The sequence below is a fragment of the Haematobia irritans genome, chromosome 3 (genome assembly GCF_050003625.1).
Source record: "Haematobia irritans isolate KBUSLIRL chromosome 3, ASM5000362v1, whole genome shotgun sequence".
Classification (NCBI taxonomy): Eukaryota; Metazoa; Arthropoda; class Insecta; order Diptera; family Muscidae; genus Haematobia; species Haematobia irritans.
Genome location: NC_134399.1, coordinates 43,758,800 through 43,819,747, shown reverse-complemented (window position 1 = coordinate 43,819,747; position 60,948 = coordinate 43,758,800). Strand labels below are relative to the sequence as shown.

General features: G+C 36.1%; 4 protein-coding genes and 6 long non-coding RNA genes across 10 annotated transcripts in view; 6 read left to right on the top strand and 4 right to left on the bottom strand.

Annotated features, from left to right (window-relative positions):
* The first annotated feature begins 2,605 nt into the window (after positions 1 to 2,605).
* LOC142231570 (uncharacterized) lies at positions 2,606 to 3,084 on the top strand. Its single transcript, XR_012720827.1, has 2 exons — positions 2,606 to 2,833; positions 2,891 to 3,084. It is a non-coding gene; the product is annotated as an uncharacterized LOC142231570 (long non-coding RNA).
* Positions 3,085 to 4,966: 1,882 nt separating this feature from the next.
* On the top strand, positions 4,967 to 6,374 carry LOC142228750 (delta(3,5)-Delta(2,4)-dienoyl-CoA isomerase, mitochondrial). Its single transcript, XM_075299259.1, has 5 exons — positions 4,967 to 5,140; positions 5,242 to 5,407; positions 5,462 to 5,550; positions 5,611 to 6,146; positions 6,204 to 6,374. Exons 1-5 carry the CDS (start codon positions 5,086 to 5,088, stop codon positions 6,300 to 6,302), a joined length of 945 nt encoding a protein of 314 aa, XP_075155374.1. The 5' UTR covers positions 4,967 to 5,085; the 3' UTR covers positions 6,303 to 6,374.
* An 11,325-nt stretch (positions 6,375 to 17,699) lies between these two features.
* LOC142229728 (transcriptional adapter 1-like) lies at positions 17,700 to 20,975 on the bottom strand. The gene is made up of 2 exons (XM_075300295.1): positions 20,057 to 20,975; positions 17,700 to 18,062 (listed from the first exon to the last, which is right to left on the bottom strand). The coding sequence occupies exons 1-2, from the start codon at positions 20,899 to 20,901 to the stop codon at positions 17,936 to 17,938; spliced, it is 972 nt and encodes a 323-aa protein (XP_075156410.1). The 5' UTR covers positions 20,902 to 20,975; the 3' UTR covers positions 17,700 to 17,935.
* A 1,847-nt stretch (positions 20,976 to 22,822) lies between these two features.
* LOC142231722 (uncharacterized) lies at positions 22,823 to 23,321 on the top strand. The gene is made up of 2 exons (XR_012720885.1): positions 22,823 to 23,050; positions 23,108 to 23,321. It is a non-coding gene; the product is annotated as an uncharacterized LOC142231722 (long non-coding RNA).
* A 96-nt stretch (positions 23,322 to 23,417) lies between these two features.
* On the top strand, positions 23,418 to 24,903 carry LOC142229626 (uncharacterized). The gene is made up of 3 exons (XR_012720446.1): positions 23,418 to 23,536; positions 24,027 to 24,632; positions 24,690 to 24,903. It is a non-coding gene; the product is annotated as an uncharacterized LOC142229626 (long non-coding RNA).
* A 1,281-nt stretch (positions 24,904 to 26,184) lies between these two features.
* On the top strand, positions 26,185 to 26,651 carry LOC142232318 (uncharacterized). The gene is made up of 2 exons (XR_012721094.1): positions 26,185 to 26,414; positions 26,482 to 26,651. It is a non-coding gene; the product is annotated as an uncharacterized LOC142232318 (long non-coding RNA).
* A 2,225-nt stretch (positions 26,652 to 28,876) lies between these two features.
* Positions 28,877 to 29,413, bottom strand: LOC142231679 (uncharacterized). Its single transcript, XR_012720861.1, has 2 exons — positions 29,155 to 29,413; positions 28,877 to 29,086 (listed from the first exon to the last, which is right to left on the bottom strand). It is a non-coding gene; the product is annotated as an uncharacterized LOC142231679 (long non-coding RNA).
* Positions 29,414 to 37,409: 7,996 nt separating this feature from the next.
* On the bottom strand, positions 37,410 to 53,370 carry LOC142228499 (ATP-dependent DNA helicase RecQ-like). The gene is made up of 3 exons (XM_075298936.1): positions 52,070 to 53,370; positions 38,351 to 39,111; positions 37,410 to 38,287 (listed from the first exon to the last, which is right to left on the bottom strand). Exons 1-3 carry the CDS (start codon positions 53,201 to 53,203, stop codon positions 37,543 to 37,545), a joined length of 2,640 nt encoding a protein of 879 aa, XP_075155051.1. The 5' UTR covers positions 53,204 to 53,370; the 3' UTR covers positions 37,410 to 37,542.
* An 838-nt stretch (positions 53,371 to 54,208) lies between these two features.
* Positions 54,209 to 54,589, bottom strand: LOC142232380 (uncharacterized). Its single transcript, XR_012721111.1, has 2 exons — positions 54,477 to 54,589; positions 54,209 to 54,419 (listed from the first exon to the last, which is right to left on the bottom strand). It is a non-coding gene; the product is annotated as an uncharacterized LOC142232380 (long non-coding RNA).
* A 6,061-nt stretch (positions 54,590 to 60,650) lies between these two features.
* dsh (Segment polarity protein dishevelled) overlaps positions 60,651 to 60,948 on the top strand; it is a 2,897-nt gene continuing 2,599 nt past the window's right edge. The window contains exon 1 of the mRNA XM_075299173.1: positions 60,651 to 60,948. This exon is cut by the window's right edge and continues 2,599 nt beyond it. The gene's annotated coding sequence lies outside the window, so the exon portion shown is untranslated.

Here is a 60,948-nt window from a genome sequence, read left to right as displayed (position 1 = left end):
CCGTTACCAATGCTAGTTCTAGGTCTGGAGCTGGATGTGCTAGCATTGTGGCTTCACAAAGGCTTTGTTTGCAAATCTCAAAAGCATTTTCTGCGGCAGATGTCCATGGAACTTTTCGCTTGTCGTTTTTCTTGGAGTTTCCAACCAATTCGTTCAAAGGAGCTTGTTGTTGTGCTGCGTGAGGTATACAACGTCTATAATAATTAATGACACCAATGAATCGTCGGAGTTCACAAATTGTTTCCGGTTTTTTATAGTTTTTAACTGCTTCAATTCGATCTGAAGGTGGACAACAACCATTTGCGTTAATTGTATATCCAAGAAATCTTACTTCTGGAGCACCAAAATGACACTTGCTGACGTTGATGGTGAGTCCGTGTTGTCGTAAGGTTTCGAAAACAATTCGTAGATGTTTCTGATGTTGTTCTTGTGAATCAGACATGATTATAATGTCATCGATGTAGCAAAAACCGAAATCAAGTCCTCTGAAAACGTTGTCCATGAAGCGTTGGAAGGTCTGAGTGGCATTTCTTAAACCGAAAGGCATATAAAGAAATTCCAGAAGTCCAAACTGTGTACAAACGGGGGTTTTTGCGACGTCTTCTTCAGCCATTGGTATTTGATAGTAGGCTCTTGTGAGGTCAAGGGTTGTAAAAATTGACTTACCATAAAGATTTTCAGCAAAATCGTGAATATGTGCAATGGGGTAGCGATCTGGAACTGTTTGTGAATTTAATTTACGATAGTCACCACAGACACGCCAACCACCAGTTTTTTTTTGCAACCATATGGATGGGACTGGCCCAAGCGCTCTTTGACGGACGGCAAATACCCTGTTCGATGAGAAAATCCATTTCGGCTTTAGCTGATTTTAGTTTATCACCCGATAGCCGACGTGGACGATCTGCTACAGGGGTACCTGTAGTCTCGATATGATGAACAACAATCGATTCAGTTTTTGAATTTCGAAGAGTAGAGGTTTTCGTTATGTCCTCAAATTCTTTTAGAAGGTCTGCAATTGCTGATTTTGAATCAAGTGTTGAAATTCCAAATTCTTTGGTTTGTAAAATTTCACCACGATTTGTTAATTTGGTTTTGTTGTCGATAAGACGTTTTTGTTTGAGATCAATAAGTATATCAAAATTGACTAGAAAATCAGCACCGATTATTGGTGTGTGTACTTCAGCAATCACAAACAACCATTTGAATTCTCGGCGAAGTCCAAGGTCAAGTTTCAAAACACAATCACCAAAAGTCCTAATAACACTTTGATTTGCCGCCAAAAGAGTTAACTTGGAAGGGTTGAGTTTATGTTTGATCATAGACGGGGGTATAACTGATACCGACGATCCAGAGTCAATAAGAAATTGTGAACTTGTTGATTTGTCGTAAATATGTAGACGATTTACAAATGTGTTGTTTATTTTGCTGCTGCCGCCAACCGAATTGACTGACGACAGCTCATCTAGTTTTCCGTGTGATATCTTGAACAATCAGGTTTGCACTTTCTAGCATTGTCACCAAATTTGCGATGAAAATAGCACAGATTTTGTTGGTTGGTATTTTGGGCACTTTGAGATCGATTTCTCGATTTGGAACGATGTCGTGAGTTTCTGCCAAGGTTTTGTTGGATTTTATCAACCTTTATCGAGAGTTCCTTTACAGCTTGACACATGTCACTGAAAGACATTCGTTGCGAAACTGCATCAACTTGTACTGTTGGTTGTTGTGGGGTCGTAGACACTAAGTTTATGTTGGTTGTATTGTTGTTGGCCTCAAACATCTTGTCAGCTATTTTAGCCAACTTCTCCAAGTCTTCCTCCTCCCAGGCAGCCAAAAAAGGTCTCATGTTTTCGGGCATTTGTCCAAGAAACAGTGTTCTAATAATAGCTTCGTTACCTTTACCAGGCGCAAGACGTTTCATGTGTGCTAAAACCGATGTTGGTTTCATGCTGCTGGTTTCACCACCCTGTATCAAACGTCGCAATTTTGACTCAGGCGATTCAGCAAATTTAGAAACTAGTCTCTCTTTAATTGCTAAATATTTATTTGAGTCGGGTGGATTTGTGATGAGGTCTTCAACTGATAAAAGCACTTCATCTTCAAGTCGAACACTCACTAGGTCAAATTTATCGCTATCAGAAACTATACCGTACAAAGCAAAAGAACGTTCAACTTGCGCGAACCATAACTGAGGGTTGCGCTCATTAAACTTTGGTATGTGTACTTTCTGTAAATTTGGCCGTGGTTCCTCATGTCGTTGAGCATTTCTTAGTAATGCGAGTTCTTCTTGAAGTGATTGAATTTGCTGTTGCAATGCCTCAGCCATCCTGTCGTCCGTTATGATGCTGCTGCTTTCGAAAAATTCAGCTTCGTCTTCACTGCTATCTGTGTCAGCTTCTTTATAGTTGACTGGTTTGTGTTGCCTTAACTCGCGTTTTGTATTAACCATAAGTCGTACGATTGTCTTTCATGAAATTCGTTGTATGTCTTTTTGTGCAAAACTATGCACGCCGGCGTTGTGAAATTCCGCGAAACATAAATTTTTGCTTGTTGCAATTTTATAAATTTCACTGTTCTTTGACGAGGTCACCACCCTGCCAGCATTTCAAAGTTCCATTTCAACCTCATCGTTACCACAGACTCGTAAATGTCACTTCAACCATCATGAAAAGGTACATCAAAAAGTACATGCAAGTAATTTGCCATCCCTACTGTTAAAAAAGCCATTTTTTTGTGAAACGCCAAGCGCAACCAGCTTGTTATATTTTAATTAAATAAAAACGAAAATAAAGTTCTGAAAACATAGATTATACGCTTAAAATTGTGAAAGGTATATTGGTGAACAATTTGGTGATTTTCCAAATGGAATAAAGTGATTGTTTTTCAGATATTTTACAGACACGCTGCCTCCATGGAATAAAAACACTGGTTGATAGACGCAGCAACATGTAACTCGCTACTTGTAACTCAACATCATCATTAATGCCAAAAATTATGTTAAATGTAATGTGATAGTGGTATAAATGTTATATTTTTAAGAATTTGTAAATGTTTAATCAAATTAATAAATATCTAAACAAACGTGTTTTACTTGACCACAATGATTCTTTTACAACTATCTTAAAATGCACTTTTTCTGATTGTTTGGAGGGTCCCTTATTGGCGTCGTTCTAAATTGATCTATAAAGGCACCTAATAATTGCACTCATGCAAAACATTTTTGTAGTAACTTGGCGTGGTACAACTTCTCAATAGTGACGGCGCTTTTCCGACGAGTTTTTGATGTCGTATATGATTGTTTTCGACGTAGTGGGGATTCTCAAAAGAGTCCCCAAATTCAAAAAATGTTGGCAGGGCACTATAGTTATTTAGGTTGTGTGAATTAAAACACGAACTGTTTAACTTAAATAACTATTTAAATTCTTTTATTTAATAAAAACATATAAAAATTCAGTTTAATTTAGAAATACGATTTAGCTACAGATGTGGTGGTGAAGACTTCACGAGGAACTAACTTTTGTTTTCTTCTTTGTTGTCGTTTTTCCGCAATGCCAGACTTTTGACAATCTGTCATTGACTCGGCTGGAGTTGCCACATTTATAACACTAAAATCACATACAACATAATTCTTTTTATTACTAAAAGAAAGATGTTGATCAGCGAATGTGTTTATTCTTGATGGAAGCCACATGTCAGGAAAAATATATGAAAAAATATCACTTTATTCCATTTGGAATGTCGAAAATTTTTCATCAAAGTACCTTTCACAATTTTAAGTGTAATGACTATGTTTTCAGCTTAATTTTTGTTCAAAATGTATAAAAAGCTGTTTGCGCTTGGTGTTTCATAAAATATCAATGCCCTGCCAACATTTTTTGAATTTGGGGGCGCTTCTGAGAATCCCCACTACGTCGAAAACAGTCGTATACGATATCCAAAACTCCTCGGAAAAGCGCCGTTACTATTGAGAAGTTGTACCACGCCAAGTTACTACAAAAAAGTATCGCATGAGTGCAATTATTAGGAGCCCTTCTGGATACATTTAGAAGGACGCCAATAAGAGCCCCTTCAAACAATCAGACAAAGTGCATTTTAAGATAGTTGTAAAAGAATCATTGTGGTCAAGTAAAACACGATTGTTTAGATGTTTATTAATTTTATGAAACATTTATAAATTCTCATAAATATTACATTTATACGACTATCACATCACATTTAACACATTTTATGCATTAATAAGAGATTGATGTTGAGTTACAAGTTGTAAGTTAAATGTTGTAGCGTCTATCAGCCAGTACTTATATTCCCAATGGAGGCAGCGTGTCTGGAAAAATATTTGAAAAACTATCACTTTATTCCATTTGGAAAGTCAAAAATTGTTCACCAATTTACTTTTCACAATTTTAACCGTAATAACTATGTTTTCAGCACTTTATTTTCGTTTTCATTGAAATAAATTATTATAAGCCAGTTGCGCTTGGTGTTTCACAAAATATAAAATGGCTCTTGTAACAATAGTGATGGCAAAATACTTTCATGCGAATAGTGATGGCAAAATACTATCACAGTTGGCGATTGTTGCAGTGTCACTTACGAGTCTGTGGTAGCGATGAGGATGAAATGGAACATTGAAATGCTGGCAGGGTGGCTCTTGTGATGATCAGGGAATGAAGCCGACCCATTTTTGCCGACGACGGCTGGCTCCAAATTGTGGAAAGTGATGGCAAAATACTTTGATGTACATTTCGTATTTTTTGGTAAACAGTTGGTGTTTGTTGTTGCCAATTACGAGTCTGTAGTTGCGATGACGATGAAATAGAACTTTGAAATGCTGGCATGGATAAGGGTTTAATGAATTGCTGTTCCAATACTTATGTGTGGCACTGTACTTGCCCACAAGCTTATTGTATGTGTCGTCGCGGAAAAATGTTTCCATCTCCGGTATATTTTTAGTGATCAGTGTTTCGTCGGTAGTATCGTTATCGGAAAATAAATATCGATAGTATAAAAAATACAATGATTATTTTGCAGTGCTATTTGATAACGAAATAAAGTTTGTTGATATTTCTTATCCTTCTCATTATGATTTTAAATAATTTTCGAAAGAGTGGTATTGCGATAACACGCAATTTGGTCGGTAAGCAGCCAACTGCAATGTTGATTAGCTTTAATGTAGCACCAGTTCAATGTTTGATATACCGGTACGAAGTTCAAAGTTCATTTTCTTTTCTATTGCAGCCAAGAATAATTTAATCCGAAATATGTCTGGAAAAATTTTACATGACTCCTCATCCCAACACGCTGAATATAAAACTTTGTCCATTACCATTCCCAAACCGTTCGTTGCTTACGTGGAGCTCAATAGGCCTAAGCGATACAATGCTATCAATAAGCAAATGTGGATGTAAGTTAGTTGGTGTATCAATAATTTTCAATTTTCATGAATAATAACTTTTAGAGAGATTAAACAGGCTTTCGAAGATCTAAGTACCAACCCAGAATGTAGAGCGATTGTGATATCAGGAGCAGGAAAGCATTTTACATCCGGTAAATATAACATTCTGTTTTTAAGCGTACATTTTTTAAATTCGTTGTTTAAAAAAATAGGAATTGACTTAACTGATATGATACAATTGGGCCAAGAATTGGCTGAAATAGATGATGTTGCCCGGAAGGGTTATTATTTGGAACCAATAATTAAATTGTACCAAGATTCCATGAGTTCTTTAGAGAAGTGTCCGAAACCTGTGATTGCAGCAGTTCAATCAGCATGCATCGGCGCAGGAATTGATCTTATTACGGCAGCAGATATCCGCTACTGTACGCAAGATGCATTCTTTTCGGTAAAAGAAGTAGAAATTGGTATGGCTGCTGATGTGGGAACCCTTCAGCGTTTACCAAAGGTAATCGGTAGTCAATCTTTAGTTCGCGAGTTGTGTTACACTGGAAGACGCTTTGAAAGTTCAGAAGCTCTTAGTTCTGGTTTGGTTAGTAAGGTATTTCCAGACAAGGATGCTTTGCTAAACGCAGCTTTGGAACTAGCGGAAAATATAGCTCAAAAGAGTCCTATTGCTGTCCAAGCGACTAAACAAAATATTGTATACTCTCTCAGCCGACCTAACCAAGAAGGATTAGATCACATTGTAAGTTTCTGATTTATATTTTTGCTTTTTATATTTAAACAATACATATATTTGCAGCGTGAAATGAACAAACTATATTTGCAATCTGAGGATTTTGCACAAGCAGCAGCAGCACAACTTACAAAAGGCGAGAAACCCGTATTTTCAAAATTATAGTTTCACTTCTTTTACAATATACCTGCAATGAATAAACGCGTTATAATATTTGCATTTGTTGCAAGTCCGAAAGCTTTTGAACTATTTTACGACTACGAGTTGAGAACTACTGCCGGTTATATATAAAAAACAACTATAATCAGACCACTCTTTCCCACTGGGCACGTGCCCAGGGCCCGCGATAGACAAGAGCATGGTAATTTTAAATACTTGAAAAATATTGGGGAGAGTGAAAATGAGTTAACTAATTCTATGTTAGAAATATTTCAACTTTTGAAAGAAAACAGCATTGACGACACATTTCCAAATGTAGAAATTGCAATGAGAATCTTTTCAAGCATGATGGTTTCTAAATGCAGTGGGGAACGTTCCTTCTCCAAATTAAAAAGAATTAAAAATGAATTGAGAAGTACAATGCTTCAAGAGAGATTAAGATTAGAAGATGAATTTAACATGGGCTTGTCATAGGACGGATGTCCACCATTTCCAAAGCCGTTGCCCTGAATTTGTGATCCGAATTCAGTGCAATTTTTCTAGAATAGATTCAGCATTTTTTTCCCCAAAATTTAAATAATTTGTACCATTTTATTAACCCTTACTCTGTTTTTACCTATTTCAAACAAAAAAAGTTAAAATTACCCTTTGAAAATATGAAAAAAGTGAGTTATAAAAATTAAATTAAAAGAACTTCCTGAGTAGTTAAAATAAAGAACATATTTGGAGGACATTTTTTGAAAGTGCCTTGTGTCCTGAAAAGTACTTCCAATTTTTTTTGCTGGGATGTAATGTGCTAAAAAGCATAGAATTTGAAGAAGTGATTGACGATTTTACCTTATCACAATGGACTGAATAATCTAAGTGAGCGTGAAACTTAATCGGGTTGGCACTTTAACCTACACGCAAAAAAATAATTCTTTCCTCCCAAACGAAGTTTTTGGCAAACAAAGTTTCTCATTTGCTTTTCGCTGTTATTTGGAAGAAAAGTATATACTTTTTGTGATAAACGTTTATTCTTTTCCAGGATATAAAAACAATTTCATAAAGACTAACTCAAAAAACAATCTTTTCTGGCTAATTGCATTTTCTCTCGCATCTTTCTCACTTCTACGAGGTTTTTTAGTTCTTAGCATCTTTTTCTGTAATACAATGTAGAAGAAATTATTCGATTTTATAAATTGTTTAAATTTTACCTTTCGCCTGCACGGAGAATTGAACCGTGGACCATACAATTTGTAAGCCAACACACTATCTACTGGGCTACGTAGCTGTTATTGACATCAACAGTCAAACAGTTATATTTATATAGCATCGTTTTCGGCGCCCACGATCCGATTAAACATACTAATATATACTAAATTTTTACTATGAAACTGTAAAATGTGTCTTATCTTATATAACTTAAAGTCGGAAAAGAAAAGTGCTTGATATAAACGAAATTGGCTGTGTTGTGGGTTTAAAAATAATATTTTTTATTGAAAAAATAATCATTTTGTAACAACGAATTTTTTTGGTGATAAATGTTTAAAATTTTCGAAGAAATTCAAATAAACTCTAATAAAAGAAAAACGTTTCTGTACACGTTTTCTTTGCGTGTAATCTAACGATTTTGCCTGTCTCAAATCTAGAAGGGTACCCAGTGCTGCCGCTAGTGGAAAATTGAGTGAAGTAGATTTTAGAAAAAAGTGGAGTAGATTGAATAAAATTGAAGTAGCATACATTTTTGAAAACAAAACAATAGAATTCATTTTATTATACCCTCCACCATAGGATGGGGGTATATTAACTTTGTCATTCCGTTTGTAACGCATCGAAATATTGCTCTAAGACCCCATAAAGTATATATATTCTGGGTCGTGGTGAAATTCTGAGTCGATCTGATGTCCGTTCGTCCGTCCGTCTTTTGAAATCACGCTAACTTCCGAACGAAGGAAGTTATCGACTTGAAACTTCGCACAAGTAGTTGTTAATGATGTAGGTCGGATGGTATTACAAATAGGCCATATCGGTCCACTTTTACGTATAGCCCCCATATAAACGGACCCCCAAATTTGGCTTGCGGGGACTCTAAGAGAAGCAAATTTCATCTGATCCAGCTGAAATTTGGTACATGGTTTCAGCATATGATCTCTAACAACCATGCAAAAATTGGTCCACATCGGTCCATAATTATATATAGCCCCCATATAAACTGACCCCCCCAATTTGACTTGCGGAACCTCTAAGAGAACCAAATTTCATCCGATCCGGCTGAAATTTGGTACATGGTGTAAGTATATGGTCTCTAACAACTATGCAAAAATTGGTCAACATCGGTTAATAATTCAATGATTAAAACCGCTATGTTCATCGTAATTAAAGGAATAGGAAAAACAATTAGGTAATATGGGGAAAATTTAAAAATTTGAAGCAGAACAAAAAGTGAAGCAGATTTTTGGAAGAAGGAGTGACGAAGTAAATTATGTGAAAATGAAGCAAAATACTTCGATTGAAACAAGCGTCATTGATGAAAATGCGATTAGCCTGTGGTATTGTGTTGATTTCGATTAAAATGGATGATGAGAAATTAATATTTTTGGTGAAATTCATTTAAAATGTAAAAAAAAAACAATTTTTTTCTGCCAGTTTTTGATAGTTTGTTGATACGTTTTTTTTTTCAAGTTACCTAATCGCCAAAAAATCATACGTTGCCGTTATGTTACGGCTACGCTACATTTTTAGATGCATAATCTGGCCTTTAAGGCCTTAATCTTATTCTAATCGATTTTGTTTAATCGTTACAGTTGCCGTTTTAAAGTACCACCCATCATCGGTCGATTGTTATTTACAATTTTTAATTCTATTTTTACTCCTAATTTTTCATAGTTTCTACAAAAGAATTTATAAACTGAAATTTCTTGAATTTTTTTGAATTCTTACATTTACGGCCATTTTCACGTAGCTCCGTTAGGCTTTAACTCCCAGTTAACAGAAAGAAAAATGGAAAAATCTTTTCTCCGGTTAACTTTAACTGAAAAATTTTGGGCAGTTAAGTTTCTAACTGGCATATGGAATATATACGCAAGATGACAGATATGTACATATCACGGTTTAAAAGTTCGTTAGCTAACATAGCACTAACGGAGTTTCATGAAAATGGGGGTTAATCATAAACCTGTGAATGGTAAGGGAGTTACGTTTGTGGTAAATATTACATTTATCTATTCACTTAATGCAAGTAGCAATAAAAATCTTGTTTATAATTTTTTTGTTTATTATATCAAAATAATATTCTGTCAAAGTCATAGGGGCCCCATAATACTAATATTCCCAGGGCCTCTAAAAGGTTAAAGACGGCCCTGGCTATAATGTATCATATGTTCTACCACATAATGTTCTACCCACATTATAGCTATTCGGATGGTTTATAACTTCCGGAATTCATTATTTTTAATTAAACTACTTCCAAATGGGAGCAACTGCAGTTTATGGGCCCCTCACCGAATTACTTAAAATTAATATATGTTGTGTCATTCGGTGAGCTGATTCCAACAAAGTGACCCATACCCGGGGGAAGTACCCGGGTCTTGAGATATAGCCCTCCAAAGGGTCAATAAAAACTTGATATATCTCTTTTGTTTTTTGCCCAATCAAACTTGGTATCATATGAAAGCTTATTCAATGCACTTTTATATTATATGCACTTTTTCATTATATTATTTTATTTTTTTAATATTTAATTTAGTTTGGGAGATATAAATAAAAAAGAAAATGTTTACCCTATTTTTTTTTGTTATTTTCATTATGTCTCAAAAAGTCTTCGATTATACCCTAATATTTTTTATACATAGCTTGAAAGCCTAGTTTCTGGCCATTTGATTGATGTGCTACATAGGTCCATTTTTAGCAAAGTTATTGAGCTTTTATTCTGAGTAGAAAAAAAATTGTTTTATTACTGAAATAATTTCTGTATGTTGTAAGTATTAACCCAAGGGGGAAAAGTGGCCGGCCGGACAGAGTCCAAAGTGAGCTAACGTGGACCCAAGGGGAGAGTAACCGGCCTTCGGCCGGGGTTTAAGACTTTCTCCTATGGACAGAGTCCAAAGTGGGCTAACGCAGACCCAAGGGGGGAAAGTAGCCGGCCTTCGGCCGGGGTTTAAGGCTTTCTCCTATGGACAGAGTCCAAAGTGGGCTAACGCAGGCCCAAGGGGGGAAATGTAGCCGGCCGGACAGAGTCCAAAGTGGGCTAACGTGGACCCAAGGAGGGAGAGTAGCCGGCCTTCGGCCGGGGTTTAAGACTTTCTCCTATGGACAGAGTCCAAAGTGGGCTAACGCAGGCCCAAGGGGGGAAAGTAGCTGGCCTTTTGACTGATGTACTACATGTCTTTATAGGTCCATTTTTAGCAAAGTTATTGAGCTTTTATTCTGAGTAGAAAAAAATTGTTTTATTACTGAAATAATTTTTGTATGTTGTAAGTATTAACCCAAGGGGGAAAAGTGGCCGGCCGGACAGAGTCCAAAGTGGGCTAACGTGGACCCAAGGGGGGAGAGTAGCCGGCCTTCGGCCGGGGTTTAAGACTTTTTCCTATGGACAGAGTCCAAAGTGGGCTAACGCAGACCCAAAGGGGGAAAGTAGCCGGCCTGCGGCCGGGGTTTAAGACTTTCTCCTATGGACAGAGTCCAAAGTGGACTAACGCAGGCCCAAGGGGGGAAATGTAGCCGGCCGGACAGAGTCCAAAGTGGGCTAACGTGGACCCAAGAGGGGAGAGTAGCCGGCCTTCGGCCGGGGTTTCAGACTTTCTCCTATGGACAGAGTCCAAAGTGGGCTAACGCAGACCCAAGGAGGGAGAGTAGCCGGCCTTCGGCCGGGGTTTAAGACTTTCGTCTATGGACAGAGTCCAAAGTGGGCTAACGCAGACCCAAGGGGGGAAAGTAGCCGGCCTTTTGATTGATGTACTACATGTCTTTATAGGTCCATTTTTAGCAAAGTTATTGAGCTTTTATTCTGAGTAGAAAAAAAATTGTTTTATTACTGAAATAATTTTTGTATGTTGTAAGTATTAACCCAAGGGGGAAAAGTGGCCGGCCGGACAGAGTCCAAAGTGGGCTAACGTGGACCCAAGGGGGGAGAGTAAATATTTTCTCCCCTTGTGTTTGCGTTAGCCCACTTTGGACTCTGTCCATAGGAGAAAGTCTTAAACCCCGGCCGAAGGCCGGCTACTTTCCCCCCTTGGGTCTGCGTTAGCCCACTTTGGGTTTAAGACTTTCTCCTATGGACAGAGTCCAAAGTGGGCTAACGCAGGCCCAAGGGGGGAAATGTAGCCGGCCGGACAGAGTCCAAAGTGGGCTAACGTGGACCCAAGGGGGGAGAGTAGCCGGCCTTCGGCCGGGGTTTCAGACTTTCTCCTATGGACAGAGTCCAAAGTGGGCTAACGCAGGCCCAAGGGGGGAAATGTAGCCGGCCGGACAGAGTCCAAAGTGGGCTAACGTGGACCCACGGGGGGAGAGTAGCCGGCCTTCGGCCGGGGTTTAAGACTTTCTCCTATGGACAGAGTCCAAAGTGGGCCTATAAAGACATGTAGCACATCAATCAAAAGGCCAGAAACTAGGCTTTCAAGCTATGTATAAAAAATATTAGGGTATAATCGAAGACTTTTTGAGATATAATGAAAATAACAAAAAAAAATAGTGTAAAAAGTGCATTGAATAAGCTTTCATATGATACCAAGTTTGTCTAGATTGGGCAAAAAACAAAAGAGATAAATCAAGTTTTTATTGACCTTTTGGAGGGCTATATCTCAAGACCCGGGTACTTCCCCCGGGTATGGGTCACTTTGTTGGAATCAGCTCACCGAATGACACAACATATATTAATTTTAAGCAATTCGGTGAGGGGCCCATAGACTACAGTTGAGCCTTTAATTTTTTTCGTAACGAGTCCGTTCCAAAAAATTATATTTGCAGGCATTTGTTTTTGTGTTGCTTGTAATACTTCATTCACATTACACTTCCAAAAATCTACTTTAACTAGATTTCAACTGTTAAAATCCACTTCTAACATATTTCGAGCCTAATGTGTATGAGGTATAAAGAGCAAGTCCGCTCAATATAAATTTTTGAACTTTTTAATTAATAAATCGTATGGAGCGTCATTAATTTTGGGTAAAATTGTGATAAAGAAAACGATAGATTGCAGTTTTGTACTTAAATGGTTCATAGATGTCAAACGATGTTCCGATGATTAGGAATAAAAGAAGAAAATTGGAGCGCGTGTACGTTTTCTTTCGTTTTCATTCGCAATTTTACTTATCATTTCAAAAATGGATTCACAGCAGTTTTCGAGCTATAGTCATACGAAAATTGCAAAAAGTACTCAAAATCGAATTTAGCGACAAAACTTTGGAGGCTCATAAAAGACGAACGGCAACGAATCTAGCAAAATCCAAACATTACTTTTCTTCTCTCATCGAGTACTTTCGGCTGGGATAAGTGATATTTTGTTTGGATTTTTTGTGTTGCACTGTGTAATATTCTCCTTACGATGTTTTCTTATTATCTGTTCCCAATTTAATGATGAAACTAGAATTCAGTACCTTCCAAATAGTTCTAAATTTTTATTTAATTTGTATTGCTTGCCACCACAATCCATAAGAGCTCGACTGAAGTGGTTTTTTTGCCGAAGGCAATGTTCGGCTAAAAAGCAATAATCGGCCGAAGCCGTTTGTTTTACTAAAATGTGTAATTATAGAAATTTGGACTGCTTTAGCACATTACTAGCGTATTTTTATTGAACAAAGGCATAAAAAACAACAATAAAAGGTATTTTGTCCATGCCTTGTAATATTCTTTTAGAACTTATAGACTTTTTAGTAGTCAAAATTCAGTACTTTGATATTATAATGGCAAAACAGATTTTTTTGTACAAACTCAATCTTTTTCAAAAAAAAAAAACGTCCCGCTATATTGAACAATTGTTCGCTCAAAATATTTTATTGCAGCTGCTGTTAATTGTTGAAATGGAGAACTCTTTCAATATTCAAATATGTAGGATCCGTAATATATGAATCAATTTAATTTTCTCAATCTTCTACATTTTATTGGACATGGAATCATGTTTTCCCATATGGAGGACTTTGAGCTTTTAGTTTTATTTGTAGTTGGTATTGTTTTTATTTGAACGTATTGACGAAGACCGATTAACCGAAACCGGTCTCTTGACGCCGAAGGTCAATTATCGATTTTTGACCTAATGCCGAAACCGATTCTTCGCTCAAGCTGTACAACCCACTTGTTGGGAACAATAATTGTACAACTTTTTTCGTTCAATAGTTTTACGTTCCCCAGAACCTTTGGGCATGTACAATCGAACGATAATAAATTTGAAACCAACATACCCAATACGGGGACTATTCATCCACTCCTGCGGGAATCTCATTCTTCATATTTCGAAATTTCCTTGTTCCCATTTTAAGATTCAGGTGTGTGAATTCGTTTCCTCCTTCCCTTCAAACATACGCGTCTGAGTTGTCCCTTTGCGATACAATTTGATATCTAAATCTCCTTCATTTTTTCTCCTCGTCACCACTATTAAAATTCGTTCGGTTAATATGATAACTGGTAAAAACTGCCTGCTTAATTCCTCTTCAAGCGCAATCGTATATTCTTCTTTAGATCAAACACATATATTTAAAATATAGCGGTTCAAACTTTTACTAAAGGGGTTTGCATTAAGGATTCACGATCATATTTGTATATATAGAATTAGAATAGATATTTTATGATTTCTTATTTTATTTTAATTTATTAAGTTACAATTAAAATTGTATAACTTCAAGGTTGTACATGACACATAGACTCTTAAGCTCCGATTTTTAATTTATTCCATTCGCGGTGCGATTTATGTAAAAAAAAATATTTGCATTCAGTACGGCTGAAGGTTGAAAATCCTTTTTGCTAATTGTAGTTCTACATTTATTACAATATGTGTACAATAATTGAAACGTAATTTCAGTGCATCAATTGTGTTAACCTTTCCATATTGATGGCGTAGACGGAATGAGATGGTATTAAGTTGTGGTCATTAAAAGCTCTTTGACAATCCTTAAGAGTTATTTCTTTAGTTTTCTTGGCATGTCTGAAAAAGTTATGTAAAGTATTAATAGAGATTATTTCATGTGAACATTGTCTATTATATACAAGCGTAGAGAGAAAAGTAAGGAAAGTCTAAAGTTGGTTGGGTCGACTTTGTTATACACTGTACCACTTTGTAGATAAACACTGTCGTTGCCATTCAAAAAACATCCTATGATTCGACCTATTCAAATCATTTGCAACTACATAGCATCCTATATATTTTCTTCTTTAGCGACAATATTTTTATACCCTGCTCCACACTGTGGAACAGGGTATTATAAGTTAGTGCATATGTTTGCAACACCCAGAGGAGGGAGAGTAGCCGGCCTTCGGCCGGAGGGAGAGTAGCCGGCCAAGGAGGGAGAGTAGCCGGCCTTCGGCCGGGGTTTAAGACTTTCGTCTATGGACAGAGTCCAAAGTGGGCTAACGCAGACCCAAGTGGGGAAAGTAGCCGGCCTTTTGATTGATGTACTACATGTCTTTATAGGTCCATTTTTAGCAAAGTTATTGAGCTTTTATTCTGAGTAGAAAAAAAATTGTTTTATTACTGAAATAATTTTTGTATGTTGTAAGTATTAACCCAAGGGGGAAAAGTGGCCGGCCGGACAGAGTCCAAAGTGGGCTAACGTGGACCCAAGGGGGGAGAGTAAATATTTTCTCCCCTTGTGTTTGCGTTAGCCCACTTTGGACTCTGTCCATAGGAGAAAGTCTTAAACCCCGGCCGAAGGCCGGCTACTTTCCCCCCTTGGGTCTGCGTTAGCCCACTTTGGGTTTAAGACTTTCTCCTATGGACAGAGTCCAAAGTGGGCTAACGCAGGCCCAAGGGGGGAAATGTAGCCGGCCGGACAGAGTCCAAAGTGGGCTAACGTGGACCCAAGGGGGGAGAGTAGCCGGCCTTCGGCCGGGGTTTCAGACTTTCTCCTATGGACAGAGTCCAAAGTGGGCTAACGCAGGCCCAAGGGGGGAAATGTAGCCGGCCGGACAGAGTCCAAAGTGGGCTAACGTGGACCCACGGGGGGAGAGTAGCCGGCCTTCGGCCGGGGTTTAAGACTTTCTCCTATGGACAGAGTCCAAAGTGGGCCTATAAAGACATGTAGCACATCAATCAAAAGGCCAGAAACTAGGCTTTCAAGCTATGTATAAAAAATATTAGGGTATAATCGAAGACTTTTTGAGATATAATGAAAATAACAAAAAAAAATAGTGTAAAAAGTGCATTGAATAAGCTTTCATATGATACCAAGTTTGTCTAGATTGGGCAAAAAACAAAAGAGATAAATCAAGTTTTTATTGACCTTTTGGAGGGCTATATCTCAAGACCCGGGTACTTCCCCCGGGTATGGGTCACTTTGTTGGAATCAGCTCACCGAATGACACAACATATATTAATTTTAAGCAATTCGGTGAGGGGCCCATAGACTACAGTTGAGCCTTTAATTTTTTTCGTAACGAGTCCGTTCCAAAAAATTATATTTGCAGGCATTTGTTTTTGTGTTGCTTGTAATACTTCATTCACATTACACTTCCAAAAATCTACTTTAACTAGATTTCAACTGTTAAAATCCACTTCTAACATATTTCGAGCCTAATGTGTATGAGGTATAAAGAGCAAGTCCGCTCAATATAAATTTTTGAACTTTTTAATTAATAAATCGTATGGAGCGTCATTAATTTTGGGTAAAATTGTGATAAAGAAAACGATAGATTGCAGTTTTGTACTTAAATGGTTCATAGATGTCAAACGATGTTCCGATGATTAGGAATAAAAGAAGAAAATTGGAGCGCGTGTACGTTTTCTTTCGTTTTCATTCGCAATTTTACTTATCATTTCAAAAATGGATTCACAGCAGTTTTCGAGCTATAGTCATACGAAAATTGCAAAAAGTACTCAAAATCGAATTTAGCGACAAAACTTTGGAGGCTCATAAAAGACGAACGGCAACGAATCTAGCAAAATCCAAACATTACTTTTCTTCTCTCATCGAGTACTTTCGGCTGGGATAAGTGATATTTTGTTTGGATTTTTTGTGTTGCACTGTGTAATATTCTCCTTACGATGTTTTCTTATTATCTGTTCCCAATTTAATGATGAAACTAGAATTCAGTACCTTCCAAATAGTTCTAAATTTTTATTTAATTTGTATTGCTTGCCACCACAATCCATAAGAGCTCGACTGAAGTGGTTTTTTTGCCGAAGGCAATGTTCGGCTAAAAAGCAATAATCGGCCGAAGCCGTTTGTTTTACTAAAATGTGTAATTATAGAAATTTGGACTGCTTTAGCACATTACTAGCGTATTTTTATTGAACAAAGGCATAAAAAACAACAATAAAAGGTATTTTGTCCATGCCTTGTAATATTCTTTTAGAACTTATAGACTTTTTAGTAGTCAAAATTCAGTACTTTGATATTATAATGGCAAAACAGATTTTTTTGTACAAACTCAATCTTTTTCAAAAAAAAAAAACGTCCCGCTATATTGAACAATTGTTCGCTCAAAATATTTTATTGCAGCTGCTGTTAATTGTTGAAATGGAGAACTCTTTCAATATTCAAATATGTAGGATCCGTAATATATGAATCAATTTAATTTTCTCAATCTTCTACATTTTATTGGACATGGAATCATGTTTTCCCATATGGAGGACTTTGAGCTTTTAGTTTTATTTGTAGTTGGTATTGTTTTTATTTGAACGTATTGACGAAGACCGATTAACCGAAACCGGTCTCTTGACGCCGAAGGTCAATTATCGATTTTTGACCTAATGCCGAAACCGATTCTTCGCTCAAGCTGTACAACCCACTTGTTGGGAACAATAATTGTACAACTTTTTTCGTTCAATAGTTTTACGTTCCCCAGAACCTTTGGGCATGTACAATCGAACGATAATAAATTTGAAACCAACATACCCAATACGGGGACTATTCATCCACTCCTGCGGGAATCTCATTCTTCATATTTCGAAATTTCCTTGTTCCCATTTTAAGATTCAGGTGTGTGAATTCGTTTCCTCCTTCCCTTCAAACATACGCGTCTGAGTTGTCCCTTTGCGATACAATTTGATATCTAAATCTCCTTCATTTTTTCTCCTCGTCACCACTATTAAAATTCGTTCGGTTAATATGATAACTGGTAAAAACTGCCTGCTTAATTCCTCTTCAAGCGCAATCGTATATTCTTCTTTAGATCAAACACATATATTTAAAATATAGCGGTTCAAACTTTTACTAAAGGGGTTTGCATTAAGGATTCACGATCATATTTGTATATATAGAATTAGAATAGATATTTTATGATTTCTTATTTTATTTTAATTTATTAAGTTACAATTAAAATTGTATAACTTCAAGGTTGTACATGACACATAGACTCTTAAGCTCCGATTTTTAATTTATTCCATTCGCGGTGCGATTTATGTAAAAAAAAAAATATTTGCATTCAGTACGGCTGAAGGTTGAAAATCCTTTTTGCTAATTGTAGTTCTACATTTATTACAATATGTGTACAATAATTGAAACGTAATTTCAGTGCATCAATTGTGTTAACCTTTCCATATTGATGGCGTAGACGGAATGAGATGGTATTAAGTTGTGGTCATTAAAAGCTCTTTGACAATCCTTAAGAGTTATTTCTTTAGTTTTCTTGGCATGTCTGAAAAAGTTATGTAAAGTATTAATAGAGATTATTTCATGTGAACATTGTCTATTATATACAAGCGTAGAGAGAAAAGTAAGGAAAGTCTAAAGTTGGTTGGGTCGACTTTGTTATACACTGTACCACTTTGTAGATAAACACTGTCGTTGCCATTCAAAAAACATCCTATGATTCGACCTATTCAAATCATTTGCAACTACATAGCATCCTATATATTTTCTTCTTTAGCGACAATATTTTTATACCCTGCTCCACACTGTGGAACAGGGTATTATAAGTTAGTGCATATGTTTGCAACACCCAGAAGGAGACGAGATAGACACATGGTGTCTTTGGCAATAATGCTCAGGGTGGATCCCTGAGTCGATATAACCATGTCCGTCTGTCCGTGAACACATTTTGTAATCAAAGTCTAGGTCGCAGTTTTACTCCAATCGACTTCAAATTTGGCACAAGTATGTGTTTTGGCTCAGAAAAGAACCCTAATGATTTTGGAAGTAATCGGTCCAGATTAGATATAGCTCCCATATATATATTTGGACCGATATGGACTTATATGGCCCCAGAAGCCAGAATTTTACCCTAATTTGCTTAAAATTTTGCACAAGAAGAACAATTAGTACTATAGTCAAGTGTGTTAAATTTTATTGAAATCGGTTCAGATTTAGATATAGCTCCCATATATATCTTTCGCCCGATATGGACTAATACGGTCCCAGAAGCCGGAGTTTTACCCCAATTTGGTTGAAGTTTTGCACAGGGAGTAGAATTAGCATTGTAGCTATGCGTGCCAAATTTGGTTGAAATCGGTTCAGATTTAGATATAGCTCCCATATATAGCTTTCGCCCGATTTACACTCATATGACCACATAGGCCAATTTTTTGCTCCGATTTAGTTAAAATTTTGCACAGGGAGTAGAATTAGCATTGTAGCTATGCGTGCCAAATTTTGTTGAAATCGGTTCAGATTTAGATATATCTCCCATATATAGCTTTCGCCCGATTTACACTCATGTGACCACAGAGGCAAATTTTTAACTCCGATTTAGTTGAAATTTTGCACAGGGTGTAGAATTATCATTGTTGCAATGCGTGCCAAATTTGGTTGAAATCGGTTCAGATTTAGATATAGCTCCCATATATATGTTTTTCTGATTTCGACAAAAATGGTCAAAATACCAACATTGTCCTTGTAAAATCGCCACTGCTTAGTCGAAAAGTTATATAAATACCTCTAATTTTCCTAAACTTCTAATACATATATATCGAGCGATAAATCATAAATAAACTTTTGCGAAGTTTCCTTAAAATTGCTTCAGATTTAAATGTTTCCCATATTTTTTATTAACATTGTTTCCACCCTAGTGCATTAGCCGACTTAAATTTTGAGTCTATAGATCTTGTAGAAGTCTATCAAATTCTGTCCAGATCGAGTGATATTTATATGTATGTATTTGGGACAAAACTTTATATATAGCCCACAACACATTCGATGGATGTGATATGGTATCGAAAATTTAGATTTACAAAGTGGTGCAGGGTATAATATAGTCGGCCCGTCTTTAGACTTTCCTTACTTGTTATTACCTGAAATAGTTATAAGGGCCTAAAAAGAGGATAGATTAAACGTACAAAAAGGGCATTGTAGGAATATTGTTATCGTACATTGCCTAATTTTGCCATACGATCTCTATTTTAAACTGAACCATTGGATATCATTGACCATTTAATACTAACCAATGACAAGAAGTTGTGCAGAAGTAATCAAACGGCATGGCTATAGTATCAACTATTAGGTAAGGTTAGGTGGCAGCCTATCACTGAGGTGGGATAATCCACCCCTGAAAAAACTCTTTGATGTTCTATTAATTCTACTGCTGCTACTAGGAATTAAATACAAATTCAAAAGCTTATATCCTGCGCTTCTATAGTGGTGAAGGGTATAAAAAGTAACACATAATTGTCGATTTCCTTAAAATAAAATACTCACATTTCTTCACAGGCTGAAAGGAAAGTAACGTCATCATTTGATCTGCGCATAAAGTTTGGCGAAGTAATTTCTTTATCCAGCTCAAGAGGACCATCATCCAGTTTTTGCCTCGTAACAGTATTGCGCAAGGATGGATCTCTTAAAGACGCTCCTACGTCATAGAAAAATGAGCCTTCTCCAGTTACTTTGTAATGTTCTTTTTTCATTATTATAGCTGAAATAAGATTTTTAAGTAGTACTTGTACAGCCATTGCAACATATTCAGCTACACTGTCTTCTACGTTAACTAGTCCACACTCCCAAGCTCCTATAAGAAATCGCCCCAAAATAAATCCCGCATCGGGAAGAAATAGTTCATGTACACAGTATCTTTGAGTGGGCAATATTTGAACATTAGCCTCAGTTCCAGCGGCAGGTCTAATTACTTTCATGGAATCTTCTAAGATGAAATCCAAAAAGTCGTAGGGCTCAAATGTAAATCTATCACTTGAAACTCGGGAACTTTTCTTTCTCTTTCCTTTTTTGCTTCCACTCACACTTCCACTACTGCCTGTGGAAGACGACCCAATGGCCCCTAAAGACTGCTGAGCTCCACTGCTGTAAGGTGATGTTTGCTGGGGGACCTGGAACGCGTCTATTTTGTTCAGTATAGCTATCAGGAACTGATTGTGAAGATGCATCTTATCCGGTGTCAAAAATTTACGTGACTCGTAGTCAAATTGTTCTTTGGACCACTTATGTCGAAACCACAATTTCATATTAGCTAAATATTTGGGAGCATTTTCCCCCAAAGCCATCATCAACGAATTCTTGGCCAGAATAACCCTTTCACTAAAATCTGCCATTTAACAAAACAAATATTTTACTCAATCCGCACAAACAAAATAAACAATTCGACATTTATTATTTTTTATGTGTTATGGTTGCCAGGTTATTTATTTTGCAAAAACAAGTCGATAATACAGTCTCTACAATAAAATACAACCAGGACGACAGCCGGCATTCTGTCTACGAATATCTTTTATGTCTACGAATATCTACGAATACTGGATTATTGTCAAGCGGAACCTAAAGAAGACAAAAAAACTGCTAAGGACGAGCAGCAGTTCAAGGCAAACTGGCTTTCTGCGGCGAAGAAGGTGGACATGGTGGCTGTACAAAATCTGATGGCAGGTGTCAAGCGTGAGGCCCGGCAATTCGGATTTGGAAAAGCGAAAGCCTAACTGAATATTTTTCCTGAATTTTATACTAATTAAACTTGAAAAATAAATATAATTTGATTTTTTAAATAAACGATTTCACCGATTTACACGCGTTTTCCCTTGACCAAATTTTGACCGTATCACCCTTTATACCTAAACCCTCAAAAAATCGCTTCTGTAACATATAACCCAAACACATATTGCTTCAAGCATATATATTTTCAGGATTGGTGCAAACAAAATATTGTTTGTATTGTTCAAACATATTATGTTTCAGCTTAGGGCATACACTGGTAGTAAAAAATTTTAATGAAATTTTCTTTTTGTGGATATATTTTTAAGGCGCCAATTGTTACTTCCATTATTTTACTTGCAGCATACTCTCTAGGTCTCTCTTTCTCTTTATAGTCTATTCCTAATTTAATATATGTTTGCATCTAAGCATATTATATTTACAAACATTTTATATCCCAAACATACACGCTCACAAAAAATCGCTTCTGTAACATATACTCCCAAACATATTTTGCTTCAAGCATATACATTTTTGGGTATTGCCCAAACATTTATATGTTTGATCTCTTCCAATATATAATATGTTTGAAAGCATATTGGTCTAAACAATATATGTTTGGGTAGTCTAAGTTCCAAACATTTTGTATTTTTGCATTCAAATTCAATAATGTTGTCTTCCAAAAAACAATATGTTATTATGTGAACATATAATATGTTTGGAAGCATTTTGCACCCAAAAATATTATATGCTTAAAAAAATTCTCCCAAACAATATTGTGCTCAAAATTTTATTTATTTATTTATATATTTACAATCATAATGAATTATGAAAATAAACAGGTAATATAGGTGCTAACAACATAGGCCTGAATGCTCAAAATTTTGTTTCTGCCCAATTGTATATTCCCCGACATCTTTCTTACTTCCACGAGATTTTTTAGTTCTTAGCACCTTTTTCTGTAATACAAACATTGTAGAAGAAATTATTCAATTGTATGATTTTTTTTATTTTAATTTTACCTTTTGCCGGACGGGGATTCGAACAGCGGACCACACAGTTTGTAAGGATCAAAGAAGTAGCTGATAAATTGCCCAAGGAAAAATAAAATGTTAATTTTGTAATAACAAGCAACAACCACCAACTTAATTCTATATCGCTCCCTGTTAAATAGCGCTCCAAGCTACTAAACACATATATGTTTATAGGCTATTTCTAAATTAATATATGTTTGCATCCAAGCATATTATATTTACAAACATTTTATGTCCCAAACATAATATGTTCTAACATATTAACATATATGTCCCAAACATGTTATGCTAGTTTATGAACATTATATGCTTGCACTCAATAATATTGTGTTTAAAAATGTGTGCTCCAAACATATAATGTGTATAGCCAAACATATGAAAAACAGTCTTTTTCATCCGTGTAACATGTTCTAACATATTATGCCCATCAAGGCGGGCATGCTAACCATTGCACCACGGTGGCAATGTTTAGTGTAACTTTCCCAAAAATATCGTGTTTGGACGTTCCCCTGCCAGCATTTCAAAGTTCCATTTCAACCTCATCGTTACCACAGACTCGTAAATGTCACTTCAACCATCATGAAAAGGTACATCAAAAAGTACATGCAAGTAATTTGCCATCCCTACTGTTAAAAAAGCCATTTTTTTGTGAAACGCCAAGCGCAACCAGCTTGTTATATTTTAATTAAATAAAAACGAAAATAAAGTTCTGAAAACATAGATTATACGCTTAAAATTGTGAAAGGTATATTGGTGAACAATTTGGTGATTTTCCAAATGGAATAAAGTGATTGTTTTTCAGATATTTTACAGACACGCTGCCTCCATGGAATAAAAACACTGGTTGATAGACGCAGCAACATGTAACTCGCTACTTGTAACTCAACATCATCATTAATGCCAAAAATTATGTTAAATGTAATGTGATAGTGGTATAAATGTTATATTTTTAAGAATTTGTAAATGTTTAATCAAATTAATAAATATCTAAACAAACGTGTTTTACTCGACCACAATGATTCTTTTACAACTATCTTAAAATGCACTTTTTCTGATTGTTTGGAGGGTCCCTTATTGGCGTCGTTCTAAATTGATGGCATATTATTCTTATTATTGATTTGTTACTATAAGAAAATACAAAATTGAAATGTTTTTAATGTTACTATAAAATAATTAAGGGGATGCTGAAATAAATTTGTCGTTACAATACGATGAAGACTATACAGTAAAGGTGTGTGCGTGAGATAAACTTTGAGAGTAGTAATCAATTCCTAAATTTTTATATTTATATATCAACTTGTTTTTGTAACGTAGTCTACATATAGTACTAAGATATGTACTTAGTAATAATGTCAAGTTTTTGCAGTCCTTGATTGTAGTCCTAATATTTTTATAATTTTTTTAAGTAAATTTAATGTAATTCTTTATTTTGAGTATCCCTGTAACCGTATATGACCATTTCGGCTTGGTTGTAAAATGAGTTAAATAAACTTTTTTCTCACGCAATGCACTCACGTTATTCGTTTAGGAATTAGGAACAATTCAATAAAAAACTGTCGCAAACTAAATGGATATTAGTTTTACAAATAATGTTGATTTTGCAGAAATTTTATTCGCACATTCACGAACTGATTTTATTTTTCACTCACTGTTTATATGTTTTAATCCCATTAACGAGAGGTGCATTGAATTTTATTCACTATCGCGTGATTTCTTTGCAGGAATTTTACGCGCCCACCTTTACAGTAAAGTCACCTATCACTTGAAAAGGAGTCGCTAAAGAAATGGACTTAAAATGTATTTATTTTGATACTTACCTTGATTGATGGAAACAATATGCAGCAATTGGTGAAAAATGTATGCCTGAAGTCAATGAATGTCAACAATAAACTGATTTAAAACTGAAAACAACGAAATCCAAAACAAAAAACCGTTGCCTAACAACGTAATAACTTTTAGTTTTTCTTCCTAATTACATACATCTTACTCAGTAAGTGGGAGTCGGGCATGAGAAGATTTTACCTATGAATACTATATCAGATTTTGGATTTATAAGAACCATTTTTGTTTGAGTTTTTGTAAGGGACATCCCTGCCAGCATTTCAAAGTTCCATTTCAACCTCATCGTTACCACAGACTCGTAAATGTCACTTCAACCATCATGAAAAGGTACATCAAAAAGTACATGCAAGTAATTTGCCATCCCTACTGTTAAAAAAGCCATTTTTTTGTGAAACGCCAAGCGCAACCAGCTTGTTATATTTTAATTAAATAAAAACGAAAATAAAGTTCTGAAAACATAGATTATACGCTTAAAATTGTGAAAGGTATATTGGTGAACAATTTGGTGATTTTCCAAATGGAATAAAGTGATTGTTTTTCAGATATTTTACAGACACGCTGCCTCCATGGAATAAAAACACTGGTTGATAGACGCAGCAACATGTAACTCGCTACTTGTAATTCAACATCATCATTAATGCCAAAAATTATGTTAAATGTAATGTGATAGTGGTATAAATGTTATATTTTTAAGAATTTGTAAATGTTTAATCAAATTAATAAATATCTAAACAAACGTGTTTTACTCGACCACAATGATTCTTTTACAACTATCTTAAAATGCACTTTTTCTGATTGTTTGGAGGGTCCCTTATTGGCGTCGTTCTAAATTGATCTATAAAGGCACCTAATAATTGCACTCATGCGAAACATTTTTGTAGTAACTTGGCGTGGTACAACTTCTCAATAGTGACGGCGCTTTTCCGACGAGTTTTTGATGTCGTATATGATTGTTTTCGACGTAGTGGGGATTCTCAAAAGAGTCCCCAAATTCAAAAAATGTTGGCAGGGATGGTTTGTTGATAGAGCGGTGGCACCTTTGCATTTTGCTGCGGCTTGAACTCGCCGGATTCGTTTCCGCTCATATCCACTTACAAATAAATTTATGTGCCAAGTGGTCGATAATAACGTTTTTACGTTTCACAAATTTTGTTGGAATACTAAAAGGTAGGAAATGATCCCAATTGTGATCTTCTCACATATTCAGTTAGTGGCATGTTCCCATATTGTGAGCGACCGTCACAAAGCCAGATTTTTCTGCGACTGCACAGGAGCAGGGAAATTTGGGAAAAAATTCCGGGCGCTACACTGAAAGCAAATTATTGTAGGCATAGATAGATGTCAATGGTAACATAGAAATATTCCAAAAGACAAATGGAATTATTGCAGGCAGTTAGAACTATTTCTAATGAATGTGAGTAAATGAATACACTTACATAAATGTTCGTGTGTGAACATTGTGAGAAAAAAATTTATATAACACGTATATTATGTTCCTTAAATTCTGGTTAATTGATTTCGAAATCATTTACTCATAGTTATCTGGTATTTATAGCCGTACACAGAGAAAAATAGTATTCTTCTTTTGTGAAAATGGTTCACTTTTGGAAAAATTGAATTATTTCGAATAGTGATTATCGAAGTAATAACATTTTATTACCCGCCGTGGGACAAATGGTAAAAATAAACAAAAATAAACATAGTTATTATAATTAACTTAAGTTCCAATCATAATTGTCAAGAACATTAGGGCTTGTTACCTTATGATTCCGTGACAACTTTAACACCTCCGTTTGACTATAATTGGAGATAACCAATATTTATACCTTTATAAAATATTGAGTTACACTCAAAAAAAAAAAAAAAATAATGGAATTTTCTAAACAATGAAAAAAATTGCTAAAGTTAAACCAAATGGTTATAAGAATTTGTTCCAAAACACGTATCAAGAAACTATCTATACGTCGACAGCCGAAAACTAATATTTGAGATGTTGACCATGTCCCTGCCAGCATTTCAAAGTTCAATTTCATCTTCATCGCTACCACAGACTCGTAAATGTCACTACAACCATCCTACTGTGATGGGGGGCAGCATATCATAAAGTACAAAATGTACTTCATACATGTATTTTGCCATCACTACTTTTACAAAAGCCATTTTATTTTTTGTGAAACGCCAAGCGCAACCAGCTTGTTATATTTTATTTAAATAAAAACGAAAATAAAGTTCTGAAAACATAGATTTTACGCTTAAAATTGTGAAAGGTATATTGGTGAACAATTTTTGATTTTCCAAATGGAATAAAGTGATTGTTTTTCAAATATTTTACAGACACGCTGCCTCCATCGAATAAAAACACTGACTGATAGACGCTGCAACATATAACTCGCTACTTGTAACACTACCTCATCATTAATGCAAAAAATTATGTTAAATGTGATGTGATAGTGGTATAAATGGTATATTTTTAAGAATTTGTAAATAATTAATCAAATTATTAAATATCTAAACAAACGTGTTTTACTCGACCACAATGATTCTTTTACCACTATCTTAAAATGTGGTTTTTCTGATTGTTTGGAGGGTCTCTTATTGGCGTCGTTCTAAATTGATCTATAAAGGCACCTAATAATTGCACTCATGCGAAACCTTTTTGTAGTAACTTGGCGTGGTACAACTTCTCAATAGTGACGGCGCTTTTCCGACGAGTTTTTGATATCGTATATGATTGTTTTCAACGTACTGGGGATTCTCAGAAGCGCCCCCAAATTCAAAAAATGTTGGCAGGGGTATGACTCCAATGAGTTGACCCCTTAAATTCTCAACCTCATACATGTTTTTTCCAACGGGTTGCCTTATGCGACATTTCAGCCATTGCTTGCAAAGCTTGGCGTTTATGCCCTTGCTAAAGTCGCTCTGAACAAAGTTTCTCCTATACACCTCCTGTCCAGCCTTAAAATGTGTTTCCCTAGCTCGCTTGTTATAGCTCTTGACATTCCTTTCGTATGCGTCATGCAACTTCTCACTAATCCTACGATTTATCAGCTGCATTTTATCGGCCTTGGGTAGAAATTGGACGCTTCCGTCAGATAATGCACCAATCCTCTTAAGGATCTGATAGGCCTGTGCATGTGTGATCATATTATACCCAAATAAAGCATAATAAGGAGTAAGACCAGTAGATGAGTGGACGGTTGAACGTAGAGAACATTCTATTTTTGACAAGTTTTCATCCCATCTGTTCTGATCACTTCCGAGGAAACTCCTTATACTGCTTATTATAGACTGATTTACTCTCTCACTAGCATTAGCTTGTGGGGAGTGTATAGCAGTCTTCATATGTTGTATTCCATAGATTTTCATAAGTTCTTTAAACGATTCACTCAGAAATTGCTTACCATTGTCGGAGTGTACCGTTTCAGGAACTCCAAACTTATGGAATACTTCCTGGGTAAGAAATTTGATCACTGACCTGGAAGTAGCCTTTGGAATCGCCTTCAGCAAAACAAATTTAGTTCTATGATCTAGAACTATAAAGATATGCGTATTTCCAGTACGGGTACGAGGATATGGTCCTAGGAAATCAATATAGATTTTCTGGAATGGACGCTGGGTTATAACTTCATGTCCCATAGTCGGTCGAAGAGTTTGTTTTGGATGTTTGTTTTCCTTGCAGCTCTGACAGTCCTTATGAAGTTCCTCACATCAGTCGATAAAGTTGGCCAATAGAAATATTGTCTAACGTTTGACACAGTCTTAGTGATGCCACCATGACAAGTGTTGTCCTCATGGGACTTCCGAACAATAGAATCTGTCATGCCGCTTGGAATCCAAATTCTCCAACAATCCTCTTCATCATCCACTTCACCTCGATTGAAAAGAACCCTCTTGTATACAAGTCCGTCTTCTGCCTTCAAATCCGGCAAGGAATTCCTATTCTGTTGAACAGTGTCCATTAAAGCCAAGTAATCGGGGCTTGTGAATTCTGGAGAACTGAAATCAATGATCGAATTATCACCAAAAGAAAGTTCCTCCATACTGAGACGAGATAGCATATCAGGAACAACATTCTTCGTTCCTTTCCGATGCTCTATTGAGAATTTGTAGCCTTGAAGTTTCAAGCTCCATCGTGCTAGCCTACCATTCAAGTACTGTTGCTTCATCAGCCATTTCAGACTTGAATGGTCCGTAATGACTGTGAAGTCCATAAGCTCTATGTATTGACGGAACTTGTCAATGGCTAACACGACGGCAAAGCACTCCTTCTCAGTAGTGGAATACTTTTTCTGAGCCGCATTCAATTTCTTCGAGAAAAACTCAACTGGGTGTTCATGTCCATTTTCGTCCCTTTGAAACAAGACCGCTCCTACTCCCACATTGGAGGCGTCACACTGGACGAAAAATGGTCTTTCAAAATTTGGACTAATCAAAACTGGACTGGATATTAGTCTCTTTTTCAATTCCTCGAATCCCTGCCAACATTTTTTGAATTTGGGGGGCGCTTCAGAGAATCCCCACTACGTCGAAAACAGTCGTATACGATATCCAAAACTCCTCGGAAAAGTGCCGTCACTATTGAGAAGTTGTACCACGCCAAGTTACTACCAAAAAGTATCGCATGAGTGCAATTATTAGGAGCCCTTCTGGATACATTTAGAAGGACGCCGATAAGAGCCCCTTCAAACAATCAGACAAAGTGCATTTTAAGATAGTTGTAAAAGAATCATTGTGGTCAAATAAAACACGATTGTTTAGATGTTTATTAATTTTATGAAACATTTATAAATTCTCATAAATATAACATTTATACGGCTATCACATCACATTTAACACATTTTTATGCATTAATAAGAGATTGATGTTGAGTTACAAGTTGTAAGTTAAATGTTGTAGCGTCTATCAGCCAGTACTTTTATTCCCAATGGAGGCAGCGTGTCTGGAAAAATATTTGAAAAACTATCACTTTATTCCATTTGGAAAGTCAAAAATTGTTCACCAATTTACTTTTCACAATTTTAAGCGTAATAACTATGTTTTCAGCATTTTATTTTCGTTTTTATTTAAATAAAATATAACAAGCTGGTTGCGCTTGGCGTTTCACAAAAAATAAAATGGCTCTTCTAACAGTAGTGATGGCAAAATACTTTCATGTACATTTTGTACTTTTTGATATGCTTCCCCCATCACAGTTCGCGATGGTTGTGGTGACATTTACGAGACTGTGGTAGCGATGAGGATGAAATGGAACTTTGAAATGCTGGCAGGGATGAAGATACAGCCTCTGGGGTAAAACAAAATTTCGTAGACTTCTTCAGTGTATCGGTAATAGGGGCAGTGAGGGTAGAATAGTCGGAAATAAACCGTCTATACCATCCCACGGTTCCTAAAAATCGCCGAACATCCTTTGGGGTCTTAGGAGGAGATATCTTGGATATTGCCTCGACTTTAGACGGATCGGTTTTCAATTTGCCATCGCCGACAATGTATCCAAGATATTTCAACTCCTTGTAGCAAAATCTTGACTTTTGCATATTAATAGTTAAGCCAGCCGAAGTAAGTCGTCTACTCACAGTTTTCAACATATCCATGTGGGATTCGAAATTTGATGACACAACCAATAGGTCATCAAGATATACGAAAACCCTATCTCTAAATTCTGATGGAATGACCCGATCCATCAGACGACACATCCGCTGGGCGGCGTTACAAAGTCCGAAGGGCATTACCTTGAATTGGTAATGGGGTCTCCCTTGGACTGTAAATGCTGTTTTGGGGCGGCTAGATTCCTCTAAGGGAATCTGCCAAAAGGCATCTTTTAAGTCAATTGCTGATATGAAATATGTATCACCCAATCGACTGAAAAGGCCATCTATATTGGGCAGAGGGTACGCGTCTTTTCTCGTAACCTTATTGAGTTCGCGTGCATCCAGGCAAAGCCGATTCTTACCAGGCTTAATTACCAATGTCACCCTGTTGTTCCATGCCGCATCTGTGGCTGGTTCAATTACATCCAAAGCTAACATTCGGTCAATTTCCGCATATGTTAGTTTTTGAACAGCAGGTGAGACGGGGTAATAGCGCATTTTTCTTGGCTCAGCATCGCCTGTGTCAATGAAATGCTGCTCTAAATCAGTTCTCCCTAAACCAAACTTGCTAAAGCACCGAAACTCAAGTTTAACACTTTCAAGAACAATTTGTTGTTCTTGTGTTAAAGTATGTCTCTGAGCGTCCTCCTCCTCTATTGACAATTCATTTATACTCATACTATTGAAACAGATGTTGAAGCCAAACTTCCTCCAAAAATCTATACCAAGAATAAGTTCTTGGGATAAAGTTGGCACAACATAAAAGTACATCCATTCGGACTTACCATTACACTTAACAATAGCCTTAATTTTTCCTACAATATTTAAGGCATAGCCATCCGCTGCATTTATAACTGAACGAAAATCGAAAATATCAATTTTCATCTTAGCAATATTCTCGAAGCAGTTTTTACCCACACATGAAACTGAAGCTCCACTGTCCATGAGGCCTTTTAAAATATATCCATTTATTTCAACATCCAAATATGGACGTATATCTGTGTCAGAAGATAAAGTTGAAATAGATAAAGATTTTCTTTCAGATTTTCGATTTTGATATCTGAGTCTAGTTTTCAAAATATTTGTCGAAGGTTTTGGGAAATCTTTAAATATTCATCCCTTATCTTATTATAATTTTCTAAACGCACCTCGTATGGAACAATTTGCTTCAATTTCTGTTGTGGAGTTCTGTCACGGTTATGATTCCGGGAAATTCCGATACTTATTCTGTACTTATCTTCTAGGTTAACTCCTCGTGGTCCATTTCGGTCGATAATAGGGTAAATTTTGGTGTCTGATGTTTCAGAACTACCATGAATACTTATTGGGGCTGTTTGGGGTCTGAACATGATGGCCCCGTCCGCATCATGCTCTTTCGATTGTTTTCCTTGCATCTTGCGCAGTTTGGTGTGGTCACATTATCCATACCACATCTATAACAAAAAATGCGCCTTTCGGATTCACAATCGATAAATGAATGGCCAGGTTGTCGACAGTTCCAGCATGTCAATTTGCCCGCATTGGAATTCAGCTTAAGAGCCTCTAACTGATAATCCGTTTGAGTCAATTCATTAGGCTGACCAAAATCCCAATCTGCTGTCGAGTTCAATTCGTTTACCCTACGAGCCTGATGTGGCGGTCGGTAAGAGTTGCGCTTATAAAGGCTCCTCTCAGCACGCCTACATTCCTCAATCAAACGATCAAGACTATAAATGGGCATTGGGAATATTAATTGGGCTAACCCATCTTTGAGGTTGTCCTTTATTATCCTAACCAATTCATGCTCCGGAACAGACATACGCATTTGATTATTTAAGTTTATAATCTCTTGAAGAAATGTGTCAGCCGATTCATTGTAGGATTGTCTCCTCTCCATAATGCTACGTTGAATTTCGAAATCACCTTCGAAACGCTGAAACTTTCTTTTGAGATTATATTTCAAAAAGTCCCATTCGCAGAATGGATTTTGGCGCCTGAAGCTCCAAAACCATTCATAAGCATTGCCAGCTAATAGGTGATGGAATCCTTTCAGTAGTACATGTGTCGGACAGTTCGAATCCTCCCTTATAGTTTCAACCCTAAATATAAAATCCTCTACACTTACTGATCTATCATGCCCATCAAAACGAATGCCCCATTTTTCAAGATTCCATTGTTCTGGTGTTCTTGAAAAATAATTCATCGAAGTGGCCGTGGCAAAGTTCTGAGCAGGGGGTGGTGGGGGTTGAAAATAGTCCTGTCTAGGTGGTGGAATACTGGATCCCTGATGATACTGTGGAACATTTCTAGGTGGTGCGAAATTTGTTGGAACATTATTTCGAAAATCGTCCCTAAAATTCACCTGAGGAATATTATCCATTAAATTATTATGTTGTTGTGTCGGTAATGACGTTCCTGAATTTTGTCCCTGGGTCGGTGGAGGTGGAAAGTCAAGATTCTGTGGCTGAGGATTACTAGATACCGGTGGAATGTTATTTTGAATATTCCTCTCATTAGAAATTGCCCTTTCAGACCGGATAGTCTCTCTCACAATCTCTGGAATTAGTTTTCGTAAATTCTCATTTACCTCCTGCATCGCTCGAGCCTGTGCCACGCCGACAGCAGCTGCTACATAATCCTTCAAAGCTAAACCACTACCGTTCACTATAATATCGTTATTCCCAACATTATTATTATTCTGAACATTATTCCTGTTTCCTGTATTATCGACCGTTTGGTCATTCCTTTGAGATCTAAATTCATTTCGTATCCCTATCGCAGTTATGCTGCTATATTGGGGTGAGGGAATGCTATTTTCTTCATTCGATGAAATAGTCTGTGGATCTATAGCCAAATCTGTCTGGTTTTCTCCAGAATCTACGAGAGTAGTGTGTGAGAAATTATGGAATTAGTTTTCGTAAATTCTCATTTACCTCCTGCATCGCTCGAGCCTGTGCCACGCCGACAGCAGCTGCTACATAATCCTTCAAAGCTAAACCACTACCGTTCACTATAATATCGTTATTCCCAACATTATTATTATTCTGAACATTATTCCTGTTTCCTGTATTATCGACCGTTTGGTCATTCCTTTGAGATCTAAATTCATTTCGTATCCCTATCGCAGTTATGCTGCTATATTGGGGTGAGGGAATGCTATTTTCTTCATTCGATGAAATAGTCTGTGGATCTATAGCCAAATCTGTCTGGTTTTCTCCAGAATCTACGAGAGTAGTGTGTGAGAAATTATGGTTATCTAAATTTAAATTTGCTTGACTCCCAACTCTGGTATTCGAACTTGAAGCAAGTGTAGTCGTTGTGGTAGGGGTCGTTGTAGTCATTGCTACTGTTGTGGCGGAATTTCTCGACATATTTGAAGACATTGACCTCAGTATCATTTTTGGTAGGAAACGAATAAGTACGGGAATAAAAATTCAACAAAAAAATGTAGATAACAAAGTATTCGTACAAGAAAAATGAATTATGTATTAATGTGATAATGTATAGTAAATTCGAATGTAACGAATTTTCAGTTTAAAAAAAATAGTAATTTGCGTGTAACAAAAATATTAAAATATTTAAAAAAATATGTTTTCCTTTAAATTCAGTTTTCTATAAATTATTATGTTTTTGATTTTGATAATCTTGAACAATATATATTTTTTATATTTTTTTTTGTTTTATATTTTTGTATATGTAGTATTATTTTTTTTGATTGTTGTTTCAAAATTTAATTTTGACAAATAAATAAATAATAATAAATAAAAATAATAATAAATAACTATGTTTCAAAAAAAAACTTATTTCCAAATAATTTGATGTATAAGTTTGTTTTTGTTGTAGTGTTTTTTTTTTTTAATACAATCACTAAATTCAAAATTGCAAATTAAATTTTGAAGACAAATTTGAAATTTAAATAGTTTATGTTTTGATTCTCTCTTTCTTTTTTTTAATGCGTAGGATATATTCCTTTTAAACTTTCATTAAACTTTTTTTGTTTCTGATTTTTAAATTTTGTACAAATATATTTTATTTTATATATATTTTATTTATGTAAAAATTTATTTTTATTAATAATATTTTTTGATTTTGTTTTCTTTTCAGATAATTCATATGGTCGAGTAATTTGTAGTTGTGTTCAAAAAGGAGATTGTTTTTCGTGTCTAATCAATCATAATACATTATGAAATTACCTCATATCGTTTTTTTATTTAACTAATTGTATTAGCCCTTAGAAGTAAAATCAAAATATATTATATCTGTAACATTTATACAATTTACAAATGATTAAAAAATCGAATAAATTGAATTGAATGAGTTGTATGAATTAAATGCTTGTTCTCTCAATTATTTAATTTTGTAACTTTTTAACAACGGTTTCGAGAATTTATTTCGTGATGCTTCTCATTGAGGAAAACGGAACGACAGAACACTAAACGTACACTAACAAAAATTATTAGACTAATTTAATATATATTAGCCTCAGTTGATTAGTTGGCCAATAGTTTGACAAGTCTATGTTAGTGTAGCAAATTCTCAATGACTCGAGGATCACATGAGCCGACTTACACTAAATATCCAAATCATCCAGTTGCCAATTAATCACCATTGATTGAGCTAGTTTTCCATGACTGTCGCAACGCAGGCATAGCTCTGTGACAGCTTTACGGGACTTACAGCATCTCAAACTAATTCAAACAATGTATTGGATTGCTTACATGCAACAATGTTCAAAATTTGAAAATTTTTACGTATAAACAGTTCCACGTTGTTGAGCGCCAATTTGTAAGGGACATGGTTTGTTGATAGAACGGTGGCACCTTTGCATTTTGCTGCGGCTTGAACTCGCCGGGTTCGTGGATTCGTTTCCGCTCATATCCACTTCCAAATAAATTTATGTGCCAAGGTGGTCGATAATAACGTTTTTACGTTTCACAAATTTTGTTGGAATACTAAAAGGTAGGAAATGATCCCAATTGTGATCTTCTCACATATTCAGTTAGTGGCATGTTCCCATATTGTGAGCGACCGTCACATTTTAGAGGAATGACTAACATCTCTTGTAAGTGTGCAAGAAAATTATAAAATAATGTCTTGATTTGAAATCTTAAATCTGTAGTTTTTCACTCGAGAAGTAAAATTTGGAAATTTTGCATTGGGTTTCAAGCAATTTTTATGATCAATGTCTCCATATGGACCGATAAAAACTTAATCCGATACCGTAGTTTTTATCCATTTTGCCTGAAATTGAAAATCCAGAGGTATTTTCGTGCCATAAAGAGGTGTGCCGGAAACGGTGAGTATCTGTCCATATTTTAGTATAGCCCCCTTAAGAAAAAAACATGGACCGATGCTCACTATTTTTTGGCATACCTCTTTATGGTCCAAAAATACCTCTAGATTTCCAATTTCAGGCAAATTGGATAAAAACTACGGTTCTATAAGCCCAAGAAGTAAAATCGGGAGATCGGTCTATATGGGGGCTATATCAAAACATGGACCGATATTCAACAGTTTCGGCACGCTTCTTTATGATCCTAACATACCTCTAGATTTCCAATTTCAGGCAAATTGGATAAAAACTACGGTTTCTATAAGCCCAAGAAGTAAAATCGGGAGATCGGTCTATATGGGGGCTATACCAAAACATGGACCGATACTCAACATTTTCGGCACACCTCTTTATGGTCCAAAAATACCTCTAGATTTCCAATTTCAGGCAAATTGGATAAAAACTACGGTTCTATAAGCCCAAGAAGTAAAATCGGGAGATCGGTCTATATGGGGGCTATATCAAAACATGGACCGATATTCAACAGTTTCGGCACGCTTCTTTATGATCTTAACATACCTCTAGATTTCCAATTTCAGGCAAATTGGATAAAAACTACGGTTTCTATAAGCCCAAGAAGTAAAATCGGGAGATCGGTCTATATGGGGACTATATCAAAACATGGACCGATATTCAACAGTTTCGGCACGCTTCTTTATGATCCTAACATACCTCTAGATTTCCAATTTCAGGCAAATTTGATAAAAACTACGGTTCTATAAGCCGAAGAAGTAAAATCGGGAGATCGGTCTATATGGGGGCTATACCAAAACATGGACCGATACTCAACATTTTCGGCACACCTCTTTGTGGTCCAAAAATACCTCTAGATTTCCAATTTCAGGCAAATTGGATAAAAGCTACGGTTTCTATAAGCCCAAGAAGTAAAATCGGGAGATCGGTCTATATGGGGGCTATACCAAAACATGGGCCGATACTCACCATTTTTGGCACACCTCTTTATGGTCATAAAATTCCTCAAGATTTCACATTTCAGGCAAATTGAACAAAAACTATGATTTCTATAAGACCAATACCCCAAATCGGGAGGTCGGTTTATACGGGGATCATACCAAAACTAGAGGAATTTTTGGACCACTTCTTTATGGTCCAAAAATACCTCTAGATTTCCAATTTCAGGCAAATTTGATAAAAACTACGGTTCTATAAGCCGAAGAAGTAAAATCGGAAGATCGGTCTATATGGGGGCTATACCAAAACATGGGCCGATACTCACCATTTTTGGCACACCTCTTTATGGTCGTAAAATTCCTCAAGATTTCACATTTCAGGCAAATTGAACAAAAACTACGATTTCTATAAGCCCAAGACCCCAAATCGGGAGGTTGGTTTATATGGGGACTATATCAAAACCTGGACCGATATAGCCCATCTTCGAACTTGACCTGCCTGCAGACAAAAGACGAGTTTGTGCAAAATTTCAACACGATTGCTTTATTATTGAAGACTGTAGCGTGATTACAACAGACAGACGGACAAGGTTATATCGTCTTAGAATTTCTCCCTGATCAAGAATATATATACTTTATATAGTCGGAAATCGATATTTCGATGTGTTACAAACGGAATGACAAACTATAAAAAAGGAAAAAATTAATAAAACGAATTTTTGCTGTAAACTACAATACTTAATTTATACTAAAGGAAAAGATATATGTTTGTACGAATTTATTTCGGCATAAGCCGGCTATCGTGTAAACCTTTTCTCGGCTATCGTGTAAACCTTTTCAAGGTTCAAGTGTGGTTCATCTTTGGAATTTATTCTGATAATTGGTTGATAGTTTTGCTGCAAGTAGAGGATGCTAATGAGGAATGTGGTAATTCCGAAACGTCCATCCAACCATCTTGCAGTCTATAGGGCTTTGCCCAAATAAATTTGACAAACATTCTTTTCCTCTGTTGGTTAAGCTACACTTGTAGTTTAGTCAATGCATGGTTTTAAACTGAAATCAAAAAACAACAATAACTTATTTTCTACTTTCGTCGTTAGACTGCTGATTTTGACTTTGAAAATTTTTGTATATGGAACTGAATGATTTATGCTTTTCTTGACTTACGAATGTCTTTAGTGAAAAAACTCGAACTTAGTATCCACCTAAAGTAAGATACAAAGTAAGGACTCTTTATAAATCCATAATTTGATTACGGTTTCTCCATTTTATATCTATAGCAAACATATACTTTGGTTCGAAATAGGTAAATTGTATGCTTGTATCGTACAGTTTTTGACATTTTTTCTTTGTGTAGTTTTTATATTTTTTGCCCAGGCTATCTCAACCGTAAACGGACTGGGTAATTCTTTTTACCTCAGTCCCATTTAATTTGAGCGTAATGAAAGTGCATTATTTGAATTTTGGAATAGAATACAACATATATTTTTAAAAGTAATCGCACTCAAATTTATATTTTTATTCACAGAAATTGCAATCGATGTAGACAACCACTTTTTTGCTAAGAGAACTCAATTCAAAGAAATTATTTTTTCTGCATCCATAATGGCAATTTTCGATTCTTTTTTGTTGGTTCGCTTAAAATCTTTTCCGGTGCAACGCACTTTTGTTTGTTCTCTTTTTCATTTTTTTTATCATCGTCTTCTGAGCTTTCCGAACTGTCTTCATATTGATAAATAGGTTTCTTTTTTAATACCAATGAGTCAATTTTTATACTCGGTGATTTTGGGTAACTTATTGAAGAATCATTTCGTTTATCATCTGTCTCGCATTCGGTCTCTTTCTTCACCTTTTCTATATCGGCTATTAAGAGATCAAGTTCGGTACTCTCAAATGATTCATTCTGATCATCACTTTCTTTTGATGTTTGCAGCTGCCTTTCAACAGTGTCTCCTATTTGTGACAAATCAGCATCATTAATATCAGAGTCCACCTCCCACATATCATCGGATACACGTCTTTTACGCGATGTATCCGATGTTTCATTTGGTTTATCAAATGACGTCTCTGACCTCTCTGGGGAAGTAACACATATTTTGTCGGACGATGTTATTTCACATTTATTTCCTTTGGGATGCAAATAGTCACGGACGCAATTTAAGAATTCAATACCAAAACGCACGTACTTGGCTTCATAGAAACCGTCCAACTTACATGCTTTCATATCTTCAATTGTTTTAGGTTTGTGCTCATTTATTTGATTCAGAGCAATATTTGAGGCTATCATATACGGCATTACGTCGAGTTCAGCGGCCAACTGTCCTCGCAACCTGTTGAATGTAAAATTTTTATAGAAAAAAATAATATCAATAATACTATTACTTTGAACTTACTTTAAAAGTGCTTTCATAAGTCCACTATCTTCGAGTTTTGAACTACTTGGCGTAACTGCAAAAGAAGGAGTTTGTTTTGCTATCTTCGGTTTTAAATATTTTAAAATGTCAGGATACACTTCCATTTTTATAGTTGTACGCTTTAAAGGTTCTTCATGCAACCAACGTTTTGCTTTTTCAGTTAGATCCAGCAAAGTATAATTTCCAAAAGCTCCCTGTTTCGTAATAGTATGAATATATCCATTGAATTGTAAATTTTCCGCTAATACTTTGAACCATGCTTCTGATTTCGATGAACCTTTTCCAAATAAGGGATGATTGTAGTATTTTTTTGGAACTTCCTGCCTTTTTGACCCTCTAAGTATTAAAATGATCTTTCCCAAACCGAACTGGCCGTTCGAATCTTTTAGGAGCGAAAGGAAATCGAGAGCATCAATCGTAATGTTCAACATGCCATCGTTGTCTAATCCTTCATAGATTTTTCTGTAATCAACTTTATTAAAAATAGCGTAACAATTGTCACAACAGTCTTTTCTTGTTTGCAGTGTTCCAGCAGCCTCGTCATCGAAATATTCCAATATAAATTTCCTACGACAAGTGGTTATTCTGGTATAGGCGGCCATTTTTAACGCAAGTTTTTCTAAATGCATTATATGGTTTTGATTTGTTCCATGTCGAAGGCGCTGGTGAGTAGCCCAATCTGAGGAATTATAGAATAGTACGCACTTAGAATGTATACCATCGCGTCCAGCACGACCAACCTAAAGCACAATAAGTAAAGACGAAAATGTAATATAAACTGTAACTACTATATTAATATTAATGATGGTATCAATAACCAATTTAATTGAGAACAAACACGGGTTTAATTTATTTTCTTCACGAAATCGACGTTTCACGAAAAGACAATTGAATTTTTCATTGACTCAATGAATTGATTTTGGTCGTGAATTTCAGTTAAATACGTAATATTGTACGCAACCAAAATCAAGTCAATTTTGACAGAAAGTTCGACGTACAAAGTTTTACCGAAAGAATGTTATCCACAATAGAAATATTTGAGTTGTGGTGACAGTATGTTAGTATATATGGAGTCTATGGTTTTTTATACCCTCCACCATAGGATGGGGGTATATTAATTTTGTCATTCCGTTTGTAACACATCGAAATATTGTTCTAAGACCCCATAATATATTCTGGGTCGTGATGATATTCTGAGTCGATCTAAGCATGTCCGTCCGTCTGTTGAAATCACGCTAACTTCCGAACGGAACAAGCTATCGACTTGAAATTTAGCATAAGTAGTTGTTATTGATGTAGATCTGACGGTATTGCAAATGGGCCATATTAGACCACTTTTACGTATAACCCCCATATAAACCGACTCCCAGATATGGCTTGCGGAGCTTCTTAGAGAACAAATTTCATCTGATCCGGTTCAAATTTGGTATGTGGTGTTAGTATATGAACTCTAACACCCATGCAAAAATTGGTCCATATCGGTCCACAATTATATATAGCCCCCATATAAATCGATCCACAGATTTGACCTCCCAAGCAGCTTGGAGGAGCAATATTCATCCGATCCGGTTGAAATTTGGTACGTGGTGTTAGTATATAGTCTCTAACAACCATGCAAAAATTAGCCCATATCGGTCCATAATTATATATAGCCCCCATATAAACCGATCCACAGATTTGACCTCCGGAGTATCTTGAAGTAGCAAAATTCACCTGATCCGGTTGAAATTTGGTACGTGGTGTTAATATATGCACGCAGAGAAGAAACATGATTGCCACAATCATATTCGAAGAGCAAAATAATATGATAGGATCTATTTTTGCGGCAACCATGTAAAATTTTCACCTGCAACCTGTTGGCTCAGTGAACATGGTTCTAAGAAAAATAAAATTGCCCTCATCTAAAATGGTCACGGTCTAAAATGTTATGGTATTAGTCAAAAATGTTTTTCTTCCAGTTAAAATAACATGCTCACAACCTAAAATGTTGCATATATAGAGACCACACGCACAGAAAAGACATGTTTGAACATGGTTGCCGCATCCATTTGATGCTTATCTAGAGTAGGTAATTGCCGCGAAACCATGTATTTTGTCTTTGTAAAAAATATTTTCGAGTGGAGAAAATATATGGTGGCAATAAGCATTTAAATGGTTCTAAAATGCCGCAAACATGTTCTATCATTTAAATGATAGAATTTGATTCTCCATTGTGAACTGTATTTGTTTGTGAAAGGAGTTTAGCTACGCTAATGTGTCATTTATTTCACTTTTCTTTAAAATACAGAATATTTTAATGGAGAATGAAATAGACAATAAAATACCTTACCTTGACATCCTAATTTTAAGACAAAAGGACGAACTTGTAACTAATTGGTACCAAAAACCTACGGCTTCGGGCAGACTTATAAATTACCTTTCGAACCACCCTCGTAGAATTATCGTCAACACAGCAACCAATTTTATAAAGGGGGTGTACAATATAAGCGATATTAGATTCCAAAAAGATAACGAAAAGAAAATACGTACAATACTAAGGATGAATGATTTCTCAAACAATACAATCTCGAACTTAATAAGAAGAGCAACAGAAAACAAAAATAAAAATTCGGTCGAAATGGAACCTAAGATATACAAAGGATTGACATATATACCCAACTTCTCCGAACGCTTTAGCAATTCGAATATGTACAATAGAGAAAAATATCAAATCGCGCAAAAAAACCTACAACACAGTCAACAAGTTATTTAGCAGGACAAAATCAAACATTAATAACCAAGACAAATCGAATGTGGTGTACAAGATCACATGTAATGGGGACAAGTCTGACATATGCCAGAAGGTATATGTCGGCACTACAAAAACAAAATTAAAAACTAGACTCTCTGGGCATAAATCGGACCAAAAAGCAACAGAAAAACCATTAGAACAGAAGACAGCGCTATCAGCTCATTACACAATGATGGGGCATCAACCTAATCTAAAAGATGTACATATTTTAGCCCAGGAAAACAATTATAAAAGAAGGTATATGTTAGAAATGCTACATATTATAAATGTACCGACAGAAAAAAGAATAAATTATAAGACTGACACGAACCATTGTGCACATATATATAGAAATTTAGTTAAGAAATATAGTAAAAAGAAATAGATTTTAGTGTAAATTCAAACGTAGTGGCGAACAAGTCACAACAGGACACCCAGTTTCAAAATGTAAATTTCATATTAGTTTTTGTAATATTTTAATATACAATTGTCTTTTTGTTTGGTTAATTTGTGTTAAATTTTTCCTTCTTTTGTTTAAGTGAATTTCCCTGAAGACGGACAACGATGGTGTTCGAAATATTGGAAAGAAAACGAAAATAAAACACTATAAAAAAAACTAAGATTTTATTTGTTTTATTAGTACATGACCTCAAGCCTTACAAACTCTACAAATAATTATACTAAAAGGTCAACTACACAACAACTAAAAAAAAAATAATAATTTTCCATAAAACCCCATAAGACCACAGCAACGACCCAGAAACCGCTATCAATTCCATAACAAATACTTTCCACAACGTTAACGACTGATTCTTTTGTACTCGAATCTACTCTGAAACCATACTGACGTTCAAATAATATTTTATTGCCGTGGATATATTTTGACAGTTGTTGAAACAATATCTATACAAGATAATACAGGAATTGGCCTAAAGTACATCAAAGTCCAAAGATCCATTAAACATTTTGGTAATTTCAAAACCTGAACTTTTGCAGTCTTTCATAGATCTAATTTCTCCTAATCTAAATTCTGCTAAATAACGAATTGTAAATTGAAAACATTATTTAAACCATACATTGTTCCAAACAACTTTAAGTCATCATTAGGATAACATGCCATATAACTATTCAAGCTATTGATAGACTCGTAGAAGAAACTCATTGAACCTTGGCCTGCTTCTACCCAATACATTATTAAGAAATCTCCATATTTTCTTAAGAGTCACCAGAATATATTTCCAAATTCAATTAACGGTCATTTTCATGTAGCTCCAGAAAATAAAATGGAAATATCTCTCCGGTTAACTTTAACTGAACATTTTTTAGCAGTTAGGTGCCTGACATATAGAATATATAGGCGAGATGACAGATATGTCTATAGTACTGCTATTTCTAAATTAATATATGTTTGCATCCCAGCATATTATATTTACAAACATTTTATGTCCCAAACATAATATGTTCTAACATATTAACATATGAGGGCAGTTCGGAAACTTCTTAGCCTAGCTCAAAAAGCGCGGTATAAACAGAAAAAAGTTGTGTTTTGGAAACTTCCATCTCTGTTATGAACACATGTTAAATTTTGTTTCGATCTGCAACTCCTTCATATAGAAACAGGTGTTCAAAAAAGATGCATCCGCAATTTTTTTACAATGGAAAAATTAGAAAAGCGTGCTGTCATTAAATATTTACATAAAAAAGGTTTATCTGGACAAGAAATTCATAATGATATGGTGAATGTGTTAGGCGAAAGTGCTCCTTCATATGCAACAGTAAAAAATTGGGTTGTTGAATTTAAACGTGGTCGTACAAGCATTGAAGATGAACCACGTAGTGGACGTCCAAAAGCAGCAACAACAACAGAAATAGTAGCCAAAGTGCATGATATGGCGTTAAATGATTGACGAATAATAAAAGTGCGTGAAATTGCTAATATCATGGGCATCTCAAATGATCGAGTCCATTTAATTTTGCATGAAGAACTACAGACGAAAAAGCTTTCTGCAAGATGGGTGCCGCATTTGTTAACAGTCGATCAAAAACGCATAACAATGAACATTCTCAAGCTTGTTTGGATCGTTTTAAGCGAAATAAAGTGGATTTTAAGTGTCGTTTCATAACTGTTGATGAGACATGGATCCACCACAATACTCCAGAGACAAAAGAACAATACAAACAATGGACTGAAGCTGGAGGAAGTGCCCCAAAGAAGGCAAAAACAATTCAATCGGCTGGTAAGGTTATGGCAACGGTGTTTTGGGACATCAAAGGTTTTTTATTGATTGACTATCTGCAAAAGGATAAAACAATAAATTCAGGGTACTATTGCAACCTTTTGTATCAATTAAATGTACAAATTCGAGAAAAAACACAAAAAAAATAATTTTTCATCAAGACAACGCACCAGCGCACAAGAGTGTTTTAACAATGGCTAAAATCAACGAATTAAAGTACGAGTTTCTTGACCACCCACCTTTTTCTCCTGATTTAGCTTCCAGTGACTTTTACTTGTACCCAAATCTAAAAAAATCCTTGCTGGCAAGCGTTTTACCTCAAATGAAGATGCAATTACAGTTGTAAACCACTATTTTGAATACCTTGAAGAAAACTATTTTAATCAAGAGAATTGCTAGAAAAGCGTTGGACTAAGTGTATTGAAGGTTCAGGAGATTATATTGAAAAATAAAAATATTTTTGAAAAACTAACTATTCTCTTTCATTGATAGGCTACGATGTTTCCGAACCGCCCTTGTATATGTCCCAAACATGTTATGTTAGTTTATGAACATTATATGCTTGCACTTAAATATATTGTGATGAAAAATTTGAGTTCCAAATTAATAATTTTTACACCCAAACATACGAAAAACAGTCTTTTTCGTCCGTGTACAAGATTACCGGGTAATGAGAGTTTTTGCTGGTTATGATATGTTTTTTAAACAGCTGGTAGATACACACAGACTTTTTTTCTGATTCAATCACAAAATTAATTTATAAAATTTTTTTTTAACTGAAATATCCTCAATCACGAAAATGATAGTATCAACCACAGTTTTCATTGGGCATAAAAAAACATACTTGATTAAAAAATTAATTGGTTTCATTAGAAAATTTCAATTAACTTCTTAATTACATCAATTAATTGATGTTGATTGCGAAATTCACTTAATTATTAATTATTTTTAATTACTATACTATATTTCAATCACTTTCTATACTATAATTTAATCATTTTTGATTTGATTAAAATATGAATTGTTCCAAATAAATGTTTAATTAAAAATTTAAAAAAAAATCCATAATTTTTTAACTGACTAGTCTTCCGAGTTTGATTAAAAAGTTAATTGTATCAATTAATTTTTATACCCAACACCATAGAATGGTGATGGGGCTATTGTACGTTTGTCATTCCGTTTGTAACACATCGAAATATCGATTTCCCACAACATGAAGTATATACTGTTAGAAAAATATGTTTTTCATATGTTCCGATATAAACAAAATGTGTTTCGGTCACAATTTTTTAAACACAATATATTTAAATGCAAAAATTTAATGTTCCTAAACTAGTATTAAATGTTTGGGACGCATATGTTAATATGTTAGAATATATTATGTTTGGGACAAGAATGTTTCTTAAAAATAATATGTGTGAATGTAAACATATATATATTTACAAATTTTGAGTAAGCATATAATATTGTGACAGAGAGAGAGGGAGAGAGAGAGACAGTGTTGTTAGGTTAGGGGTTTTCCCCCCAAATTTAGGGGTTTTTTCACTAGGGGGATTTTTAGGGGTAAAATTTATTTGGGGGGATTTTTGGGGGTAAAAAATTATTTCTGACCTTATAAAGTGGAGCAATTCTCAACCAAATTCGGAACAATTCTAGCATGAGTTATGAGAAAAAAGATGAGGAAAGTCATCAAGAAGATCTTAAATACAAACGAGTATCCAATAGCATTATTTTCGTTATCTTTTTTAAACCCTTCTGTTGAAAGGGCATTTGTAATATTTGACAAAATTAAAAACAATCGTATCTTAACTCAGCAGCTTTTTAAGAGTAAGCCCGCATTTTAAATTGATATACATATTGTATTATTACATCCATAGAAAAAATAATTTCCTCTGCGATGAAATTTTAAACAAACGAAAATCTCTTCTGTTTTAAAGTATTTTCTTAAATAGCAAATTTTATTTTTTATTTACTTCAAACGAAAAAATTTAGCACCAAAAGAAAACTTAGTTTTTCTAAAATTTCGTTTCTCAGGAAAGAACTCTTCTTTCGGGATATATATTTGTGTTAAATTTAATTTTTAAAGTGTATCACTACAGGATTTTTTTCACGTAATTTTGGGACCACTTTTTGTACTTTTATATTCTGAATTTTTTTGGGGGTTTTTGAAAAAAGCTTAGACCAATTTAGGGGTTTTTTTCTTAAGATTTGGGGGGAAGAATCAAAAATCACCTGGCAACACTGGAGAGCAATCCCACGGCGGCGGGTTCTACGCACCGGATTGACCCGATGGATACCAGCCATCGGCCAGCGGCTGCCACCTCAGTGTACGTGTTGTCTCGTCCATTTTTTCGTGTTGGAGAAGGTGCATCCCGGGGAGCCTTCTCCGCCTGCTTTTGGTCCGAGCCGGGATAGAGGAAAACCCCGGACCATGGTACTGTGCCGTCTGCCGAAATCGAATTCACCATCGCTCGGTTTCGGTGAGGTGTAACCGGTGCATGGAATGGGTGCACTTCCGGAATTGCTCCGGCCTAACATCGCTGCGGGAGTATAGTCAAACTGACTTCGTGTCAGGATGCTGTGCCAATGACAGCAGCAGTGGGTCATCTGATTATGTGACCCCACCGACTTCTCCCGCACAACAATATTCTCCGCCGCAGCATCTTACACCGAATATTGTTGTACCAGTTCCGGAGAGTGCATCATTTTTGCAATTTAATTGCAACGGGCTCCGTGGTAAGATTAGTGAGATCGTAGACTTTATGAATCGGAAAAGGATAAGGGTCGCGGCGATCCAGGAAACAAAGCTGAATCCCACCTGCAGCCTACGACATTGTGATGGGTACAATGTCCTACGGAAGGATCGCACAAGAAATGGAGGTGGTGGCCTGGCTTTCATATTACACCGTTCCGTGCAGTATAGACCTATCACGCTTGTGCTAGACACTAATGACCCGTACATGGAATGTATGGGGGTAGCAGTTAAGTGTGGGGCTGCCGAGATAGAGCTATACAATGTGTACATACCGCCGGTTGGTAGCTGTGCTCCTGGTTATAGCCCAAACATGGAGTGGTTGTTGAGCGGGCATAACCGATTGGTTCTAGGAGATTTTAATGCCCACCATGAACTCTGGCATTCTCTCCTGGGTAATGACCAGAGGGGCATAGCTTTGGCAGAGCAGATAGACGACTCCACATTTTGCACGGTGAACGAAGAGGCCCCCACGAGAATTATGGGTGACTGCAGCAGTTCGCCAGACTTATCGTTAGCATCGCCTGGTCTGATAAATGACGTCTCCTGGCAACCCGTCATTTCATTGGGTTCGGACCACCTCCCCATAATTCTCACCATCAACCGACCCTCCGATTTCATAACCTCTGAACGCCGGACGTTTATTAATCAAAAGAAAGCCAACTGGGAAGGCTTCAGAGAATACACCGATCGCCGCTTCAGTGAGCTCCCGTCCCCCTCACATGTTCATGTTGCCCAGAGGGAGTTCCGGGACATCATCAACGCAGCAGCCGCTCGCTTCATACCCGCTGGTCGAATTGCCCAGGTGAGGCCCAACTTCCCAGCCGAAGCGGCGGGACTCGCAGACGAGCGTGATGAACGCCGTCGTGCTAACCCTGCTGATCCTAGAATCAGAGAACTAAATCTAGAGATTAGTAAGATAGTCGACGAGCACAAGCGGAACACTTGGTTAGAGCACCTGAAGCAATGTAACTTAGGAACAGGAACTGGTAAATTGTGGTCAACAGTTAGAGCCCTCTCGAACCCCTCCACAAGGGATGATGGGATTTCAGTCACATTTGGCGACGTGACTGTGACTGATCCGAAGAGGTGCGCCAAATACTTCAACCGACAGTTTGTCGAGCATCCCGAGAGTGATAGAGCGAAAAGGAGAGCCACCCGTCGTGTACGTGGTCTCCGAGCCGATGACACACCACAATTTACTGCAGTCGAAGTTACCAATGTCATCAACAGCGCGAAACCATCTAAGGCGCTGGGCCCTGACGGAATTTCAATGCTAATGCTGAAGCATCTGGGAATACTGGGAGTTGAGTACCTGACCAGACTCGTCAATTTGTCTTTGGAATCACACATTATACCCGATGTCTGGAAAATGGGAAGGGTGATTCCACTACTGAAACCGGGCAAAGATTCGAGCAAAGGTGAATCGTACAGACCGATATCCCTTCTGTCGCCAGTAGCCAAGACACTTGAGGCATTACTCCTCCCCAGCCTTGTGGAGAATTTTCCAGCTGCCCACCATCAACATGGATTCCGTAAGGTACATAGTACGACAACAGCCTTACATGCCATTTCGACACATATTAATAAGGGACTTAACCAGCCCAGGCCGTGTCACTGGACGGTCCTCGTGGCGCTTGACCTATCGAAAGCATTCGATACGGTCAACCATGCCACATTATTTGAGGACATCGATAATACGTCCCTACCGGCAGGAGCGAAGCGTTGGGTGCTGAATTATATGTGTGGACGCCAGTCGTACGTGGAATTCAGGGACAGAAAGTCAAGACCGCGTAGAGTTAAACAGGGAGTTCCCCAAGGTGGGGTGATATCTCCGGCACTGTTTAACCTCTACATGTCCTCGATTCCACCCCCTCCTGACGGCGTCGAGATTGTATCATATGCGGATGACTGTACAATCTTGGCATCTGGGCCCAATGTTGATGACATTTGCGATCGGTTGAACGTCTACATAGCTAATCTTACCAGTTATTTCACTGCGAGAAACTTGAGGATATCCCCCACCAAATCCTCAGCCACACTATTTACTACATGGACGGCAGAAGTGCGCAGGCAGTTGAATATCAGAGTCGATGGAGTAATAATTCCGACCACAAATTACCCCAAGATTCTTGGGGTCACATTCGACAGCCTTTTTAGGTCATCTGCCCATGCCACTGCAATTTGTAATAAGCTCCGTGGTAGAAACAAGGTCCTCAAGTCACTAGCCGGCAGTACTTGGGGTGCGGACAAAGAAACCTTGCTAACTACTTATAAGGCAATTGGCCGGTCAGTGGTAAACTATGCAGCGCCAGTGTGGACACCGCAGACCAGTGATACGCAGTGGAATAACATACAAACCTGTCAGAACGCTGCTCTTAGAACTGCGACTGGGTGTCTCCGCAGCACACCCCTGGATCACCTTTATGTGGAGACAAAGATCATCCCTGTGCGAAGACACAACTACATGTTGTCAAAGCAGTATCTCCTGGGTTGTTATCGCAGTAATCATCCAAACCACCATCTTATGGATACACAACCACCACCCAGGAACGTAAGGGTTGATATACATAATCTAGAGCGCGAGATCCAGCGCTATAAAAGAGAGCCTCTAGATCAAGCAGCGTACCAGGCAGGTTTGAACAGGATTCATGAGGATACTGTAGCTGAAGCGGTGAGAAGCTACAAGGTTAATCCTGTTCTTGGAGTCCGACCACCGCCCATAGCACCGGAGGAAAGAGACCTCCCACGGCAGACTAGGGTAGTTTTGGCCCAATTAAGATCAGGCAAGTGCAGCCGCCTCAATTCCTACTTATCGGTGATTGATAGCAGCGTAGCTGACGTTTGTCCAATTTGCAACCAAGGGCCACACGACACGCGTCATCTTTTCTCTTGCCCAGCCAAACCAACCCGACTTACCACCAGATCACTCTGGACACACCCCATCTTAGTCGCAGAGTTCCTTGATCTGCCAACAAGCTGATGTACCAAGCGTATAACATGAAATGGATGAGATCACAATAAACTGTTACAACAACAACAACAACAACACTGGAGAGAGAGTACATAGAAAGAAATAGAGATGGAAACCGGGAGGGTAGACGAAAGATGTCAACATAACACAGCGAGAGAATCAAAAGAGATCAATTTCTGTGATAACTAAAGCAACAATTAAAAAATTCATTTTCTTTAAAAATTAATTATTAAAGAAAAGAAAACGTGAAAACTTGGCCATTTTAGAGCGATAATGCCAACTTAATACCGGCCTTAAAGGTAAAAACGAAATTTAGTACAAAATTATTCGTTAATAAATATTCATATTTATTTATAATCTAAATACGATAAATTTTAAATGCATTTAAAATGGTGTTAAATGCTAGTAAAAAAATTGTTCACGACTAATTAAATTGGTGTTCGGTCGGAGCAGGGATTGAACCCAGGACCCTTTGCATGCAAGGCGGACATGCTAACTATCGCTCCACGTGGCCAACAAGTGTATGTTTCTGTTGAATAATGCTATACAAATGTAACTTATAACGATAATTGTCTATTGGTGGCTATAACAGCTACGTAGCCCAGTGGATAGTGTGTTGGCATACAAACTGTATGGTCCTCGGTTCGATTCTCCGTTCAGGCGAATAGTAAAATTTTAAAATTTTATAAAATTGAATAATTTCTTCAACATTATTTGTATTACTCAAAAAGTTGTCAAGAACTAAAAAATTTCGTGGAAGTGAAAATTATTTTAGGGAATGAGCACAAGAAAGCAGCACCTACAGTTTGTGGTCCACGAGCACAGAAACTCCAGGGTAATAAAAATATATACAACTATGCAAGATCATCATATTGAAATAACAATACTTCAGCCGAAAAGGCCTGAAGTAATTTCAAGAGGAACACATTGTTAGTATGGGGAAAAATTCCGAAAGCATAAGGCAGAACTTTCAAAGTTCTAGCCACTCTCACCTATCACCTGAACTAGCATATACATTGTTCCTAATTCTAGGAATACATATTTGTGGATTCCTAGCCGATTTCGAAAAAATAAACACACTCGAGGAATCGGCATGGTACTGGTTATCAATGTATAAAAGAAGGATAAATTGCGGTAATCAACAATGTTTGTAAATGAACAGCCAAGAAATTTCCTCACAAATTCTGAAATATGAACCCTTCGACATACCTTGTATACAAAACGGATAATCGCATTGACTACACGACTAGATTCATCCCAATACATTGTAATTAATTGTAAATCTTACCAACATTAATCACATACTGTAACTTAAAAGATGTTGTATATCATGTAGTATGTGTATGAATAAATAAATATCTAATAACAACAATGTAAATTGGATAAATCATTAACCCCGGATTTGACGATTATGCGAAATGTCCATACCAAAACATAATCGGTGCCCTTATGTCTTTTTATGTCAATTTTCTATGTCAGTTTAATTCCAATTAAAAAAGTGAGCATTGCTAAGCTGCTAAACGGATTCAAAGATATCTAAAAGGAACGATCGAATATGGGCTAAGTGTACCAAGAGTATTATTCAATTGTATGGAGCGGTAGATGCAACTTGAGTATCGAATCTATCCGATAGACGTTCTTACTCTATATTCGCGTTTATATTGTCTTCTGGTGCTATCAGCTGGGAAGCTCGCAAGCAAAAAATCGTGACATTCTCAAGCACAGCGGCAGAATTCCAAATTTGTATTTTGTAACTTCTTTTTATACACATATTTTATGTAGTATACATTTAAATGTCATTTATTATTGTACTAATTAGTATAATGATCGGGTTTCATAACTTGCATGTCATAAATATAATGAAAAGTTTATTAATGAAAATGTATAACTACTATTTATGAAAATTGTCACATATTTTATTTTAAAAAAATAAACAAACATTTTTTTGAGTGTAGGAGAAGGAATTTTAAAGAGAAAATGGAAAGTAAAAGACTTGTCGGAAAAGCCTAGTTTCCGAGGAACTTGCAAATCTGTATTTTACTTTATATTTTTGTTAACTCTGACAGCAATTTTGAATGAATGAATGAAATCGCGTTTTTGGTAAAGACAGTACATTTTTAAGAGAATATATTAACTCTTATATTATATTGGGGTCATATCGTGGCCCAAGTCACATTTATCATCATCGCATTTCTAACTGTTGGAATATAATTAAAAGTTTTGAATTAAAAGTGCATGCCCGCCTTGAAATATATTAAGTTCATTCTGAGTTTACTACTCATTTTTATTATATTCCAACAGTAGGAAATGCGATTATGATAAATATGATTTGGGTCACCAAATGACCCCTTCGGCCGGGGTTTGAGATTTTCACCTATGGACAGAGTCCAAGGTGGGAGCCGCCGTGGGGCAATGGTTAGCATGCCCGCCTTGCATACACAAGGTCGTGGGTTCGAACACAGCTTCGACCAAACACCAAAAAGCTTTTCAGCGGTGGATTATCCCACCTCAGTAATACCGGTGACATTTTTGAGAGTTTCAATGTGGAACGCCGTTCGGACTCGGCTATAAAAAGGAGGGCAGCACTCAGTGATAAGAGAGAAGTTCACCACTGTGGTCACAATGGACTGAATAGTCTAAGTGAGCCTGAAATATCGGGCTGCCACTCTACCTAACATAACCTAATCTAAGGTGGGCTAACGCGAACCCAGGACCTCTCGGGGACCATGTTAATCTTAATATATTACATTTATATGCGATACTAAATCCAATATTCATGATAATGAAAACTTTAGGGGCCCGTAACTCCGACAAAAAGTGGTATATTAAATTTTGTGTTTAGAATCGAAAAGCCAAAATTTAGATCAATCGGACCACTTACACTAAAGTAGAATTAAGACAAGTTATGAAACATGTTTCATAAATATAATGAAAAGTTTCATTACTATAAAATTGTACCACTTACCTCTTGGTAATATCGTTCTAGGTCACTGGGAACACCATAATGTACAACCAACCGCACGTCAGGTTTGTCAATGCCCATTCCGAAGGCCATTGTTGCAACAATAACTCGCTTTACATCGCGCGAGAAATCATGTTGATGTTGCTTCTTTAATGTCATCGATAGTTTACCGTGATACATAGAACATTGTACGTGCTGTTGTATTTCTCTCGCTACTGTTTCTGTAAGTTTGCATGTATTACAATAAATTATAACAGATCCGTGATCTGCCAATGCCCTATTAATGAACGATCCCATATCTAACCAAGCACCCAGCCCATTTCGCAATGAGGATTTTGTACGAACAATAAACTCCAAATTGGGCCTGTCAAAACCAGAACTCAGTAGTTGCGGATTATGAAGGTTTAGCTGTCGACATATGTCTTCTCGTACTTGTAGTGTCGCAGTTGCTGAGACAGCCAATATAGGGACGTTCGGTACTATTCTTCTTAATACATTTAATTTGCGATATGCGTAACGGAAGTCATGACCCCATTGCGAAATGCAGTGTGCTTCATCCACAGCCAACAGTATAAGGCTAGAGTCCAACTCTTTGAGCAAACTTAGTCCGCATTCGCCTGTTATATATTCAGGAGTTGAATAAACTAAGTTAAATTCCAAATTCAATATGCGTTTCTCAATATGTTTATCCGATTGAGCTGATCCCACAAGGCATGCCCTCTCTCTAGTTAGATTTAATGCTCTAACTTGATCTTCCATTAAAGATATTAAGGGACTAATGACCACCGCCACTTTTCCCAGAAAAACGGCGGGAAATTGATACGTAAGTGATTTGCCATATCCTGTAGCCATAATGGCGCAATTGTCACGTCTTTCCTGAATAATCGATCTTATGATTGTCCATTGGACAGTTCTAAAACCGGAATGACCGAATTCACGCTCTAGGCATTCAATAAAGTTTCGAGGAACATCGCTAACATTTGGAATTTGAGATTGTGTTAAGCAAGTGGCAGGAACATCAGCAAAATCTTGTTGCATGTTTTTATTGGAGTCTAACTGCATACATAAGGGTTCTTGGCCATAATTTACGTCGCACCCGCGCAAAAATTCATCTTCGGAATCCGAGTCGAACATCATACTTAATTATTTTTTCAAGTCTTAGTATGCAATTCTTTTTCACATTATGAAGTCTACGTCGTTTAAAGCATTGACGTTAAATATGATCAAATATATTACGATGTCCTATTTTTGCTTTAAGGATACAATAAACAATTGATCAAATAGGGAAGTACAGATCGGTGTTGCCATAAAGTTTTTTGGAAATTCCTTACGCGGTTCCTAAAAATCACCTTTTTTCCCTACGCCCAACATTTTTTCCCTACGGTAAAAAATAACTAAATTCAAACATCCCAATAAACACAAACGTTTGAAAAATGCTAAATTTCAACAATTTTTCAAACATTTTTCAAAGGATTAGGGTAATATTCATGTTGAGAAATAGTTGAGACAATCGCGTTCTCAACAAAACACAGACATTACCCTCAACATTCAACACATTAGCAATAATTTCTCAAGTGTTATCCTCAAATTGAAATGCATCGCTACTCAATAATTTCTCAAACAATTTTCGATGCGAGTCAAATTAAAAATTAACATTAGGACTGTTTTCTTGTTGCACTGGTCGCAACATTTGTATTCTCATCTGGTCGCAACATTTTTAGATAGATTCACAGAAGCGCCGTCAAATTCAAAAAATGTTGGCAGGGTCTATGCAGAACACTAAAATTATGGATTCTACGTTCTTGAAAACATTAAAAAGCTGACCGGTGAATGAAAATTAGCGGCTAAATTCGAACTTAATACTCACCTTATAGTTGTAAAAGAATCCCCTGCCAACATTTTTTGAATTTGGGGACTCTTTTGAGAATCCCCACTACGTCGAAAACAATCATATACGACATCAAAAACTCGTCGGAAAAGCGCCGTCACTATTGAGAAGTTGTACCACGCCAAGTTACTACAAAAATGTTTCGCATGAGTGCAATTATTAGGTGCCTTTATAGATCAATTTAGAACGACGCCAATAAGGGACCCTCCAAACAATCAGAAAAAGTGCATTTTAAGATAGTTGTAAAAGAATCATTGTGGTCGAGTAAAACACGTTTGTTTAGATTAAACATTTGATTAAACATTTACAAATTCTTAAAAATATAACATTTATACCACTATCACATTACATTTAACATAATTTTTGGCATTAATGATGATGTTGAGTTACAAGTAGCGAGTTACATGTTGCTGCGTCTATCAACCAGTGTTTTTATTCCATGGAGGCAGCGTGTCTGTATAATATCTGCAAAACAATCACTTTATTCCATTTGGAAAATCACCAAATTGTTCACCAATATACCTTTCACAATTTTAAGCGTATAATCTATGTTTTCAGAACTTTATTTTCGTTTTTATTTAATTAAAATATAACAAGCTGGTTGCGCTTGGCGTTTCACAAAAAAAAATGGCCTTTTTAACAGTAGGGATGGCAAATTACTTGCATGTACTTTTTGATGTACCTTTTCATGATGGTTGAAGTGACATTTACGAGTCTGTGGTAACGATGAGGTTGAAATGGAACTTTGAAATGCTGGCAGGGTCATTGTGGTCAAGTAAAACACGATTGTTTAGATGTTTATTAATATTATTAAACATTTATAAATTCTCATAAATATAACATTTATACGACTATCACATCACAGTTAACATATTTTTATGCATTAATAAAAGATTGATGTTGAGATTGATGGGATGTTCCCTGTCAACATTTTTTGAATTTGGGGGGCGCTTCTGAGAATCCCCACTACGTCGAAAACAGTCGTATACGATATCCAAAACTCCTCGGTAAAGCGCCGTCACTATTGAGAAGTTGTACCACGCCAAGTTACTACCAAAAAGTTTCTCATCAGTGCAATTATTAGGTGCCTATTTAGATCAATTTCGAAAGGGAAATTGAATTGGAAAAGGGCCATATCGCATTACTTTACGTATAGCCCCCATATAAACCGATCCCCAGATTTGACCTTCGGAGACTCTTGGAGGGGCAAAATTCATCCGATCCGGTTGAAATTTGGTACGTGGTGTTAGTATGTGGTTTCTAACAACCATACAAAAATTGGTCCATATCGGTATTGGGCGGGGCCGACTATATCATACCCTAAACCACCCCATGCGAATTAGTAAACATAAGCAAGGGTATCATTGGTATAGGTTTGGGAGATGAACCGAATTTCCTTATTTATGAAAATTATGCAGTATACACTCAAAAAAAAGGCATGTCCTGTTACAAAGATTTTGTCTTTACTTTAAAAATTTACTTTTTCCCTTTCCTTTTTTTCCTTTTTTTTTTTAAAAATCCGAGCCAAAGAAGCGGAGAATACTAGTAAGGATATTTTTAAGACACATTTTTTTTTTTAATTTCGGTTTTGTGTACTTCTTTCTAGGAAGCGAATTTTAAGTTTTCATTTTTTCAGCTTTTGTTCTCCATATGCTATTAAAATCCTTTAAAACGAGTTAACAACTTTATTTTCCAAATTCAGACTCGACTTCCAGTATACTCATAGAAAAAGTCTGCTAAAAACAGCAGTAGATGTCTGCTGTTATATTTTTGTACTTCACGGCCTAATGAACAATAATTTATAAAATTTTTATACCCTGCGCCACACTGTTGAACAGGGTATTATAAGTTAGTGCATATGTTTGCAACACCCAGAAGGAGACGAGATAGACACATGGTGTCTTTGGCAAAAATGCTTAGGGTGGGCTCCTGAGTCGATATAGCCATGTCCGTCTGTCCGTGAACACATCTTTGTAATCAAAGTCTATGTCGCAATTTAAGCCCAATCGACTTCAAATTTGGCACAAGTATGTGTTTTGGGTCAGAATAGAACCCTATTGATTTTGGAAGAAATCGGTTCAGATTTAGATATAGCTCCCATATATATCTTTCGTCCACTTATACGGCCCTAGAAGCAAGATTTTAACCCAAATTTGGTAGAAATTTTGCACTAGGAGTACAATTGATAGTATAGTCAAATGTGCCAAATTTTATTGAAATCGGTTCAGATTTAGATATAGCTTCCATATATATCTTTCGTCCGATATGCACTTATATGGATTCAGCCTGAGTTTTACCCTGATTTGGTTGAAATTTTGCTCAAACATAACGCTTGGTCATATAGTCACGAGTGAAAAATTTGATTGAAATCGGTTCAAATTTAGATATAGCACCCATATATATCTTTCGTCCGATTTAGACTCATATGACAACAGAGGCCAAAGTTTACTACCGATTTTCGTGAAGTTTTGCACAGAGAGTAGAATTAACATTCTAGTAATGCTTGGTAAATTTGATTGAAATCCATTCAGATTTAGGTGTCGTTATGTGTGTTAAATTTGGTTAAAATCTTTAATATTTTAGATATTTAAGTGTGTTAAGTTTGATCTGATTTGGTTCAGATTTAGATAAAACCCCCATATATTCGTGTTTCCAGTTATTACAAATATGACCAAAATTCCCACACTTTAGACAAAACTCTGTGATGATTTCCTCATATCTTAGTCATATCCTGTAGTGCCAGAATTTCCACAGAACAGTTGATTTTTAAATAAGGCTCCAAGTCGCTCGACTTGACCAAATAATATGTTACAACCCACACTTGACCACATATCTTGGCGAGATCTACCAATATCCTTTTAAAATCACCACTGGTGAGTAGCAAAAATTGCAAATATTACTAAAATTTTCCTATATTTGGTATACATATGTATCGCCTGATAAATCATAAATGTCCTTTTGTACACTTGCATTAAAATTTCTCTCGCTTCATATTTCCCATATTTTTTACTAACATTGTGTTTCATCCCATGGTGATAGCCGATTTTAATTCTAGTGTTTTTGTACAAATATTCTCTTCATTATAAGTATTTGTATCTGGAAATTTGTACCAGCAAATTTGAAGTAGTTAAGGTGGTAACACAAATGTTGGTATACATAGTGGTGAAGGGTATAATATAGTCGGCCCAGCCCGACTTTAGACTTTACTTACTTGTTTTTTACTAACATTGTGATCCACCCCAGGGCATTAGCCGACATAAATTTTAAGTCAATAGAATTTTGGTCTTAAATATATTGTCGGTTCAGATTTAAATGCATGTATATGGGAACATAAATCTTTATATATACCACTCAAAAGATTTGAAGGAATTCAGATGGTGTCGAAAATGTAGATCACAAAGTGGTGCAGGGTATAATATAGTCGGCCCTGTCCGACTATAGACTTTCCTTACTTGTTTTTCTATAGAAAAATTTGTCAAAATTTTATTTCTATAGAAAATTTTCTCAAAATTTAGCATATTTATTGAAAATGTATTTCTATAGTAAATTTTCATATAATGTTATTTCGTGCTGATGGTAACTGATTCTTAAAAAACCTCTAATATAAATCTTTCGACCGATTATAAATTCAATTTTGCGAAATTGCCTAAAAATGTATACCCTGCGTCGCACTCTTTATAGAAGTATTACAATATACATTGTCCAAATCGAGTGAGGTAAATAGCAACATAAACCTTTATACAAAGCACTCAACAAAATTGAAGGATTGAGATTTTATCAAAATGTGGATCTAAATACAAAGTTGTGTATATTATAGTCTGCCCCGCCAGACTTCAGATTTTCTTATTATTATTATATATTTTTTTTTTGACTAAAATTATGTTTCGTCCCATAAAGTTAGATTCAAATATTAAGTACATAGATTTTGTTGAAGTGTATACAATTTTGTCTAAATCGGTGCAGATTCAAATTCATGCATATGGGAATATCAACCTTTATATAGCTCGCAACAAACTTGAGATGGTATCAATGAATTTGGTCCACAATGAAGGGTATAATACATTATTTTTTTATTAAACATAAGAACGACATTGGCCTAAATTCGAAACATAGAGTACAAGTACACACATTTTTTCATTAGAAATAAGTTGTTTTAGCACACTATACGAGTGCTGGAGATCATGATCGCACTGAATAATCCATGTAGACGGTATTTCCCGTGATTGTTATGGTAATATTACATGGGACAAACTGTTTTTGAAGATTTCCAAAAGCATAGTGCCCTCTATACTCTATAAATCGGAGCCATAACATGTCCAAAAAACGACCCCCAGACCATAATATTACCCCCACCATTATTGAAGGAACTGTTTTTATTTCTTGGATTAAGACTTTTCTTTCGACCTTCGTACTAAACTTCCACCACCCGAGCCATGCAATTTAAACTTTGATTTGTAGGAAAATAAAACACATTTCACTGATTCTCATGCCATTTAAGGTGTTTTTGTAAAAATTTAAGGCGCGGTTAAATTTTTTCGAACTCCATAATTATTGTGAGTCTCACGAAATACAGAGAAGGCCTTTGACGAAATGTCCAAATGAAATCGTCACTTCCGTGAGAGTTCCTTTATTGGAAGTTGTTAGAGACGCTACATTTAAAGTTGGGCCACTAGATATTTCTACATAATTCGATACATATTCCTGTTTTTGTTGCAGTGAAAAAAAATTTAAACAAATACTTCTGTTTTGTTTATTTACATTTGCTTTTGTTTCTTCTTCTTTTCAGTATGTGACATTCACTTGAGATGTGTTCCTCCCCAGTATTTTAGTTAGTTGCCAATTCATATTTTGACAACTACAAAATTCGCATATAATGGTGACTCTAGTGCGACTTGCACTGATAGCTGCACTGGATAGAACACCAGTGCAACGATTGCCATACAAAAGTTATATCCAGTGCAAAAAGAAAACAGCCCTACTATCACAAAATATAAAATGGCTCTTGTAAAAATAGTGATGGCAAAATACTTTCATGCGAATAGTGATGGCAAAATACTATCACAGTTGGCGATTGTTGCAGTGTCGCTTATGCGCTTTACAGACTATCAGTTATTCCGGACGGAATGACGGTGTTTGCAAAGAATCTTACAGTGTGTCGGATCGATACGACTTGTCGGCGATGACTAAATAATCGGTAAATGTGTTATCGATCCCATAAACATGCAGCATTATCGATTATGCCTTCGGACTTAACTTATAATGTGCACAATATATGGGATATGTTCGACACGAGCACTGTCGTCCGGAATAACTGATAATCTGTAGAGCGCATTAACAAGAGATTGATGTTGAGTTACAAGTTGTAAGTTAAATGTTGTAGCGTCTATCAGCCAGTACTTTTATTCCCAATGGAGGCAGCGTGTCTGGAAAAATCTTTGAAAAACTATCACTTTATACCATTTGGAAAGTCAAAAATTGTTCACCAATTTACTTTTCACAATTTTAAGCGTAATAACTATGTTTTCAGCACTTTATTTTCGTTTTCAGTGAAATAAATTATAATAAGCCAGTTGCGCTTGGTGTTTCACAAAATATAAAATGGCTCTTGTAACAATAGTGATGGCAAAATACTTTCATGCGAATAGTGATGGCAAAATACTATCACAGTTGGCGATTGTTGCAGTGTCACTTACGAGTCTGTGGTAGCGATGAGGATGAAATGGAACATTGAAATGCTGGCAGGGTACCGGCCTTATGGCGAAAACGACTCGTTTTGAGGCGCTTATAAAGGGAAAACATTTCAAACCCCAAAACATGCTTGGTGAGAACACCGTATTATTTTATATTTTATTCTAACGAAATTGAATAATTTATAAAAATTCATAGAATTTTGGCTTTGAATTTTAATTTGAAGTGGGGATATCATTTATACAAATTTTGGTTGAAAAGTATTTGCAACGGATGTTAATTTTTAATTTGACTCGCATCGAAAATTGTTTGAGAAATTATTGAGTAGCGATGCATTTCAATTTTAGGATTCAATTGAGAAATTATTGCTAATTTGTTGAATTTTACTGTTGAGGGTAATGTCTGTTTTTTGTTGAGAAAGCGATTTTCTCAACAATTTCTCAAGTTGAATATTACACTAATCCTTTGAAAAAAATGTTTGAAGAATTGTTGCAATTTAGCAATTTTCAAACGTTCGTGTTTATTGGAAGTGCTCTTGTCGAACATATCCTAGATATTGACCACACCATTAGTTAAGTCCGAAGGTATAATCGATACTGCTGCAATTCGTAACGATTGGACACACTGTAACATTGTTTACAAACACAGACTTTCCGTCCGGAATAACTTATAATATGGATGGCGCATAATCAACAATTTATTTAAGGAATACATATTTGGAACAACTATTAATAATTTTTAAAAGCGTTTTACTGGTTTAAAATTTGTATGCATTATGTTTCTCTACACTCTATACACAAGCCGTTTCTTGTTGCGGACCTAAATAAATTTTTGCTACAGAAAATTTTGCAAGAGGTGCATACCGGCCTTCAAGTGTTAAAATATGCTTTAAAATAACGATGGCAACAGTGAACGGTATTATCGATGACAAAGTGTTAAAATCGTATGGTCAGTTCAGAATGGTGTACTTTTTTAAGAATCGATTAATTTAATTATTAGTTCTAATCGAAATCGATTTTCCATTCACTAGTACTAGTCTGCGCAATTTTTGCATTGATTAAATAGTGAAAAACTTGTAAACATTTATTTAATGATGAACAATTAGGATTTGTGAAGAAGTATTGGCTACAAGTGGAGTTTAGAGTAATTGACTTTCGGCATTGTGTGCATTTCCAAATTGGACTGTTTTAGATGAGACAAGATGAATTAAAAACAGCGCAGAGCAACAACGCCTTGCCGAACAAGAGTTGTCGAGTAGATATAAATGAAAGAGCCCCCACTGAAACCCAACCCTAAAGCAAAAACA

Coding starts and splice junctions, on each gene's coding strand:
- LOC142228750 (XM_075299259.1), top strand. CDS start 5,086: ATGATTTTAAATAATTTTCGAAAGAGTGGTATTGCGATAACACGCAAT. Junction 5,141..5,241: donor GATAACACGCAATTTGGTCG/GTAAGCAGCCAA, acceptor TTTCTATTGCAG/CCAAGAATAATTTAATCCGA. Junction 5,551..5,610: donor AGGAAAGCATTTTACATCCG/GTAAATATAACA, acceptor TTAAAAAAATAG/GAATTGACTTAACTGATATG.
- LOC142228499 (XM_075298936.1), bottom strand. CDS start 53,203: ATGATGTTCGACTCGGATTCCGAAGATGAATTTTTGCGCGGGTGCGAC. Junction 39,112..52,069: donor TAGAACGATATTACCAAGAG/GTAAGTGGTACA, acceptor ATTGTGCTTTAG/GTTGGTCGTGCTGGACGCGA. Junction 38,288..38,350: donor CTTATGAAAGCACTTTTAAA/GTAAGTTCAAAG, acceptor TACATTCAACAG/GTTGCGAGGACAGTTGGCCG.
- LOC142229728 (XM_075300295.1), bottom strand. CDS start 20,901: ATGGCAGATTTTAGTGAAAGGGTTATTCTGGCCAAGAATTCGTTGATG. Junction 18,063..20,056: donor CTTTCAGCCTGTGAAGAAAT/GTGAGTATTTTA, acceptor TAACTTTTTCAG/ACATGCCAAGAAAACTAAAG.